Source organism: Schistocerca piceifrons, chromosome 8 (genome assembly GCF_021461385.2).
Source record: "Schistocerca piceifrons isolate TAMUIC-IGC-003096 chromosome 8, iqSchPice1.1, whole genome shotgun sequence".
Classification (NCBI taxonomy): Eukaryota; Metazoa; Arthropoda; class Insecta; order Orthoptera; family Acrididae; genus Schistocerca; species Schistocerca piceifrons.
Window position 1 is genome coordinate 425615176 of NC_060145.1, and position 72089 is coordinate 425687264.

Below are 72089 nucleotides of genomic sequence, written 5' to 3' on the forward strand. Positions count from 1 at the left end.
AAGAGAATATGAACAAATTTCATCGATGAGAAGCTTATATTTCTGTTGTTGTCTGCTATTATCACAGGTACTTTCCTTGACATATAACAATCGTTCATGAGGTCCTACGATTTGCCTTTTCTTACCCTTCAATCGACTTTCTAATAGACAAATATCTTTATATATGTGATTACTTTTGCTTGAAAAGTGTATGAGTTGAAGATTCTTGCCCCGGGTGGCTCATTTTTAGCAACAGTCGTGGAATTAGTTTCCCTATGTTGCTAATCAGTTTTATTCCTTTTGACGATTTATTATCACGTCTGTGTGGTTTTCCTTAAAGCTACAGCTGAGGTGGATTGTTTGATATGCTAAAAATGCAGGGATTACATTCCACATAAGTTTCCTACGGTCCAAATTCACTGATTTGCCTGAAAGTGTAGCGAAGAAAACTCTACTTTGATGGATAGATATACATCTTTCTGTAAAGGGTCAGGTCTTCTGGTGTTTACAAGCGGTTTTTTTTTTTTTTTTTACTAAGGGAAAACGACATTATTCAGTAAATGCCTGTGCGTTACAAGTGAATCGGAAATGAAGTGCCCCGCAATACACCGTTTCATATCTGCCAGAGTCCTTCGGAAACTAATCACAACTGAGGTGTAATATTTTAGTTGTCGTCGACTTTAAGGCACTACATACACTCCCTCTTGTAAAAACTATGTTACAAACCAATATAAGCGTTAGTATTCGCTCTCATCCGATATCGTATTCAGGAGTGACACTTTCTGGCCGCTTGGGATGCTGTTATCTCTGAGGATAACAAAAACGAGATGGAGTGTCGCGACTGTTTTGTTAGACTGCGTTAGAACTCACTCCTGAGATATTCCTGCTCTATGGATTCGATAATGTAGATACATATCTCTGGTTATAGCGATTAATGAGGCAATAAGAGTGTCACTTATTTCTCCATCTGTCGGACAAGCTTGTTACTCTGCTCGAATATGAAGTGTTATAAATCGTACTATTACTGAACGCTGAAATCCAGTGGTGGCTCGTGATTAATTTAACGGCAAGTGGTCGAGATGGACCCTTCTGAAGGTAGGTTTTTGTTTATCACCCGATTATTTACCGAAATTAGGTAGATTTAGCTGAAAACTACTGTCTAAAACAAAGGTAATTTCTCAAACAAGAAGTGTCGACTTAATGTTGTATGAACATGAAGGCTAGAGAAATATTAGCGTTTTGATACTCTCCCAATTTTCTGTGCTTTTAATGATAACAAATGTCTCATTTAGAATTTCTATCCAAAATGTATTTTTTTGTTCGTCTCAGTGAAAAGTAGTTTTTGCACAGCTCTTTAACACATACAACTAAAAACTAGAAAGCGCATACAAGTTTTGATACGGAAGGTTAACTAAGAAAGGATAAAACGTATGCGTTATGATCATCAATTTTTCTGTGATGATAAGGTAATGTTATTTCCAACTACAGCCTTCGTGAACACTGTAACTGTACGAAAGTCATTTTATAGTAATTTTTAATATTAGACAATATAGTGTATAGAAGCATAAATAAGCAATAAATTATTTGTGCTATAGTAATCGTCACATGGTTGTGTAATTAATATCGACAACTGAAAAATAAGAGAATTGATAAGGTTGTAGAGAATACGACTACCCACATTACAAAAAAAATTCTTAGGCTCTTGTAGCAGAACGACGTCTAACAGAAAGCAGCTGACATTTACGTACAACTATTGCATGGCTGCACTGAAGATTAGCTGAAGTCAGATTTTACACAACAGTCACATTCGTTGATTGTTAATATGTTGGCTACATCTTTAGTTTCTACTGCGATATTTGACAACGGAACAGGAGGAGGTGGACAGCACTAAATCCTATAAATCTTTTAGAATTTCCTTAAACATTTTATAGTTGCCAGCAAGTTACTGAAACTTCATGTTTCTGAACAATGGACACCGTTCTCGTCCACGGTAAACGACTTTCAACATCTAAGAAGATTATTCTTATTTCTAGTATTGAGTCCATGAAGTGAGCTGTTAATTCGGAAAATAGATATATTATTTATGACAAATATAATGAAGAAATAAATTTGAACTCACACCACAAATGCTTGGTATTACACGCTTTCCAACTCTATACTAGATCTACAAAATTGTTCAAGATTGAAGATGTTGCAAAGCTATGTCCAACGTATAATAGGTAATGTCACGATTCTGTTTATGAAGTCAATGTACGTCGACACCATCAGATAAAACCAGGCCTTCGGGTAAACTGAACAAAAAAAATCTAATTTTAATCACCTCCCGTCTCAGGCTGTGATATCTGTTCTGAAAACTACCCTTCCATTCAGATTATTAGCTTTCTGCAAAAACGTCGTAATTCTTTTTTTTCTAAATTTTACAGCTGAGTGAAAAAAATGTATGGGCCTATATCATTTTAAAATTGGAAAAGAGTATATTTATATAAACAGGGAACACGAAAGTGACGAGATATCTGACGAAGAGACGTTCTCAGTAGCAGAGCGGTTTGCCAACGCGAAGTACACAAAGCAAGGAAACGAACTCTTATTGAATTTATGCACGACTTTAATGTAATAATCATATACACATTCCACAATCCGAGAAGCGCATATTATATTGTTTAAAAACAAACATTCTCCACCGCGGCGTAAAATGGAATTGTTATTTCTTCACTCCGCTTCAATTCTAGATAACACTATTTTATAACTCTGCACATTCCTAATCCTTGAGACAATTTTTCAAGTTTTCCTGTGAATAACGACAGCTAACTGATTTTTCATAACTGATTTTTTATTGTACCAATGTACTTACCAGCAATTTTTCTTCTGTAAACAGTAAGGTGCCGGACTGAGTACTTTTATAAATTACAAGCTTTGCACTGAATATACAGATAATAGTATCAGGCACTTCTAAAATATTTGTTTATTTCCATTAACTAGTATTTGAGACTTTTCAGGCTGACCTCCACATGCAGAATTTACGTATTTATTTCCGAGGTGTGATGCTGGGTACCAGCTTGCAGAAATACGGTCGGTGTTACAGTTAATATCCATCGGACAATTTTAGTTGGCTACTGATCTCAAAATTAATCAGTTTTCACTCGAAGCACTGTCATTATAAACCCGCCAACATCCAGCAAGTGCAGTTGCGAGGTAAAAAGTGCGTTGTCATATACACTATGTGATCAAAAGTATCCGAACACCCCCAAAAACATACGTTTTTCACATTAAGTGCAATGTGCTGTCACCTACTGCCAGGTACTCCATTTCAGCGACCTCAGTAGTCATTAGACATCGTGAGAGAGCAGAATGGGGCGCTCCGCGAAACTCACGAACTTCGAACGTGGTCGGGTGATTGGGTGTCACTTGTGTCACACGTGTGTACGCGAGATTTCCACATTCCTAAACATCCCCAGGTCCACTGTTTACGATGTGATAGTTAAGTGCAAACGTGAAGGGACACGTACAGCACAAAAGCGCACAGGCCGACCTCGTCTGAGCCGGCCGCGGTGGTCTTGCGGTTCTAGGCGTCTAGGCAGTCCGGAACCGCGGGACTGCTACGGTCGCAGGTTCAAATCCTGCCTCGGGCATGGATGTGTGTGATGTCCTTAGGTTAGTTAGGTTTAAGAAGTTCTAAGTTCTAGGGGACTGATGACCTAAGATGTTAAGTCCTATAGTGCTCAGAGCCATTTGAACCATTTTCGACCTCGTCTGCTGACTGACAGAGACCGCCGACAGTTGAAGGAGGTCATAATGTATAATAGGCAGACATTTATCCAGACCATCACACAGGAACTCAAAACTGCTTCAGGATCCACTGCAAGTATTATGACAGTTAGGCGGGAGATCAGAAAACTGGGATTTCATGCTCCAGCGGCTGCTCATAAGCCACACATCACGCTGGTAAACGCCAAACGACACCTCGTTTGGTGTAAATACCATAAACATTGGACGATTGAACAGTGGAAAAACGTTGTGTGGAGCAACGAATCATGGTACATAATGTGGCCATCCGATGGCAGGGTGTGGGTATGGCGAATGCCCGGTGACCGTCATCTGCCAGCGTGTCTAGTGCCAACAGCAAAATTCGGAGGTGGTGTTTTTATGGTGTGGTCGTGTTTTCCATGGAGGGGGCTTGCACCCCTTGTTGTTTTGCGTGGTACTATCACAGAACGGCCTTCATTGATGTTTTAAGCACCTTCTTGCTTCCGACTGTTGAAGAGTAAGTTGGGGATGGCCACTGCATCTTTCGACACGATCGAGCACCTGTTCATAATGCAAGGTCTGTGGCGGAGTGGTTATACGACAATAACATCCCTGTAATGGACTGGCCTGCACTTAGTCCTGACCTGAATCCTATAGAACACCTTTGGGATGTTTTGGAACGCCGACTTCCTGCCAGGCCTCACCGACCGATACCTCTCCTCAGTGCAGCACTCCGCGAAGAATGGGCTGCCATTCCCCAAGAAACCTTCGAGCACCTGATTGAACGTATGCCTGTGAGAGTGGAAGCTGTCATCAAGACTAAGGGTGGGCCAACACCATATTGAATTCCAGCATTACCGATGGAGGGCGCCACTAACTTGTAAGTCATTTTCAGCCACGTGTGCGGATACTTTTGACCACATAGTGTACTTCGGCAGTCTGGGTCAGAATCACAGTTCGTAAATTGGTTGTTTTCCAAATAAGCGAGTCTACTGTAGTGTTAATCTGCTGTAACAATAGGAATTTAGAATTAGATCTTCCTGACGGTTACCCTATTTAACTAAATAATGTGACCGATTTGGGGTGTTATCCTCGTGCTATGTTCTCGAATACAAGATCTTACCATTAGCCGTAGTCATGCGCTCCACCTCAAGTAACACATGGTATGGAATCTGTTGGCATGACAACTTTCCACCGCGTTGTGAATGTAGGTGTACCTAGCGACGTCCTGAAATTACTAATATGACTAAATATCGGTATTATATTTTCTATAACTATGGTATCAGTGCCGACGCTCTCTCTTGTTAGTATTGTATCGTAAGAAATTTAAGAGTATAGGTATTGGAACTGCTTTAGTGTCCTGAGGAAATTATAGACTTTCACTATTAGCTTGTGGCCGTTCTCGATTTAATGGCATGAAAGATGGGGTTTTGTTGAAACACTGTTAAGCCAAAACATTATGAACACTGCCCACCGTTCCGGGCACGTGACACATTGACAAAAAAGGTTAAGCCGACAGGCACGGACGGGGGACCACTCTAGCTAAAATATGGACTGCAAATGGGGAAATCATCGGTATCTCGGAAACGGCGAAGCTGGTCTGATGTTAACGTGCTACTGTCGTGAACATCTACGGAAAGAGGTAGGAGGACAGTGAAACTACCACTAGGCGCTAGATGGTTGGACGTACAAGACTCTTCGCTGAACATAGGGTTCGGAGGCCTGTTTGCTCTGTAAAGTAGGATATATGATGATCTGTGACATCTTTCCGAAATAGCGCAATGCTGGTGCACGCAAACGTGTTTCGGAGTACACCGTTCATCGGTCATTGTTCAACATGGAGGTCTGCAGCAGACGACCCCTATATGTTCATACGTTGCCCCAACATCATCAATTACGATTGCAGTAGGCATGGGATCATCGAGATTCGACCGTCCGTCAATGGAAACGTGTCAGCTCTATGTGTGAATCACATTTTTCTCACACTGGGTCGATGGTCTCCACAAACGCCATCATCGACGCGATCGGCTATTCGAAACGTGCAGCGCGCCTCCGATGCAGACTGGTGGGAGCAGTGTTATGCTATGTGAGACACTCTACTGCGTTTGCGTGGGACCTGTGGTAGTAATCGAAGACACCCCGACAGCTGCGAACTACCTGAATGTTTTCATACTTGATTTCTTCGCCGCGCGGGGTTGCCGTGCCGTCTAGGGCGTCTTATCCCGATTCGCGCGGCACACCCCGTCGGAGGTTCGAGCCCTCCCTCGGGCGTGGGTGTGCGTGTTGTCCTTAGCATAAGTTAGTTTCAGTTAGATTAAGTAGTGCGTAAGCCTAGGGACCGATGACCTCAGCAGTTTGGTCCCATAGTCCTAACCACAAATTTCGAATTTGATTTCTTCCCCCACGGCGATATCATCTTTCAGCAGTTTAATTGTCTATATCTCGGAGCCAGAACCGTGCTACAGTGGTTTGAGGAGCATTATAATGAGCTCATGTTGATATCTCGGCAACCAGATTCACCTGATTTAAATCTTATGCGACTCATCTGGGTTGCCGTCAGATGCCATTACCGCGTACTCAGATCAGCGGCCCGTTATTTACGCGAATTACATGACCTGTGCGTAGATATATATAGTGCCACATACCACCTCAAACCTTCCAACAAACTATCGTATCCCTGATACGCAGAATCAGTGATGTTTTTCGTTCCAAAGATGGACAAACAAGCTATCAAGCAGGTGCTTACAATGTTTTAGCTCATTATTGTATGTCCAACCCTCAGCTCTGAAGGACTAATATCAAGCTAAATACCACTTCCATTAATGTGCCACGGGTGAATCGTCCGTCAGTGAGGAACCTAACACAAAAATCTCTAATTATGTGCAACGGATAAATACTCAAAGTCTTCTTGGGTCCTTATATTTGCACCTGACTGCTCAAGATCCGGTAAATTCGACAATAGCAAACGTTCTGCTGCTCCAAGCGAATATCAGTTTCAAAGAGTAAACATCACAATCAGAGAATAATCTCTCCCTCTACAACACATCTCAATTTCTATATGAAAGTAAATTGAACTGTAATATAGTGAATTCAAAATTAAATCACAGTTAAAATTAAATCACTCAAGCTCATTTTCTACACGTCTGTGTTCCCTTTCGCCCTTCTGTGTTTTTTTTATTTATTTATTTTATCCCTTCGCTAATTAAATTCAACATCTCATGCGTTATCTAAGGATTTTTCTAGATTTCTTTTTACCCCGTCCAGCTTCCTTCACTAGGGAAAGGGTACTTATACTGATAACATTAATACGTATTTGGTTGTTTCACATAATGACACAGAGTGCTCTGGCACAAGGATTAGCGCACTGGGCTCGCATTCGGCAAGACATCGTTTCAGTTCCGCATCTCATCATACAGAGCTAGGTTTTCTGTGATATCAGTAAATCGCTCCAGCCAAATAAGGTGGTGATTCCTTTGGAAGGGCATGGCCGATTTCTCTGCCCAGGCTTTCATCGTTCTGAGCTTTTTCTCCGTCCCTAATGACCTCGCAGTGGTTAGCACACTGGACTCGCATTCGGGAGGACGACGGTTCAGTCCCGTGTCCGGCCATCCTGATTTAGGTTTTCCGTGATTTCCCTAAATCACTCCAGGCAAATGCCGGGATGGTTCCTTTGAAAGGGCACGGCCGATTTCCTTCCCCGTCCTTCCCTAATCCGATGAGACCGATGACCTCGCTGTTTGGTCTCTCCCCCCCAAACAATCCAATCCAATCCTAATGACCTCAGTGTCGACGGGACGTTCCTTCGTACAATGACATCTAAATATAAACTAAAATAAATACTAGAAAGAGGTCAAGCAACGAAGTAGTAACGTTCTGCAGGGATATGAAATGTTTACATAGGCTCACTCCTTGGTAAAGCAGGTGGAAAACTATTGTTGGTTGCAAAGATACTGGGAAATGGAGTTGGCCTGCGAAGAAGATTGCTTTTGCTAACATTCGTGCGACCCATCTTAAAATATTCCTCAGGAGTGCGAAACTCATACCAAATACGGCTAAATAGGAATACTGGACGTGCACAAATAATGGCAGCACGAAATACTGAAAAACCTGATGTGACACACCCTTGAAGACTGACATCAACAAGCAAGAAATGTACGAGGACGAGTCAGAAAGTGCCTCTGTTTCTCATTAGCCGGAAAAGGTACATTTACAATATTAAAATACATGTTTCGTGCACAACACAGATGAAGAGTGGAATTATAACCATATGACCTGTAATACTGTCAGATAGTGTAATTTAGTTACTCATTGCGTTTAATACTGTCCACTGTGTAAAGTGTAATTTACAACGTTAAACACGAATTTGATTCGCAGCAGTCTGTGAAAGCGGATTGTATCTTTTCTTGTAATGTTTGGTTACCTAATAATTAGTATCCCTTCTAGACACTAGTCAGTTGTTTCTTGAAGATGGCTCAATAAGCCGAAAAGTAGTTGGAAACTTGCAAAAATAAATAGAACAAAAATAGATCACTTGTTATTCAACCTTAAATAAGGTGCATACTTGTAATCACAAGCATACATACTATTCTACATATTTTACACTATTTTTCCATGTAGTCCCTACATCAGTTCAGATATTTGTCCCATTGGAGCCCTAAATTTGAGGAGTCTTTGAGGCATAATTCGTCATGCTGACTGTGGAACCACAGTATGGTTTCTGGTTCAAATGGCTCTGAGCACTATGGGACTTAACTTCTGAGGTCACCAGTCCACTATAACTCAGAACTACTTAAACCTAACTAACCTAAGGACATCACACACGTCTATGCAAGAGGCAAGATTCGAACCTGCGACCGTAGCGCTCGCGCGGTTCCAGACTGCAGCACCTAGAACCGCTCGGCCATCCCGGCAGGCTATTGTTTCTGTTTTGGCTTCATCGTAACATGTGAATCGCTGTCCTTCCAAGAATTTCTTCACTGAACCTAAATCGTGGTAATTGTTTGAGGCGAGGTCCGGACTGTGTGATGGGTGCGCCAGACTCTCCCACTCAAATTATCGAAGCTTGTCGACGGTTCTGATTGCCAAAGCCGGCCTCGCATTGCTGTGGAGGATAACCAAGTTGTCCGCATCGAGAAACCCTCAGCGCTTCTTCCTGATGGCACCTGGTGGATGTGACGCCCTGGAACAATAACAGTCAGCACTGATGTTTCCAACTATTGGCATGAAATCCAGGAGGAGCAGTGATCCCCGAAGACCGTTAACATCTTCCTAACAGATGGCACTGAACATAATTATTTTGTCATAGAAGTGCCCGGATGTTTCCACACCATGCTCTCTTGCTTCGATTTCTGCTTGAAATGCAGTATGCACGTTTCATCACAACTGTTGCAGATGATCCAGTAAGCAGTCATTCGCTCGCCTTGCACCATGTCTTCTAACTGCTTAGACACACACCGACATGAAACCCTCCAGTACATGAAGGACCCTTGAATGATGTCCTAAATACCCCGATACAAAATGCCAAGCTCCTGGGAAATGTTCTTGAGGTGCACATGGCGATCTCTTTTCAGCATTGCATCCAGGTGGAAAATGTCAGCAAGCGACGAACGCGGCCTCCACCAACGCTCATTGTCATGCAACTCTTCACAGCTTTTTGTGAACTCAAAACACCATCACCTCACACTTCTCAAAGCGGAACACTTTTCTCCATACATGGGCTGCTCTTCTCTGTGGATTTCGAAGGCCGTTCGTCCCTTGCTCCATAGAAAACGAATCACACTTCGTTGCTCACACGCTATGGACGTGTGAAAGACAACCGCCATCTTCAAGAACTGACAGCAGCGCCAAGCCGTGCAGCTATCGGCAAATAAGGCTCTGCCGCTTCTAGAAAGATCCACCGCTGGGAAAGGACACACACTGAAGAACCAAAGAAACTGGTACACCAGCCTAATACCGTGTAGGGACACCGCAAGCACGCAGAAGTGCCGCAACATGACGTGGCATTAACTAGACTAATGTCTGAAGTAGTGCTGGAGGGAACTGACACCATGAATCCTGCAGGGCTGTCCACGCACCCTTAAGCGTACGAGGAAGTGGAGACCTCTTCTGAACACCACGTTGCAAGGCATCCCAGGCAAGCACAATAATGTTCATGTCTGGGGAGTTTGGTGGCTATCGGAATTGATTAAACTTATAAGAGTGTTCCTGGAGTCACTCTGTAGCAATTCTGGACGTGTGGGATGTCGCATTGTCCTGCTGGAATTGCCCAAATCCACGATGGACATTAATGGATGCAGGTATTCATACAAGATGCTTACGTAATTGGCACCTGTCAGAGTCGCAACTAGACGTATCAGGGGTCCCATATCACTCCAACTGCACACGCCCCATACATTTACAGAGCTTCCACCAGCTTGAACAGTCCCCTGCTGCCACGTGAACGGTTCTCTTCAGTCGTCGTTGGTCCAGTTCTTGCAGGATCTTTGTCTGGCCGCAGCGATGTCGGAGATTTGATGTTTGACCGGATTCCTGATATCCACGGTGCACTCGTGAAATGGTCCCACGGGAAAATTTCCACTTCATTGCTGCCTCGGAGATGCTGTGTCCCATCGCTCGTGCGCCGAATAGAACATCACGTTCAAACTCCATAAAATGTTGATAATCTTCCATTTTAGCAGCAGTATCTGACCTAACAACTGCGCCAAACACTTGTTATCTTATATAGGCGTTGCCTACAGCAGCGCCGTATTCTGCATGTTTACATATCTCTGTATTTGAATACGCATGCCTATACCAGTTTCTTTGGCGCTACACTGTATATTTATTTACAGCCGTAATTTGCGTACAAAAAACAGAGCAAAGGCATTCTGATTCACCTTCTTAGGAATGTGCTATGTATCACAACCCACAGGAACTGCAAAGACAAGATTAGACTAATTACAGCGGGCGTAAATCACTAAGATGCAAAAAATAAACTGACGCTAAATCACAGTAAGACTTAGTTTTTACCGTATCTAGGATAAAATTCAACCAAAACTTATATTTTGATTACACAGAACGGACACAAGACTTGTGAGTACGAACACTTGAAATTTCTAGGTGTCCAGACGTACAGTAAAAATCCATGGAAAGGCCATGTTCAGGATCTTGTTCAAAAACGAAATCTGCAATGCGAAAATTAGTCTACTTTGCTTATGTCCATTCGCTTATGAAATACGGCATTGTATTCTGGGGTAGCTCTTCCCATTCACAAAGGGTATTTTTGGCTCAGAAATAGGCAGTTCGAGTAATATGTGGTGTATATTCGAGAACCTCTTGTCGACACCTGCTCAGGAGTCTGGGAATTCTATCATTTACCTCTGAATATTCATTTTCTTTCGTGTCATTTGTTAATAACAATATGAGCTTAGGGCATGGATGTGTGTGATGTCCTTAGGTTAGTTAGGTTTAACTAGCTCTAAGTTCTAGGGGACTAATGACCACAGAAGTTGAGTCCCACAGTGCTCAGAGCCATTTGAACCATTTGAATATGAGCTTAACCCCAAGATTAGCAGTTTTCGCTGGTTAATACTGGGAGAAATTTAATCTGCATTTCCATCGCAACCTCTTGACTCTTGTACAGAAAGGCGTGTAGTATTCTGCTGCACACATTTTCAGTAAGCTACTACAAGAATTAATAGTCCTACCAGTAATCCTAGCGATTTCAAGCCTAAACTGAAGAATTTCCTCGTGGATCAAGCCTTCTATTCCTAGACAGAAAATAAAGCCAATCCCTGAGTTGCATTGTTGATTATGCTAATATATCGTCGCGATTTGCGTGGGATTTTAATACGTTTTATTTTATCTGTTCTTACTTTTCTGACGTTAACTTCATTCTCGGATTCGTTTCATGACCATACAGATTTTCTCCTCAGTTTTATGCTACGAAACTAGGCGTGTAATTTAAATAAATAAAAATGTAGATCAATGTACTATTATTTTAATGTATTGTACACACGTTTATGGATTCACGACTGTCTCAGAATGACTTCCAGACTTGGTTAGTTGCCATGCTGCCTACGTAAATAGGTAGCTACAAATACACTCTAAGATCAAAAAGAAACGACGCACCAGGATGAAATAATCCGAATGGAACGGAAATCGTTTCATGTGATGTACATGTACAAATAAACAAACGATCAGAATTTCAGAAAAATTGGATGATTTATTCAAGAGACAGAGCTTCACAAATTGAACAAGGCAGTAACCTGTTGGTCCAGCTATGGATCTTATGTAAGAAATTATTCGGGTGGCATTGACAGAGTTGTTGCTATCCTCCTGGGGGATATCATGTCAAATTATATCCAGTTGGCGAGTAAGATTTTCAAAATCCCGAGATGGTTGCAGGACCCCGCCCATAGTGCTCCAAAATCTCTCATATGAGGGCAGATCCGGCCAGTCGACATTTTATATACTTTCACTTCGACCATCATCAACTATTTTTCTCCCCAAATAGCAAAACTCCTCTACTATTTTAAGTGTCTCATTTCCTAATCTAATTCCCTCAGCATCATCTGATTTAATGCGACTACATTCCATTATCCTCGTTTTGTTTTTGTTGATGTTCATCCTATATCCTCCTTTCAATACACTGTCCATTCCGTTCAGCTGCTCTTCCATGTCGTTTGCTGTCTCTGACAGAATTACAATGTCACAGGCAAACCTAAAACTTTTATTTATTCTCCATGGATTTCAATTCCTACTCAGAATTTTTCTTTTGTTTTCTTCACTGCTTGTTCAATATACAGATTGAATAACATCGAGAATAGGCTACAACCCTGTCTCACTCCCTTCCCAACCACTGCTTCCATTTCATGCCCCTCGACTTTTGTAACTACCATCTGGTTTCTGTACAAATTGTAAATTGCCTTTCGCTCGCTGTATTTGACCCCTGACATCATCAGAATTTGAAAGAGAGTTTTCCAGTCGAAATTGTCAAAACCTTTCTCTAAGTCTACAAATGCTGGAAAAGTAGGTTTGCCTTTCCTTAATCTCTCTTCTAAGATAAGTCGTAGGCTCAGAATTGCCTCGCGTGTTCCAATATTTCTACGGAATCCAAACTGATCTTCCCTGAGGTCGGCTTCCACCAGTTTTTCCATTCGTCTGTAAAGAATTCGTGTTAGTATTTTGCAGCAGTGACTTATTAAAGTGATAATTCGGTAATTTTCACATCTGTCAACACCTGCTTTCTTTGGGATTGGAATTATTATATTCTTCTTGAAGTCTGAGTGAATTTCGCCTGTCTCATACATCTTGCTCACCAGATGGTAGAGGTTTGTCATGGTTGGCTCTCCCAAGGCTCTCAGTAGTTCTAATGGTATGTTGTCTACTCCCGGGGCCTTGTTTCGACTTAGATCATTCACTGCTCTCTCAAATTCTCCACGCAGTACCATATCTCCCATTTCATCTTCTTCTACGCTCACTTCCATTTCCATAATATTACCCTCAAGTACATCGCCCTTGTATAGACCCTCTATATACTCCTTCCACCTTTCTGCTTTCCCTTTCTTGCTTAGAACCGGTTTTGCCCTAGTGATATATGTCACTACATCCTTACATTTGTCCTCTAGCCATCCCTGCTTAGCCATTTTGCGCTTCCTGTCGATCTCATTTTTGAGACTTTTGTGTTCCTTTTTGCCTGCTTCGTTTATTGCATTTTTATATTTTCTCCTTTCATCAATGAAATTCAATATTTCCTCTGTTACCCAAGGATTTCTCCTAGCCCTCGTCTTTTTACCTACTTGATCCTCTGCTGCCTTCACTATTTCATCTCTCAAAGCTATCTGTTCTTCTTCTATTGTATTTCTTTCTTCCGTTCTCGTCAATCGTTCTCTAACACTCTCTTTGAAATTCTCTACAACCTCTGGTTCTTGCAGTTTATTCAAGTTTCATCTCCATAAAATGCCACGTTTTTGTAGTTTCTGAAGTTTTAATCTACAATTCGTAACCAAAGAATGTAGTCAGAGTCCACATCTGCCCCTGGATATATCTTACAATTTAAAACCTGGTTCCTAGATCTCTGTCTTACCATTGCATAATCTATCTGAAATCTTCCAGTGTCTCCAGGCCTCTTCCACGTATACAACCGTTCTTGAACCAACTGTTAGCTATGATTAAGTTATGCTCTGTGCAAAATTCTACCAGGCGTCTTCCTCTTATATCCTTACCCCCATTCCATGTTCACCTACTACGTTTCCTTCTCTTTCTTTTCCTACTATCGAATTCCAGTCACCCATGACTACTAAATGTTCGTCTGCTATCACTATCTGAATAATTTCTTTTATCGCATCATAGATTTCTTCTATCTCTTCATCATATGCGGAGCTAGTTAGCATATAAACTTGTACTACTGTAGTACGCGTGGGCTTCGTATCTGTCTTGGGCACAATAATGCGTTCACTATGCTGTTTGTAGTAGCTTACCCGCATTCCTATTTTCCTATTCATTATTAAACCTACTCCTGCATTACCCCTATTTGATTTTGTATTTGTAACCCTGTATTCACCTGACCAGAAGTCTTGTTCCTCTTGCCACCGAACTTCAATAATTCCCACTATATCTAACTGTAGCCTATCCATTTCCCTTTTTAAATTTTCTGACCTACCTGCCCGAGTAAGGAATTTGAGATTCCACTCTTCGATCCGTAGAACGCCAGTTTTCTTTCTCCTGATAACCACGTCCTCCTGAGTAGTTCCCGCCCGGGGATCCGAATGGGGGACTATTTTACCTGCGGAAAATTTTACCCAAGAGGACGCCATCGTCATTTAACCATACAGTAAAGCTGCATGCCCTCGGGAAAAATTACGGCTGTAGTTTCCCCTTCTTCCAGACGTTCGCAGTACCAGCACAGCTTGGGCGTATTGGTTAATGTTACAAGGCCAGTCAATCAATCATCTAGACCGTTGCCCCTGCAACTGCTGAAAGGACTGCTGCCCCTCTTCAGGAACCACACGTTTGTCTGGCCTCTCAACAGATACCCCTCTGTTGTGGTTGCACCTACGGTACGGCTATCTGTATCGCTGAGGCACGCAAGCCTCCCCACCAATGACAAGGTCCATGGTTCAGGGGGGCGGGGGGAGAGGGGGGAGGGGATGGCTTGCACATTATTTTGTTTTAATGGCCTACTAAAGGTGCACAAAGTTTGAAATAAATCTGTGATCTCAATGTTGTGGCCTCCCCTTGTAAGTGTTCTGTCAATAAAGCGCAGTATTTGATTCACCTTCCCCACAACATTATCTATGTGATGGTTCCAATTCAAGTTGTTCATAAATGTTACTTGTAGGTATTTAGCTGAATTGACAGTCTTTATTTCTCTGTCATTTATCAGCTAACCGAAATTTAATGGGTTTCTTTCAGTACTCACATGGATGAGCTCACACTATTCGTTATTTAGGGTCAATTACTACCTTTCGCAAGATACGAATATCTTTCCTAAATAATTTTGCAACTGATAGCAGCGTCTGGTCACAATCCAAGAGGGCTGATCAGATTGTCTCCTAAATTAGTTATATAGATTAGAAACAGCAGAGGGCTTATAACACTTATTTGGGGGAAGCCAGATATCACTTCTGTTTTACTTGTAGGTATTTTGCTGCTATGAACTGTGACTTTTCTGGTGGGTAATATGAACCCAGTTGCAGAACTGAGATGATACTCCCGGGAACTACTCAGGAGGACGTCGATATCAGGAGAAAGAAAACTGGCGTTCTACGGATTGGAGAGTGGAATGCCAGATTCTTGAATCGGGCAGGTAGGTTAGAAAATTTAAAAAGGGAAATGGGTAGGTTACAGTTAGATATAGTGGGAATTAGTGAAGTTCGGTCGCAAGAGGAACAAGACTTCTGTTAAGGTGAATACAGGTTTATAAACACAACATCAAATGGGGGTAATGCAGCAGCAGGTTGAATACTGGATAAAAAAATAGGAGCCCGGGTAAGCTAATTTGAACAGCATAGTGAACTGTATCAAAAGCCTTTTCAAAACTACAAATACGGAACACTTTGAGCTTTCCCTGTCGATAGCTCTCATAATTTCATGAGAATAAAGAGGTAAATGTATTTTACAAGAACGATATTTTCTGAATCCGTGCAACGTGTCAATAAATCGTTTCCTCGAGGTAATTCATAATGTACGAACACAGCAGATGTCCAAAAATTTTACTGCTAATCGACATCAGCAATATGCGTCTGTAATTCAGCGGATTACTCCTAATTCCTTTCCTGAGTATTGGTGTGACCTGCTTAACTTCCCAGCCTTAAGATACGGATCTTTCGTTGAGCGAGCGGTAGTATATGATTGTTAAGTAAGGAGCTGTTGTATCAGCATACTCTGAGAGGAATCTAATTGGTATACAATCTCAACCATAGGGCTTGCGTTTATTAAGTGATGTAAGCCACTTTGCCACACCGAGGATATCAGGTTTAAACATACTTATGTCTACACCAGCACTTGATTCGAATTGTGGAATATTTACTTCTTCTTTTGTGAAGGAATTTCGGAAAACCGTATTTAGTATGTCTGCTTTAGTGACACTGTCATCCGTAAATTACCATAGCTATCGCACAGTGAATGTATCGATTGTGCCTTGCCGCTGGCGTATCTCTCATGCGATCAGAATGTCTTTGGTTTTCCTGTCAGATTTCGAGATCGAGTTTCGTTGTGGAAACTGTGAAATGCATCTCGCGTCCAGGTTCGCACTAAATTTCGAGCTTCTGTAAAATTTCACCGAACTTGCGGATTTTTGCTTTCTTTCAAATTTGGCATGCTTTTATCGTTGCTTCTTCCAGATTCTTGTTCCAAGGAAGGGGGGGGGGGGGGGGGTGTCATTTCCGTCTCTTATTAATTTACACCGAGAGCAAAAAGTCACAATACCAGAAAATTATTAACGTAGAGAAATGAAACTTCGGGAACGCATTCGTCTAGGTAGCATACTTATTTAAGTAATTAACACTGCAAGATCACAGGTTAACGAAAATGCGAGATAAGCCACTGCAAATACGAAATTCTGTAACATTAATAGCCGGTGCAACCACCAGAATGCTGAATGCAAAGATGGAAACGTGCATGTACTGTAGCGTGCAGGTGACGGATGTCAGTTTGTGGGATGGAGTTCTACGCCTGTTGGACTTGGTCGGTCCCATATGTGCTCGATTGGAGACAGATATGGCGATGGAGCAGGCCAAAACAATACGGCGACACTCTGTAGAGCATGTTGGGTTACAACAGCGATACTTGGAAAACACGTCCGCCCCCTCCCCTCTGAATGCTGTTCATGAATGGTGGCACAACAGGTCAAATCAGCAGACTGATGTACTGTTTTTCAGTCAGGGTGCGTGGGATGACCACGAGAACGCTCATGCTGTCGCACGAAATCGCATCCCAGACCATAACTCCAAATGTAGGTCCAGTGTGTGTAGCACGCAGACAGGTCGGTTGCAGGTCCTCAACTGGCCTTATCCTAACCAACACACGGCCATCACTGGAAGTCAGAACCAGCTGTCATTAGTAAACACAACAGACCTCCAGCCTCCCTCCGGTGAACTCTCGCTTGACATCACTGAAGGTCGGAAATAACGGTGGTTTGGGGTCAGTGGAATGCACGCTACACGGCGTCTGGCTCGGAGCTGTCCTTGAAGAAACCGATGTATACAGTTCGTTGTGTCCGTGTGGTGCCAACTGCTGCTCAAATTGCTCCTGCAGATGCAGTACGATGCGCCTGAGCCATACGCCGAACACGATGGTCTTCTCTCTCGGTAGTACCACATACCCGCCTGGAGCCATCTCTTCTTGCGATCGTACATTATCGTGATCACCGCTGACAGCTGTCATATACAGTGGCTGCTTTCCTGCCAAGTCTTTCTTCAGTATCGCAGAAGGAACATCTAGCTTCTCGTAGCACTATTACACGACCTCGTTAAGATTCAGTGAGGTGTTGATAAAGATGGCGTCCTTGTCGCCTTAAAGGCATCATTGACTAACATCAACTGACCACGTCCGGTCTCAAAGATAGCTAATGCTCACGACCGTTACAGCGTGAATTTAAAGCAAATCTGATCTGCACCTGTATAATGGTGCCACTAGCGCCGGTCTTATGTTTCTGTAGTGGAATTTCAAAATGGTTCAAATGGCTTCGAGCACTATGGGACTTAACTGCTGTGGTCATTAGTCCCCTAGAACTTAGAACTACTTAAACCTAACTAATCTAAGGACATCACACACATCCATGCCCGAAGCATGATTCGAACCTGCGACTGTAGCGGTCGCGCGGGTCCAGGCTGTAGCGCCTAGAACCGCTCGGCCACTCCGGCCGGCGTAGTGGAATTTGAATAGGTATTATTTTTCAGATGTAGAAACACGCCTACCAATTTCCGTCTATGTGGCACAACTCCCTCTTGGTTACCATTTTATTTTGTCAGTGCATTTGGTACAAATCTCTCCATTGCAGCCGACACTGTTTCTCTGAATTTAAGCTGTGGTGTCACCGCCAGACACCACACTTGCTAGGTGGTAGCCTTTAAATCGGCCGCGGCCCGTTAGTATACGTCGGACCCGCGTGTCGCCACTATCGGTGATTGCAGACCGAGCGCCGCCACACGGCAGGTCTAGAGAGACTTCCTAGCACTCGCCCCAGTTGTACAGCCGACTTTGCTAGCGATGGTTCACTGACAAAATACGCTCTCATTTGCCGAGACGATAGTTAGCATAGGCTTCAGCTACGTCATTTGCTACGACCTAGCAAGGCGCCATTACCAGTTACTATTGATGCTGTAAAACATGTACCGTCAAGAGCGATGTTCACCATTTATGGATTAAAGTTAAGTATTCCACAGCTACGTCCTTTTTTGCTAGTCTCATTTCCTTGACCTGTTCCATACCTCACGCCAGCCTGCGTGAGCTAAAACGCTTGCCTTTCGGCTTCCTCTCATAGTGGGTTGGCTCTCTTGCCAATCCACAACATAAGCTATACCTGGTTTACACTTTCATAGTTAGTTCGGAAGAAATGCATTACTGATCAAAAGTATTCGAAGATTTCTATGTAACGCGGAAATGACCAGTAGATGCCGCGAGAGGAGGACCCGCCAGCATAAAAGGAGGTGGGGTATTGAGTTGTCAGTAGAGAAGCAATAAGAGCAGAACGGCTCAGACAGGGGAGCTCAGTGACTTCGAACGCGGCCAAGTTATTGGATGTCACCTGAGTAAAAAATCTGTCAAGGACATTCCATCCCTTCTAAAACAGCCCAAGTCGGATGTTGGCGACGTGATTGTGAACTGAACACTTGTAGAAGCAACCATAGCTAAACTGATATCAGGTAAACCTCATGTACCAACAGATAGCGACCGTCGAGCATTGCGGAGGATGGCTGCAAAAAATCACACGAAATTAGCAGAAGGAATAGTGTTGACTTCCAAAGTGTTACCAGCCTGTCGGCTAGCACAGTGACTGTGCGTATGGAGATACAAAAAATAGGGTACAGCTCCTCATAAGCTACTCATTTCTGTAGTCAATGCTTAGTAGATGATTTGAAATTAGTGATTTGGCGTGGTGAATCACGCTATACTGAGTATCAAGCCGATGGAAGTGTTTGAGTAAGGCGAATACCTTGAGAACATCATCTTCCATAATGTGTTGTGCCTGCAGTGGAGTGCGGAAGAGATGATGTTATGGTATGGGTATGTTTTCTCGTCATTAAGATGTAGTCCCCTTGTTGCCCTTAAGGTGCCGCTAAGCGCAGAAGGATATGAACACATTTTACAGCAGTGTGTAGAGTGCTCAGTAGTGGAGCACCGAGCGAGCGAGCGAGCGAGATGGCGCAGTGGTTAGCACACTGGACTCGCATTCGGGAGGCAGACGGTTCAATCCCACGTACGGCCGTCCTGATTTAGGTTTACCGTGATTTTCATAAATAGCTCCAGGCAAATGCCAGGATGGTTGCTTTTGTAGCGGCACCACCGTTTAAGATAGGGAAGTTAGATTCGATGCAGTATTTGAGTGCACAAGTTACAGCCAGGTGCGGGCCTGTTTGCAGTAAGTTCTTCTGACCAGCAGCTGGTGAAGTAGGATGGAGGGCACAGGGCCATCAAACCGATGGAAAGAGTAAATACAGTGGTTTTGCATGGCGCAAGTTACAGGTCGAAGGTGCCCACTGGTGCAACGTAGGTGCTATGAGTACGTGACTTGGAGTGGTGCGTTAGCAAAACACAGACGCACAGCCACGTATAAATAGGTGCCAGTTTTCTAACGAGGGGCATTCAAGTGTGGCAGCTCTCCTGGACGTCGGGGAGTGTCACACCACCGCTTACACGCAGCAGCAGATGGGGCGCCAGCTTTCCAGTCCACGGCGGGTCGCTGGTTCGACTCTCTGAGGCCAATGCGGGGTCTGTAGCCAGCCAGCGGCGGGCCACTCTACGACTCGCTACCGCGGCCAGTCTTTTTGGGTCCCAACACATGCCGGAGGCATCCCGAGGCGAGGGCCGCAGATTTGGCTGTCGGTTCACAGGCGCTTGTTGTCGCCGCTATGTTAGCCATGACGGTGAAGTAGAATGCAGCGGAGAACCCTGCGGCTCCCAGTGGGCGGCGCTGAGGCAACAGGAATGGGGGCCGCTGAGTCGGCTGGCAGCACGTCCTGACATTGTCAAAACTCCGTGGCTGTACACGGCCGGTACGCCGCAGTATGTCGCACGGGTAGCTGAGGTAGCCCTTCCACGCCAAGCTGTTTTGTAGACAGCAAAGTGGCGTCCTCGGCATCGCAGGACTCTGTGACACAGACAGAAAGGAACGCAGTACTGTAGCTGGGAATAACAAAACACTTGAAGATCACGGCCCAGTTTTACTACGGCGCATCCTGACTGTTTCCATCCACATCCAACAGTCCTCCACTGCACGCCAACATCTACATTTGGCAGTGATGGCTATACTTTGAAAGGGCACGGCTGACTTCCTTCCTCATCCTTCTATAATCCGATTTGACGACGACCTTGCTGTTTGGTCTCCTCCCCCAAATAACCCAACCCACTCAGTAGTGGAGCAATTTGTAGATGATGATTGTATGAGCATGACAAAGCACACTGCCATAAAGCAGCATCTGTGAGACAATGGCCTGCGGATAATAATATTCTTAAAATAGACTGATCCTCCACGGAGTCCCAACTTGAGCCGCCCGCATCTCGTGGTCATGCGGTAGCGTTCTCGCTTCCCACGCCCGTGTTCCCGGGTTCGATTCCCGGCGGGGTCAGGGATTTTCTCTTCCTCGTGATGGCTGGGTGTTGTGTGATGTCCTTAGGTTAGTTAGGTTTAGGTAGTTCTAAGTTCTAGGGGACTGATGACCATAGATGTTAAGTCCCATAGTGCTCAGAGCCATTTTTGAGCCAACTTGAGCCAAATGGAACACCTTTAGGATCAGTTAGAAAGTCCACTTCGCTCCAGGCTCCTACGCCAACACCACTACATGCTGTGGTTTCGGCTGTAGAGGAAGAATGGGCTGCCGCTCCTCCACACACATTGAGAAACTTCAAAGTGTTGCTAGCAGAGTTCAAACTGTTGTAAAGGCGAAGGGTGGTCACTCGCCATATTAGTTTTGATCATGTAGTGTACACACAAATTTCTGGAGACCATAAGTTCGAGGTTTCTCATTGTCGGATAGCTAGTTACTGTATAGGCTGCTGTAAGTCAACACGAACAAGAGAAATTATACTCTGCGTATAGCTAATCCGCTCAGTACACTATGGTCGTTATGTCGGCAGTTTCATAAGTTTGTGTAGGTGCCATTATTCTAATTTTTATACTAAATTCCATACCCTGCTTATAACAACGGTAGAGCATGTATCAGCCTTTGATTATTTCCTCACTACTTTCGATAGATTAGGATAATAATGAGATTGGTCTACAGAAGACAAAAATACCGTGCATAATAAATGAGTGGTAGCAGTGCCTCATGATTATAAAATACTATTCTTAGCGTCTACGTAAAACGGAAAATACTACAACATGAGAAACAGGTCTGTATCATCGTAGGAAAATATATGTTTTAATAAAATGATATTGAAACATAAAATATGCAGCTATGATTGGTAGCATCTCAAAATGTAAAAGAACTTTACGGACCGCTACGGTCACAGGTTCGAATCCTACCTCGGGCATGGATGTGTGTGATGTCCTTAGGTTAGTTAGGTTTAAGTAGTTCTAAGTTCCAGGGGACTGATGACCTCAGATGTTAAGTCCCATAGTGCTCGGAGCCATTTCAAGTAGCTATGGCACAAGTAACTGAAAAAGCTTGACCGCTAAGTGTCGCTCGCTATATGCACAGTTTACAGTTGCGAATGATAAAGGACCAAGGGCAGTACAATTCTGCATTAACATACGTTAATTTCAATCCATAGTATAATACAACAAAGGAATTGCCCTATCTAAATGAATCTATAGTAGAACAGACCGATCTGAAGATGATCGTAGTTGATCAAAAATTGTAATCAAATATAATAAAAAAATGTTTTTGTGATCAAAGACTGATAAAAATTCTACGCTTTCAAACACTGGAACGCTGTACCCTTTACCGCAACTGCGTATCTTCACCAGCACTTAATAATAGTGTACCAAACAAACAGATACACGCAGTCTGCTGCTGAGGAGAATGCTCACGAAAGGAGTGTAGCAGCGAATTGGCTGTGTTCCGTGGCGTGCTCTAAAGCAGAATAATAAAAGATCAACAATGAAACAAATTTGGCGGATTTCCAGCGTGTGTATACACTGCTAGACAAAAAACTGAAGCACCCAGAAGAACAGTCGGACTTTAATGTAAGAGCTAGACATCGACGGGTATGAAAATGATTAAAGTTGCAATTCTCTGTGACAAGTAGAACGGTAACCAAAGTATATTACTGTTGTTTGTCATTAGTGTTGTTACCAGGCCTAGTGGAGTATATGTTGTTGTGGTCTTCACTTTGAAGACTGATTTGATGCAGCACTCCGTGCCACTATCCTGTGCAAGCCTCTTCATCTCCGAATAACTACTGCAACCTACATGCCTCTGACCCTGCTTGCTGTACTCATCTCCCTCTACGATTTTTACCCCGCACCCTTTCCTCCAATACTAAGCTGGTGATCCCTTGATGTCTCAGAATGTGTGCTACTAAATTTCTTTTCTCCAAATTCTATTCAATACTTCCTCATTAGTTACATGATCTACGTACTTAATCTTCAGCATTCTTCTGTAGCACCACATTTCAAAAGTTTCCATCCCATTCTTGTCAAAACTGTTCATCGTCCACGTTTCACTTCCATATATGACGACACTCCATACAAACCCAGCGGAACTTGATCGCTGTCCATTTTCGCCTGCTTCTCTTCGACCTCGTAATCGTCTGGTGGAGATGAAGTGACTTCTTCAGTTTCTTCAAACACACCTTTTTCATCGGTGTCTTGGTTGGGCAATTAGTTCGTTTTGCATCACGAGTTGTTTCTCGGGTAGGATTTCGAAAATTATGCGAAATATTTCTCCTTCAATTTCCATGTTTTCTTGTGTTATTACTGCAGAAGATTTCGAAACGATGAGATTGTTTTGGAGAAGAAGCAGTTCACCGTACGAAAGTATTCTTCAGATTTGTCAACCTTGATCCCTCCAACAATCGAAAGTTGTTAGTGTACGTGCACCTGTTTCCAGTGGGACAAAACTAGCTGCAGGATTACCGGAAAAATTGGCTCATAAGGTGAGTTGTACCCTACCTGGACATATACCGGGTAAATGGGTTTATGGTGGGTCAAAACGTGCCAGCACGGATACCGGGACAAATGTGTTATCAGGATTACGTGGGAATTAAGGAAAAAAAGAACAGGGAGCGAGATTCGGTTCACAGTGCTCCCGCTCACGAAGCCAATAGTTTACTCGCTCGGCTGCGAACTCCTCGAATGCTAGTGACCATTCAAAGATTATAATCACGCCTAACATTTTCAAACTCGAGTTTCTCGAAATCGGTAGGAAGTTGCACCATCCTCTTTAGATATGTGGAAGCCCTAACGTGCCCTACGCATGCTGACAGTGTGAATCAAATCGGTGTTCTTACGGGTAAGCAGCATTTCAAGGTGCAGCCTTAAGAATAGCTACTGCCTGTAAGAAATGTGTCACTCGATATCAAAAATTCTAAATCGTTGACTCTTGTTGTGGTGTCACCACCAGACACCACACTTGCTAGGTGGTAGCTTTTAAATCGGCCGCGGTCCGGTAGTATACGTAGGACCCGCGTGTCGCCACTGTCAGTAATTGCAGACCGAGCGCCACTACACGGTAGGTCTAGAGAGACGTCCTGGCACTCGCCCCAGTTGTACAGCAGACTTTGCTAGCGATGCTACACTGACCAATACGCTCTCATTTGCCGAGACGATAGTTAGCATAGCCTTCAGCTACGTCATTTGCTACGACCTAGCAAGGCGCCATAGCATTTGATAATTAATATTGTGAAGCATGTACCGTAACGAGAGATGTTCTACAATTGTGGATTAAAGTTAAGTATTCCAACAGCTACGTACTTTATTTGCTAGACTCAAATCCTTTAACTGTTCCAGACCTCACGCCAATCTGCGTGAGCTTAAAAGCGTGCATTTCGGCCTCCTCTAGCAACACAGTGTTGGCTCTTCTGCCAACACTACACTTGTTATGTAATTTGGTGTAGGAATATATTCGAAATAATAATAATAATAAAAATCATCATCATCATCATCATCAAACATCTTGTACAGTTTCCATTCCCTGGCTGGGTTTGTTTGAAACATATGCTGTAACATGCCCCTGTGCTACGCCTACTGAGTAAGTTTATGGTAGCCCGCTGGAGATGTATTCCACATGTATTAATTGCAGGATGCGTGCTGTTCGTAGCACTAGTTACAACAGTGAGTAGGATGAAAGGAGAATCGAGGAGAAACTAACGTCAAATAAGGGTAGCTAGACTTCGTATCACTGTGTCTGCGCGTTCTCACAAATAGCACGTCACTGCACTATCGTCACGTTTTCCTTGTGTTTAGCACGGTCAGGAGATGTACCACAGCCACCTGACGTTTCACAGTATGATTACAAACTTCAGAGGAAAAAATCTTTAAAAAAAGGTTAGGATAGATCTCCACTTTAAAACTATTTAGCGATTTCCGCAGTCTTAAATAATAATGTCTCCCGCCTTACTTAACTCTGGGGTCTGTCACCACAACCATCTATACACCGCGAGACGCTACCTTGCTCAGGTATTCCAAATCATCAGCCTCTAAAAAAATAAAGCTCACACTCAAGTACCTTAGAGTAGGCCTACAATTCCAATAATGTCAGTCCGACAAAATCGTACGTACACTCAGTTCTCCAGTAAATGCAGTTTAATAAGTACTGCATAAGCAAATCTTTCCCTTCAATTTAATTATAAGGATCATTTCTTAAAGAGATCTCCCAAGTGTATAATAAAGCAATTTGGAACCAGCTCCTCCGATAATGAATAACCAGAACCCGTTTTCTCGGAATTCACCAAAATTCCAAGCAGGCAGACTCGCAGTTAACATGCTAACTGCAATCCCTATCTGCTTAGTTAGACTTTGCAAAGTTATTGACCCCAATCCTGCAGATAGGATGATCTGCAGTGTATCGAGGCCAAACAGGGACTGACATACTTTGTGACAAACACGTAGCGATTTTGAAATTTTGCCATACAGGGTATATCAAAAGAATCATCCGATTTGGCGCGTCTATATTTCTGAAACTAATAAACATATACAGTGAATTTTGTTTTTTGATGAACGGGAAACTCAAAACGTTTTTTTCATACCTTTTCATACGTGTTCAGTATGTTTCCCTTGAGATGCACGGCGTATGTCAAGGTGGTATTCAAATTGTTCCCACACTGTAGAGATCATGTCTTGAGTTGCAGCTTGCACAGCTGCTGTTAACGCAATGTCTCAGTTTAGTCATGGTTGTTGATAACGGAGGCAATAAACAGGGTCTTTTATAAAGCCCCATAAAAAATAATCGCATCCAGTCAGGTGCATTGACCTTGGAGGCCAGCGATGTAGGGCTGAATCATAGCGACCGATCTATCGTTCAGTAATCCTCTGGTTTAAATGTTCTCGCAGTTCCACATACCAGTGTGGCGGTGCTCCATCCGTTGGTAAATGTCGTTCGAATCAGTCTCCAGATGCTAGAAAAGAAAGTTCTCAAGCATGTCGAGATATGTGCTTCCTGTAACAGTATTGTCGGCAAAGAAAAATCGACCATACACCTTTTCACCATGAAACTGCAAAAAACACATCAAATGTTGTGAAGCTATGGCGGATGCCTTTTATAATTTTTAATTTTTTGTATTTATTTATGATCAAAACATCGTTTCAACAAGACATGAACAGAAAAATGTAATTGTGAATAGTTGGTCAACATTTCACATAGTCGAAATCCTTTAAGAACAGAAATAAATACAACTGAAATGTGTGACAAGTTATTGACAGAGAGCTTTTAGTAACAATTCTAAAAAAGTCAGTATGAGTTGTGAAAGGAGTAAACAAAAATTGAAATAAGTGTATCAGGTAAGAAAGTACTCGACATCTGCGTCAGACACTCGGGGACAGCCCTGAGATTTGTCTTTACACGAACAACTTGTTTCTCGGAATTGTTCATGCCGTCGCCTAATGCTCTGTGCTGTAGGAGGATCCACACCATTCCTAGTACGAAAGTCACTCTGAACAGTCATTACTGACCCGCACTGCGCAAAACGAAGAACACAAAACGCTTTCTGTTGTCCCTACGCTACTTTCACTAGAACTGAAGTGCGCGCACACTGCTGCTACCTAGCGGGAACCACATAAAACTCGAGAGTTTGCTCTTTCCAACAGTACATTATTCACGCACAAATCTCAAATAACATAATAGTTATGATTTTTTTTTAAATCGGATGACTCTTTTTGATACACCATGTATTTAATTAATTGCAAGGACGGTTGTCTGTGTGTCTTGTAGCGGCCAAATAGCAGTGCTTGTGGACGATCTCTGGAGTCAGCTGTAGCCGCCACACCCCCTCTGCTTTGCTGCATCGGTGTTAACTCGCAGCCTTCCTCGTACTGGTTCTCTACAACAACTTTTCATGCAAATACATAAAATAAAATTTTATATGAATCTCCTTCGGTATTTATTTTTACTCACGTGTCTTTGCAAAATGTAGACGCGACAAGTAAACCACTTACGCGCGGCAAGACCTTTTGACAGAGTCCAAAGTCTCTTCATCTTTTCCTGCCCTCCTACTCTGTCCCAGTTTTCCCCTCTCTTCCTCGCACATTCTTGCACTTCAACGATCTGTGTCTCTTGATCTTCCCCTAGGTATCTTCACTCCTATGGTCATTTCATAAGCCTGTCTTGGTATCTCGCGAACTCCCGTTCTATTCCTATGCTCATATCATCTTAACCCTGTCTCGTATTATACACTACTGGTCATTAAAATTGCTACACCAAGAAGAAATGCAGATGATAAACGGTAATTCATTGGACAAATATATTATACTAGAACTGACATGTGATTACGTTTTCACGCAATTTGGGTGCACAGATTCTGAGAAATCAGTACCCAGAACAAGCACCTCTGGCCGTATTAACGGCCTTGGTACGCATGGGCATTGAGTCAAACAGAGCTTGGATGGCGTGTACAGGTACAGCTGCCCATGCAGCTTCAACACAATACCACAGTTCATCAGGAGTAGTGATTAGCGTATTGTGTCGAGCCAGTTGCTCGGCCACCATTGACCAGACGTTTTCACTTGGTGAGAGATCTGGAGAATGTGCTGGCCAGGGCGGCAGTCGAACATTTTTCTGTATCCAGAAAGGCCCGTACAGGACCTGCAACATGCGGTCAAGCATTATCCTGCTGAAATGTAGGGTTTCACAGGGATCGAATGAAGGGTGGAGCCACGGGTCGTAACACATCTGAAATGTAGCGTCCACTGTTCAAAGTGCCGTCAATGCGAACAAGAGGTAACCGAGACGTGTAACCAGTGGCACCCCATACCATCACGCCGGATGATACGCCAGTATGGCGATGACGAATACACGCTTCCACTGTGCGTTCACCGCGATGTCGCCAAGCACGGATGCGACCATCATGATGCTGTAAACAGGACCTGGATTCATCCGAAAAAATGACGTTTTGCCATTCGTGCACCAAGGTTCGTCGTTGAGTACACCATCGCAAGCGCTCTTTGTCTGTGATGCAGTGTCAAGGGTAACTGCAGCCACGGTCTCCGAGCTGATAGTCCACGCCGCTGCAAACGAATTGTTCGTGCAGATGGTGGTTCTCTTGCAAACGTCCCCATCTGTCGATTCAGGGATCGAGACGTGGCTGCACGATCCGTTATAGTGATGTGGATGAGATGCCTGTCATCTCGACTACTAGTGATAAGAGGCCGTTGGGATCCAGCACGGCGCTCCGTATTACCCTCCTGAACCCACCGATTCCATATTCTGCTAACAGTCATTGGATCTCGACCAACGCGAGTAGCAATTTCGCGATACGATAAACCGCAGTCGCGATAGGCTACAATCCGACCTTTATCAAAGTCGGAAACGTGATGGTACGCATTTCTCCTCCTAGCACGAGGCATCACAACAACGTTTCACCGGGCAACGCCGGTCTACTGCTGTTTGTGTATGAGAAATCGGTTGGAAAGTTTGCTGATGTCAGCACGTTGTAGGTGTCGCCACCGGCGCCAACCTTGTGTGAATGCTCTGAAAAGCTTTTGCGGATCACAGCATCTTCTTCCTGTCGGTTAAATTTCGCGTCTGTAGCACGTCATCTTCGTGGTGTAGCAATTGTAATGGCCAGTAGTGTACTTAACGGTAAATTGAGTTCTGTAATACATAATCGTTGGTGGCCGCTATTGGTACGGTCCCGCGTCGGAGCCTTTAAGTACGAATCGCACCTAATGCAAAGTGGCGTTGCTGTTTCGGCAGGTTCGGCTGTTTCCGTGGCAGAAGAGCCGCCGCCGCCGCCGCCCCCGCCGCCGCCGCCCGAGCCCCCCTGCGTCAGCATCGTGGAGGACGGGTGGGGCAGCGTGCGCGACCCGCTGACGGGCATGCCGGCCGTGGTGCGGCGCTACACGTTCACCAGCCCCTCGGGGCTCAGCCTGCAGCTCGTCAGCTACGGCGCCGCCGTGGTGCGCGTGCGCGCCCCGGACAGGCGCGGCGTGCTGCACGACGTCCTGCTCTGCGCCCAGAACCTGCACGGTCAGGCCGCCGGCTCTGCTGCCGAACTGTTTCGCGTGTCCGTCCGTTAAATTTCGGTCGCGCAGCCGCATAAATATTATTTTTTCTCTTTCTATTATTTCGCCGGTATATCTTCCTGCCATTTTCAGACTGAAGCTACAGTACGCCACAGTATTTGATCCGTAATTTTAAGGGTACATTGTACGTGAAAGTGTTTGAAATTTGACATTTTCTGTTTTCTACTCCATAATGTGCTTTGGGCTTTCCTGAACATTTTGGTATATAATACATTAAAGTCAGACAATACTCTGAGATCTTCAAATAATATTTTGGATGTACGCGGCTACACATATACTGCCACAGTTGAGCAGTCATATCTTGGGAACTACATAGTCTAGAAGGCTGTGAATTGCTTTGTTCTGTGCCTCCTGCTACGTCTCAGAAGTTGGTATTACGAATAAACAAATCAGTCCTTTGTTTGTGATACTAGTTTTTGTTGAAAGTAGTGTGATGTTGGCTATTTTTGTAGTAAGTTAACTTCTGTTGCTATTTATAGGTAAATAAAAAAAATGTTCAAACGTGTGTGAAACCTTATGGGACTTAACTGCTAAGGTCACCAGTCCCTAAGCTTATACACTACTTAACCTAAATCATCCTAAGGACAAACACACTCACCCATGCCCGAGGGAGGACTCGAACCTCCGCCGTGACCAGCCGCACAGTCCATGACTGCAGCGCCTTAGACTGATTTTTTTTCCGGTGCGGATGTCCCATGACACCAGTTCAAGTTCAGTGTTGAGCCACTGACTCAGTTTTTTATTGCAGAGAGCAGCTAACCCACTGACCAAACATGCTGAGCTACCGTGCCGGCTTTTTTCATTCGTTGTATCTGCTCATCGTGGACGTCGAAAGACACCCATTTCAGTTCGTTGTTGATCCATTAACTCAGTTTGTTCTATTACAGAGGGCAGCTAGCCCTCTGACCAAACACGCTGAGTTACCGTGCCGCCTTTTTTTTTTTTTTTTTTTTTTGTTCGTTGTATCTGCTCGGGGCGGACGTCGCAAGACACCCATTTCAGCTCGTCGTTGATCCATTAACTCAGTTTTTTTATTACAGAGAGCAGCTAACCCTCTGACCGAACACGCTGAGTTACCGTGCTGGCATACCATTCGGCTAATCCCGTGCAGCAAATAAAATGACTAAGTGTAGGCCATTACAGATAACTGTGACAATTTCGAGAAGGTGAAAAGAGCTGCCTGAAGCACTTTCTTTCATCGAATATCAAACGATGAAAAGCCATGTTATGCTTTGTGTACACCTCCACCAAACACTTGGTATAAATATAGCTGAATTTTCTGGCACACTGCATGAGTTTACATATAAAACATTTACTTCCTTCGGCAGTAATGGAGCTAACCAAACCTATTTACAGAGATTTGGTTAATCCTGAGCTACTAAAGCAAGAATTTACATCGGAAGACCCAGAATGTGAATGAGTTCATCAATAACGTTGTGTGGTGCTGCGTGTAAAAATGTATTTGTTGGCCTTATGGCTGTAAAGTTAGCAGTGTCTGATGCTTAATAACTTTTAGTGGTGGAAACTATGAAAGACTTAAGGTTCTGGAGAAGTTAGGGGTAAGATTTGGACAGAACACAGCTTAAGTACTGTGGGAACTGGATGAACATCGTGTATGTGAAGTAGAGTTAGCTGCTCAGCAAATGACAAAAGCACCAAGAAAGAAAAGGAGGGAGCAAGCACTGAGCTGTTGTGACACTGAAGAAGATGCAGACTATGAGCCAGGGCAATTCTAGTGCATAAAAGATGCAGAAATGTAAGTATGTGTAAGAATTTGTTATAAAAAAGTTTTAAATCTCAATATCTCTGAACTACGAACTCGTACATTTTTTGCAGTAAATGACTCGTTTCCTAAAAAAGTGCTGATGGTAAAGGCATGAAATTTTCACAGTATGCCAAGTGTGAGGTTCAACACATATGGAACTAGAATAATTAAAATATCCTGTGTGGTTTTGTTCTTATGTTAATTTATTTACAAAATTCTATCGAAAAATTGAGTATTTGAAAAAAAGATAACATGCCCGACAAAACAATTTTAGTAATAATTCTAGTTCAGTGTATCTAGGAAGGTGCATTTAATAATTATGGAAAATTGTATGTTGGTGTCTGAAAAATTTCCGAGATAATGGATCACAAAATTCGATAATTTAACAATGGTGGCATAGGACATACCATGTTCCCTTAAGCCACAGAAAACTGAAGTGTCGGAGACGGTACTTGGCGGCAAAGAGTATTCATGAATACAATCTACGGCTACGCGATCGATCCATGCAATGATATCGATGTGTCATTGTTAGCTGCACTGTAGTGACATCTTTGCGTTTTTATTCAACAAAGCGTGGGATTCCATGATTTGTCTACGCTCAAACCGTTATATGACACAAAAAACTTTACTTTAATCTGTTTGATGTTGTCTCTTATATGGAACTTAATCGGAGTACCAGAGATAATGTCCTAACTACATATCTAATGTTTGTTAGAACGTAGAAATGCACTCCTTCCTGGTATTGGATTTCTGCAACTCCGCGAATTTAGTAATCTGCTGCCCGACGTCTCGCTGCCAAGTTCCTTGTGGGCTACAACTCGGAATTAAAGTAGTCTGCTCGTTAATACACCGTTCTGGAGTCGTTCTAGCAATGGCATGATTCTAGATTGGAATCTGGTAACCATTATTCGACCTAGGAAAACCTCAAAAAAAGGAAAACACTTTTACTGTGAATAAAAATTCTCCCAGACAAGTTCTGACCGTGCGCAAGCTCTAGGATTGCTACCGAAGTCCGTCTGTCCGAACGTCTATACCGATGAAACTATGGTGTATAATCCAATATTCTTCAGATATAACTACAATTATTGTTCTTGTCTAGCTTATTACGACTTTATCAAACATAGAATATCAAATTTTACAAAACGTCTGACTTTCAACAGTACACTAAATAAGCTACAGAGAACCAACACCAATGTCGTATTACAGTTCACTGAGGGCAACAACGCACTGGTCTCGTGCCGCGACGGTTGCCGGGTAAGCGGCAGCCAGTTTCTGTAGGGTAATTTCAAACGCAACGCACTGTTGTTCTTGTAAGTGTCTGTTCTGTGATTTTACGGGTCTTTCGGTCGATCCCGAATTCTTCCATGGTTTTAAAGAGGGTTTCGCGGTCTATTGACTAATGAGTTTTCCAGTAATCGATGAATGTAACTATTGTATTCCTGTACTTCCTCATTTGTGGTATCATCTTTAGGCTCCAGATCTGTTTCGCACATGGTCGCCCTTTCCTGAATCCGGCCTGGTATTCAGCAAGTAGTGGATTCGCCTGGGTTTGTATTCTGTTTAGTAGTGCTTTGGAGAGGATATTGTACACCACTGGGAGCAGGGAGATTACACTGTAGTTGTTGATGTCTGTCTCGTCACCCTTTTTGTGTAACGGGTGGATCAGAACGCATTTCCTCCGTCTCCCATATGTCTGAGATTAGGTGACGAAATTTCTGTGTCGGTGTGGGACCGTTCAGTTTCAAGAGTTCTGTGATAACCCCATCTCCTCCTGGTGCTTTGTTATTCTTGCTTGATTATCACCGTAATTTCTGCGAGATATGGGGCTTTTGAATCCAGGTGTGTGAATATTGGGGGTGTGAAGTCAAGCTTTTCCTGCGGTTGTTTACAGTTAGGAATTGAGCAGAAATAGTGGGCTTACATTTTGCAGTTGTTTTTTGAGTTGGTTTCCAACGAGTTGTCAGGTGTTTTGAAGCACTATCTGGGTGCCTGGTATCCCTGTAGGTTTTCTCTAAACGTCTTGTAGAAATGTCTTGTGTTTTTTTTTTATTTAAATACTGTTGGACTTCGTAAAGTCTATTATTCTCATATCCTCGTTTTTCTTTTCGAATCACCTTCGCAGTCTGTTTCCGAGTTCTAAGAAAGTTGTCCCAGTGTTCCTCGGTTTTGTGGCTGTTGAATCTTTTTCCAGGCTGTTATTTGGTTGTCTATTGCCTGATCGCAGACTGTGGTCCAGCAGCGATGTTTTCTGGTGCGATGGGGTTGTCCTAGTTTCATGGTTTGTCAGTTACTTCCACTCTGTCGATTTTTCCTGACTAATTTGTTTGATGATTTATGCTTTGTTGAGTTTGAGGTATTCCGGATCTGGCTTCATGTTTTTGGGTGGATATTTTTTCATTCTATTGGATTGAAAATTTGTCTTTATTTGTAAGAGATGATGGTCTTATTCAAAAGCGCCTTTACAAGGTCTGAAATTTAGAATTTCTTTCGTATTTTCCTTCGAAATCGCGAAGTGATCAATTTGGTATTCGCCCGCGATCTCAATGTGGTTATCTTGTGTGTAGATTTTGAAACTGGGTGCTCATAACTTTAAGTCGAAAGTTCCTGCAGAAGTTAATTAGTTTCTCACCGTTCTTGCTGGTACGTTTGTATTTGGTATAAGGGTCTGTTATATCTTTGAATTTTCTCTCTTTTCCTGGCTCTGCGTTAAAATCGACCAATAAGATTTTAACATTGTGCCTTGGTATTTTGTTGGTTCCTTCATCCAGAGTTTTACAGAAATTATACACGGTTTCACGATCGGTTTTGTTATGTTGATTTGTAAGGGCATGTAAGCTGATCGGTGTGTAAGCTTTATTAGCTGATTTTACTGACAGTAATGAGACTCTTTCACTGGGAGAGGTGAAGTCGATCACTGACTATAGAACCGAGTTGTGTACGGCGAATCCAGTTCCCAGGAGCCGATAATTAAATATTATTTTGTTTTTACTTAAGTTATTTCCTGGATAGGGTTAAAATATATTCTGACAGGCTGAATGGCTCTTCACCAACAATGAAATAAGAAATTTTGTCATTAATACGTTCTATTTCCTCATCGTTACGTATTTCTAAATTTCCATCCATCAGTTGTTTATAGAAGAAAGAATCTTTGAAATCGGACGAATCACTACATTTTTCGTCTGCCTCAACATCGACACACACGTATTTATAGCAGCTGTCACAGAGCGACATTAAAACTATTGAGAAAACTGTTTATAATTGTAATAAAGCGATCTTGTGCTGCTTGGTTGTATTACACTTACATGCTTCCCGTTTATAACGTCTATAATATGAGAAAATTTGCTCGAGATTCAAATTTTTCGGTTTGAGGAGGTATTCTGCTTTCATCTTGATCCATATCGCTTGACAGATTTGTTGCACAATTTCGCTGACTGTAGCCTTTCCCAAGCAATAGACGTAGTGAAAGTCAGCAAAAGAGCATCCAGAAGCCAAGTACCGAAAACATAAAATACATTTCTTTTCATATCTGTCGCTGCAAAAGAAATGAAAAAACCTGAGAGATAATCAGCAGCTTGATAAATGTGTCAGGTGCTACACAGAAATCCACATACCCAGAGCAGGGTGCCCAACCTTTTCGCTAACTTGGGCCACTCTAGAAGAAGACCAGTTTTTTTGAGGCGCACTTAACATACCTAACACCAACAATAATCGCTGGGAGAGAGAGAGAGAGAGAGAGAGAGAGAGAGAGAGAGAATGGGGCGTACGAATGAGAAAATAGCATCGTGTGGTGGGAGTTTCAAATTGAAAATATTCGATTTATGACAACATTACATTAACGGATTTTTTAATCAATCATGTCATAGATGCTCACTTCTTTGGCCGCCCTAGAGTGTTGTGGGGAACATGTCAATGAAGATAATGTAGTACAGTACCTTAGTGAACCAATTTATTAAATTATTATTTCTTCAGTGGGTTAAAATAAACTAGAACGTAACTGCCGTAAAATAATTGATCTGTAGATGTTCAGTTTTGGAAATATTCGTGATTTCTTCAAAATTTTCATTTTCAACTGAAAGTCCATAGATATGTTTCCCCACCGTTGTTTACAGTTTATTTCAAAAATGACTCTGAGCACTATGTGACTTAACTTCTGAGGTCATCAGTCGCCTAGAACTTAGAACTACTTAAACCTAGCTAACCTAAGGACATCACACACATCCATGCCCGAGGCAAGATTCGAACCTGTGACTGTAGTGGTTGCTCGGCTCCAGACTGTAGCGCTTAGAACCGCACGGCCACCCCGGCCGGCACAGTTTATTTGTGAAATATAATTTTGTACATCATAAGGAATGTATATAGTTCAAGTAATTCAATAAAATGTGTTTCCTGATTTTTTTTTATTTTGTAGTTGTTGGCTTTTGTGAAAAAGGTCCTGAGTTGCGGCATTAGTTCTGAATTGCCCTGCGAGGAAGAAGCAGCGAAGAATTAGCAATATTACGATTTATGATAGACTTAATGTTAATTCATTTTTGCGTTTCGTACGCCTCTTATGTTGTGAACGAAACATTCTAGAGGTATAAAAACAATAATAACAAAACTGTCCACTGAAAGATAGGGTGTGGATACAAATCTAGTACAAGCAAATAGTATGTCTGTTAGTACCATTCAAAACTGCTGGTTATTAAATGCTTTGTGTTGCTCGCCAGGACAGGACATGTGACTTGTTGCTGGTTGTGCAGACTACATCAAATACCAGAAGCTGATGGGCAGTGGGGTGCGGGGCCGAGTCGCCAACAGGATCTGGAGGGGCCGCTTCCGCCTGGACGGGCTGCCCGTGTTCGTGTCGCGCAACGAGGGCTCGCACTGCTGCCACGGTGGCTTCTGGGGCTTCGACAAGGTATTCTTAACAGCGAGTCCTTTGCCTGAGTACGACCCAAACCGCACGTGCTGCTATTGTTAAAACACGAGAAACCTTCGACAAGGTATTCTTAACAGCAAGTCCTTTGCCTGAGTACGACTCAAACCGCACGTGCTGCTATTGTCAAAGCATGAGAAACCTTCGACAAGGTATTCTTAACAGCAAGTCCTTTGCCTGAGTACGACTCAAACCGCGCGTGCTGCTATTGTTAAGGCACGAGAAACCTTCGACAAGGTATTCTTAACAGCAAGTCCTTTGCCTGAGGACGACTCAAACTGCGCGTGCTGTTATTGTTAAAGCACGAGAAACCTCGGAATCTGCTCGAGATTTATATCGTCCCACAACCTGGTGACTTTTGTTGGCATTATTTTCACAAAGTGTTCTAGTATTATTAATGTGCCATGCAATAGACTGTTCCAGCTCTAGTGCACGCTGGTATGCTACCGGTCGTCCACGAGTGTAGGTTGGCAGGGGTGGGCAAACAGTTGATGCATGGACAGTCAGTAAACTACTCCGGCCGAATGCATGGGGCAAGGGCTTTGCACGTATGCAGAATGCATATAATCGTGCCACCTGGTAGGTAGCCTGTACAAGCTGCACCTGCCCGAGGGGAACCTCAACAAGCGGCTGGTCCAATCCGACATACCCTGTAATTTTTCGCACGGAAAGAACACACAAAAGGAAATCCACTGTTAACATTTTTCTTTGTTATTCCCTGTAGTTATCACGAAATTGCTCAGTCGCTATTGGATGACGAAAACAAACATTTTCCCTACACCTGACACAACCTGATAAATGAACGACTATTGCATGTGGACACTTCACAGCAAATACTAGTTCTATTTATTAATTTGGATGGAGTACGAAATGACCATGGCCATTTTCTGCATACCGGGTATGCTCGATCAAATGGATGAAATAGCAAGGGTAAACCAACCACTACCAGAATTTCCAGTAGCGACATCAAGACTAAAATTAACCGTACAGTCACGAAAGAAAATAGGTGTAAATCCTCTTCCGTTTATAGAATACACGTTCAGAATTTACGAACCGATACCAGCTTTTGAAATTGCTTAACTTCAAGCTTTTCCTCCCTGCTTTGTTTAACCAATAAATTTCCAGCCTTTTCTTTGTCAATGAAAACTATTACTGTAGGTGTTTTACTTGGGCTAGGAAGGTACAGTACTTTTGTTCTGGACTTTCATTAGCACAAAGTGCATGTTGTGCAAAGTCTATGGAGCATCTGCTATGGACAAAAGTACAGTTACTCGCTGGGCACGTAGGGTGAGGTCATCAGAAAGCAGTCGGGGAGAACATCCACGGCTGTCACAACTGACAGCCTTGACCTAGCTCCCCCCCCCTCCCCCCGACTTACATTTGTTTGGGCCATTAAAGGATGCCACTTGTGGAAGACATTTTGAAGACGGTGAGGAGGTGATTCACACAGTGAAGCACTGGCTCCGCTTCCAGGACAAGAATTGCTACCGACAGGGCATAAACGCCATTGTTACGAGTTGGAGGAAGGATATAGAATGGGATTGAGATAACATGGAGAATTAGAGTGTGTAGATAAAACATCATTCTTCTGTAATTCTCATTATGTTCAATCAAGAATTGTTGAAGAAAAAAATGCGGTGCATACCTTCTGGGTAGCCGTCGTACACCACTACTTTTAGACGCGTTGAAGAGCGTGCCGCGAAACACCAGCAAACATAGCAACTTCACACAGTGTATGGCCATGGCACAGTCAAACACGATTGCCACTTTTCGCCACTCTGTTACGTCCTTACATTTACCCATTCTTACGTACAATTTCCGCTTGGAACATAAATGTATCGCTGACCACTTCTGCCTTATGCTCAGTTAGAGGCAGTGCGTGTGTAGTTCACAACGTGACTTTATCGCTGCGCCATCTGTAAAGGCTTAACGATTCATCTGTGCATGCGCACTGGGGTGACTAATTTTTTGTCCGGTTACTTTACAAATCACTTGCCAGTCGCATTGTCAATAAGTGCATGAAATAAGAACGTCGACGTCCGTTGCGTACACACCTAAAAGTCGCCTGTCTTCCGCATTTTCTTTCTCATTACAAACGAAAGAACTGAACTACCAAGTGGTCGTGTGCACAAGGTCATCACCATCATGGAACGGAAATGCAGTACTCGTCGGCGGTTTTAGAGAAGTCGCAGCCACGGCCAGTCAATTGGCGGGCGAGGGAGGGAGCCAGAAGGTGAAACACTGTCTCAAACCTTTTGAGTCAAATTGAAACTGATGATAGTGTGGCCACAACCGATTATATTGCAATAGGGAACCAATAGTCGAAAATGCACATTTATTGTGTTACGGACATACACAGCGTAACCGCATAACAAGAAAGTAGTAGACATTTATAGTTCAAAGTGACGACCGCTAGCGTCTACGCATGCATGGCAACAGTGCATGAAGCTCTGCCGGGGACTGTAGCAAACGGGTCTTCTTCCTTACTTGTGACTTACTTATCACAAGTAACATCGCTGACACTCTCAACCGCGTTGGTTAAAATCAGGTCTTCATCCTCTTCTACGGGTGTTTCATGCACCAACATCTTCACGTAACCCCAGGGGACAAAGTCAAGAGGTGTGAGATCCAGCGGTCGCCTTGGCCATGAGTCAGAACCTCTCATTCCAATCCAACGACGAAAGTACGTGCTGTTCAGATACGCGGTGGTGCACTGTCGTGTTGAAACCGCAGTTTTTACGGACAAGAAACGATACAGTCTCTAAGAACCGTGGCAGCACATCTCGAAAGAACAGCAGGTAACGTGAACCAGTCGAGCGGGGAGGCAGAAGGTGATCTTTAGCAAGACTGGCTCTTATGTTGACAGAGAACCATTGCTGGTGGCCACTGATGTGGGTGGCGTAGAGATTGTCCTCAATCCAGACATAGCTGTTGCGGCTGTTGAAAGAACCATCACAGGTGAATGAGGCCTCATCGTGTGGTTGGACACACGATTCAACACCATCTGCTTAAAGTCTGTTATTTAGGCACGTCTTTGGAGTGGAACTTTGGCAGTTCTCTGTGGTGTAAATGTAAGTTGATATCATGGAGATAAACTTCTTCGAATTAGGATGATGCCTGTTAGGAAAGCGTTCTCTGTACATTCGCATTGCTTACGGGCGCTACATCCTGACACACCATATATTAAATGCATGTCTGCCAACTCGGGTGATGAGTAACGTTCCATCTTTGACTGCACATCATGCATTGTATGTAGTAACATACCTGACTGGGACACATCACAAGCTGTCTGTTGTGATGGATAACTGACACCAGGGACAGTGGGTGCGTGGGCACATGTTAATGCGCCGGTGTGAAGCATACGATGATGATGATGATGTTTGGTTTGTGGGGCACTGAACTGCGCGGATATAAGAGCCCGTACAAATTCCCAGCCGGCCAGTGGGGCCGAGCGGTTCTAGGCGCTACAGTCTGAAACCGCGCGACCGCTACGGTCGCAGGTTCGAATCCTGCCTCTGGCATGGATGTGTGTGATGTCCTTCGGTTAGTTAGGTTTAAGTAGTTCTGAGTTCTAGAGGACTGATGACCTCATCAATTAAGTTGAAAGGTCTCTGTTGGATTCCTTTCATGTTAATTTCTTAAATCTGTTGTCATTTACGGCATAAATTCCTCTTCTAAATTTACTGTGGTATTTCTGACTATCTGGGAGGAGACTGAGCAGTGAAACATGTTACTTTTACACATAAACAAGAACGATCTTTCACACTACTACACTTTAAAACATAGTTTATATGTAATTCATACGGAACCTACATCCGCTTTCTTTTATATACTGTGTATGATAAGATACTGTCATCCCCCTTCCCTTCTGTCTGCTAGAGAACAGTAGGACCAACGTCGGAACAGGTAGCTACGCTTTCTAAAAGCAGAGAGGTTTCTATTCTTAGTATGGTCCTGGCCGTCCCTTGTCATGTTGGTATAGGAAGCTGCCCCTCTGGCCACTTCCGTTTGTATTTGGGAGCCACCCTCAGGAAGCACGCTCGGTAGGTGCGCAGGTCAGTCTGTCCGTGGCGAGCGTCTGAAGTGGTAAGATCTCTGGCTAAGCGCGTGTCTGCTAAGTCCGTAGGACAATGGATTTCTTAAGCTCAGCCTAACTGAAAATTTAATAACCTTTATTTCAGGTTTAGCTCTAAAATTTCTAATGTTATCTTAAAATGCAGCGCAGTGTAATTCGAGTGTCAAGTTCAGAATATATTCCGGTAGTTGCTTTGTCACTACTTTGTGAGTAAAGTGGAACCACATGTTGATCAGTAACTCTAACTAAGATTATCAATCTTAAATGCGAATGTGCGTGAGATTATAACGTCTCGTCTTGACAATATTTTTCAATATAGCAACTTTTCTTTATGTTCAACCCACGTGGGGTGTACTTTGTGAGACCACTACCATGTGCTTATATAATTGTTTGACCCATCAGGTTAATAGTAAGACGTTAGTAACCAGTTCGAGATTTTTCTTTTGTAAATTGCTTTTCGATCTAATTTATTTCAATTATCAAAATTATTGTGGAGTTATACGCTTTGTGTAAACCAAGTTGACCACGTGAAGCATGTGGTGTAAACATCAAAGTAGCCCTCAGCTATTCTTTTTGGGAAGATTTCACAGAGAGTTAGTATGAATTTAGTATACCAGTGTGTGGTAATTACATGACGGACAGGATTGTGCTACGAACGTAATTTCTTTGGGTGAAAATTGAATCGGTTGGTTGTGGTTAATTTCCTCTTGCATATCTTTCAACGTTCTTCGTGTGTTATTTTATGAATGCAGTGTTGTATGCAGTCTCCCAATCTTGGCTCCATATTTGATGTGTTCCGTAAGATTAAATCTCACATTTTCACAATCCTAAATAAGGCACCAGCTTAGTTACGACTCGAGTTTAATATGCTGAAATTTCAATGATCAATGTTAAAATAAATTTCCAAATATAAACTGATTTATTTCTTTTTATTTAAATTCTCTTTTCTATATATATATCACCGGTTGTTGTATGACTATTAAAAGATTATAATTAATGTTAGACTGGTTGGGAATTTGGTAAGCTAGACTGGATACCTGGCGAAACAGTTGCGCAGTAATGCAAGGTTAACTTCCCCAGACAGCTCACAGCTTTTAACTCGCTTTTATTGTCTATCAGCACCGCTTTTATAGCAAATTAAACCGACAACGTTACACAAGAAATTATAAAGACCCTGGTACATATTGCCAATCTGTCATTCAGCTAAGGGGCGTTTCTAAAGAGGTTGAAAATCTCAAAGGTTAGACCGCTGTTTCTCTAATCATTTTCCAAACTTTTAGAGACATTAGTGAAAAATAAGACTTAAAAGTTACTTAGATGCATACAAACTTCTGGACAGCAAGCAGCATGGCTTCTGTTCAGGCCACAGCACACAGTCAGTCATCCATGCCTACACTGATTACATTGTAGGAATCTTGACAACAAAAAATGTGAAGTGGGAATTAATTAAAGGCCTATCAAAAGACTTTGATACAGTAAATCACCAAATTTTGTTAAACAAGAAGGATGCAATAGGAGTAAGAAGAGTTGTGTGGAAATGGTTTGGATCTTACCTTGAAGACAGAATTCAGGTCATAGAAATCATCTCAGACCACAACAACCAGAAACTAAAATGGGTTTCAGATGCACAAAAAGGGGAAATAGGCATCCTTCAGGGCAGTGTACTTAGGCTCTTATTGTTATCGGTTTATATAAATGACAAAGAATATAAATATTGCTATCAAAATTATGTTGTTCGGAGATAACACGAGCATAATTAGAAGTGATGATAAAAATAACTATCCACCACAACTGACATACTCTTGAAATATATACACCAGTGGTTTAATGCAAACAAATTAACATTTAACTTAATTAAAACAAATTATAACCAGTATGGCAAATCAACTGAAGGAAATAACCTCCTGTTAAAACTGAGTGGCAAGAGATGGAGAATGTGCAATCAATCAAGTTACTGGGCATGCACATTGATCAAAACATAAGCTGGAAAGAGCATATCAAATATTTATCCCACAGGCTCAATTCGGCATGTTTCACATTGAGGATGATATGTAGAGTATGCAGCATAGAGTGAGCTAAATTAGTGTATTTTGCTTACTTTTTGCTGTTGCAATACATGCGTTGAGCCTGGCAGTCGTCGCTTATCACTACGAACTACGTTGTTGTTGTGCGGTGCACGCTGTGTATATCTAAACACAATAAATATGGATCTCCTCCCATTCAGCAGCGTTGCTTACTTTTTGCTGTTGCAATACATGCGTTGAGCCTGGCAGTCGTCGCTTATCACTACGAACTACGTTGTTGTTGTGCGGTGCACGCTGTGTATATCTAAACACAATAAATATGGATCTCCTCCCATTCAGCAGCGTTGGGTAGCCACGCGGTCTAGGCGCCTTGCCACGGTTCACGCGGCTCCCCTCGTTGGAGATTCGAGTACTCCCTCGGCTATGGGTGCGTGTGTGTTGTCCTTAGCGTAAGTTAGTTTAAATTACACTCCTGGAAATAAAACTGAGTGGCAAGAGATGGAGAATGTGCAATCAATCAAGTTACTGGGCATGCACATTGATCAAAACATAAGCTGGAAAGAGCATATCAAATATTTATCCCACAGGCTCAATTCGGCATGTTTCACATTGAGGATGATATGTAGAGTATGCAGCATAGAGTGAGCTAAATTAGTGTATTTTGCTTACTTTTTGCTGTTGCAATACATGCGTTGAGCCTGGCAGTCGTCGCTTATCACTACGAACTACGTTGTTGTTGTGCGGTGCCCGCTGTGTATATCTAAACACAATAAATATGGATCTCCTCCCATTCAGCAGCGTTGGGTAGCCACACGGTCTAGGCGCCTTGCCACGGTTCACGCGGCTCCCCTCGTTGGAGATTCGAGTACTCCCTCGGCTATGGGTGCGTGTGTGTTGTCCTTAGCGTAAGTTAGTTTAAATTACACTCCTGGAAATGGAAAAAAGAACACATTGACACCGGTGTGTCAGACCCACCATACTTGCTCCGGACACTGCGAGAGGGCTGTACAAGCAATGATCACACGCACGGCACAGCGGACACACCAGGAACCGCGGTGTTGGCCGTCGAATGGCGCTAGCTGCGCAGCATTTGTGCACCGCCGCCGTCAGTGTCAGCCAGTTTGCCGTGGCATACGGAGCTCCATCGCAGTCTTTAACACTGGTAGCATGCCGCGACAGCGTGGACGTGAACCGTATGTACAGTTGACGGACTTTGAGCGAGGGCGTATAGTGGTCGGCGGAAGGTGCACGTGCCCGTCGACCTGGGACCGGACCGCAGCGACGCACGGATGCACGCCAAGACCGTAGGATCCTACGCAGTGCTGTAGGGGAGCGCACCGCCACTTCCCAGCAAATTAGGGACACTGTTGCTCCTGGGGTATCGGCGAGGACCATTCGCAACCGTCTCCACGAAGCTGGGCTACGGTCCCACACACCGTTAGGCCGTCTTCCGCTCACGCCCCAACATCGTGCAGCCCGCCTCCAGTGGTGTCGCGTCAGGCGTGAATGGAGGGACGAATGGAGACGTGTCGTCTTCAGCGATGAGAGTCGCTTCTGCCTTGGTGCCAATGATGGTCGTATGCGTGTTTGGCGCCGTGCAGGTGAGCGCCACAATCAGGACTGCATACGACCGAGGCACACAGGGCCAACACCCAGCATCATGGTGTGGGGAGCGATCTCCTACACTGGCCGTACACCACTGGTGATCGTCGAGGGGACACTGAATAGTGCACGGTACATCCAAACCGTCATCGAACCCATCGTTCTACCATTCCTAGACCGGCAAGGGAACTTGCTGTTCCAACAGGACAATGCACGTCCGCATGTATCCTGTGCCACCCAACGTGCTCTAGAAGGTGTAAGTCAACTACCCTGGCCAGCAAGATCTCCGGATCTGTCCCCCATTGAGCATGTTTGGGACTGGATGAAGCGTCGTCTCACGCGGTCTGCACGTCCAGCACGAACGCTGGTCCAACTGAGGCGCCAGGTGGAAATGGCATGGCAAGCCGTTCCACAGGACTACATCCAGCATCTCTACGATCGTCTCCATGGGAGAATAGCAGCCTGCATTGCTGCGAAAGGTGGATATACACTGTACTAGTGCCGACATTGTGCATGCTCTGTTGCCTGTGTGTATGTGCCTGTGGTTCTGTCAGTGTGATCATGTGATGTATCTGACCCCAGGAATGTGTCAATAAAGTTTCCCCTTCCTGGGACAATGAATTCACGGTGTTCTTATTTCAATTTCCAGGAGTGTAGATAAGTAGTGTGTAAGCCTAGGGACCGATGACCTCAGCAGTTTGATCCCATAGAAACTTACCACCAAAAAATTCCTACCAGTGATTCCCTATCTCAGTATCACATACTATCACCTGTTTTAATTTGACCCAAAAATATGAGACACCCTGTATTTAGAACTCTTAGCAGGGCATAAAAGTCGGACCATTTATCCTTCCGCGTAAGCCTTACGCAGGATGATTCATGACACTCCTAAAAATCGGGACATCCAGCGAAAATGGCTCTGAGCACTATGGGACTTAACGTCTGATGTCATCAGTCCCCTAGAACTTAGGACTACTTAAACCTAACTAACCTAAGGACATCACACACATCCATGCCCGAGGCAGGATTCGAACCCGCGACCGTAGCAGTCGCGCGATTCCAGACCGAAGCGCCTAGAACCGATCGGCCATACCAGCCGGCTCCAGCGAAAATCTGGGTATCTGGCAACACTAGCTGCAGAAAACATAATGTAACACAATGTGCCATTCCCTCCATTTCCCTGCTGGTTGTCATCTCACTGGTGTGTCGGACAGGCATGCAGCCACGTGAATGTCTGCCGGGTAGCTGTGACGTCATGCGTGTGTTTGGCCGGCAGGTGGTGTGGCAGTCGCGCGTGGTGGACGACCGGGTGGTGATGAGCCACTTGAGCCCCGCAGGCGAGGAGGGCTTCCCGGGCTCCGTTCTGGTGCTGCTCGTCTTCCGCCTCACCGTAGACGACATCTTCGTTGTGGACATGCAGGCGCGCTGCGACCGGCCCACGCCCATCGACCTGCGCTACGGACTCTTCCTCAACCTCGCTGGCCACGTCAGTATCACTCAACACGCTACCTGCAGTCTAAATTAAGTTATTCGTGTTAAAGGCGGCGCAGCTTCGTGGCTGTCGACTGAATCATCTGAAAAAATAAATAATTTTTTGTATAGCTTTATTGATGCGATGACACGTTTTCGTTTTCAGTCTTCTTCAGTTGGTGGAATTCATTTTTGTTTTTGTCAAAATAAGACTTCTATCAATTGCTTTCTTTTAACTTCATATGCTCAGCACTGTGGTGTCACCGCCAGACACCACACTTGCTAGGTGGTAGCCTTTAAATCGGCCGCGGTCCGTTAGTATACGTCGGACCCGCGTGTCGCCACTATCAGTGATTGCAGACCGAGCGCCGCCACACGGCAGGTCTAGAGAGACTTCCTAGCACTCACCCCAGTTGTACAACCGACTTTGCTAGCGATGTTTCACTGACAAAATACGCTCTCATTTGCCGAGACGATAGTTTAGCATAGCCTTCAGCTACGTCATTTGCTACGACCTAGCAAGGCGCCATTATCAGTTACTATTGATATTCAATCATGTACCGTCAAGACCGACGTTCACCATTAACGGATTAAAGTTAAGTATTCCACCAGCTACTTCCGTTTTTCTAAATTCTAATTTCCTTGTCCTGTTCCAGACCTCACGCCAGCCTGCGTGAGCTAAAACGCGTGCCTTTCGGCCTCCTCCTGCAAACCAAAACAAGCACCAACACTTTTACCTTCACAGACGCACAAACTGAACGTACTATTCTACATCTACATACATACTCCGCAATTCACCATACGGTGCGTGGCGGAGGGTACCTCGTACCACAACTAGCATCTTCTCTCCCTGTTCCACTCCCAAACAGAACGAGGTAAAAATGACTGCCTATATGCCTCTGTACGAACCCTAATCTCTCTTATCTTATTTTAGTGGTCTATTCGTCAAGTGCCTGCCAAATGAATTTGTTAAAATTGGGAATTGCATCTAAAGCCAAATTATAGTTTTCTTATAGGTTCCAAAACTACTTATGAAGTCATTCATGTTTATAGATTCAATATTCCCAACCAAAAAACTTGGCGTGTTACACTCTCTCGCAAAAAAAGTGAAGCACCGAGAAGACAACGTTCAAATGGCTCTGAGCACTATGCGACTTAACTTCTGAGGTCATCAGTCGCCTAGAACTTAGAACTAATTAAACCTAACTAACCTATGGACATCACACACATCCATATCCGAGGCAGGATTCGAACCTGCGACCGTAGCGGTCGCTCGGCTCCAGACTGGAGCGCCTAGAACCGCACGGCCACTCCGGCCGGCGAGAAGACAAGGCCGGATGACGATGTACACTACTGGTCATTAAAATTGCTACACCAAGAAGAAATGCAGATGATAAACGGGTATACATTGGACAAATACATTATACTAGAACTCACATGTGATTACATTTTCACGCACTTTGAGTGCATAGATCCTGAGAAATCAGTACCCAGAGCAACCACCTCTGGCCGTAATAACGGCCTTGATACGCCTGGGCATTGAGTCAGACAGACCTTCGATGGCGTGTACAGGTACAGCTGCTCATGCAGCTTCAAAACGGTACCACAGTTCATCAAGAGTAGTGACTGGCGTATTGTGACGAGCCTGTTGCTCGGCCACCATTGACCAGACGTTTTCAATTGGTAAGAGATCTGGAGAATGTGCTGACCAGGGCAACAGTGGAACATTTTCTGTATCCAGAAAGGCCCGTACAGGACCTGCAACATGCGGTCGTGCATTATCCTGCTAAAAATGTAGGGTTTCACAGGGATCGAATGAAGGGTAGAGCCACGGGTCGTAACACATCTTAAATGTAACGTCCACTGTTCAAAGTGCCGTCAATGCGAACAAGAGGTGACCGAGACGTGTAACCAGTGGCACCCGATATAATCACACCGGGTGATACGCTAGACGAATACACGCTTCCGATGTGCGTTCACCACGATGTCGCCAAACACGGATGCGACCATCATGGTGCTGTAAACAGAACCTGGAATCATCCGAAAATATGACGTTTTGTCATTCGTGCACCCAGGTTCATCGTTCAGTACACCATCGCAGGCGCTCCTGTCTGTGATGCATCGTCAAGGGTAACCACAGCCATGCTCTCCGAGCTGATAGTCCATGATGCTGCAAACGTCGTCGAACTGTTCGTGCAGATGGTTGTTGTCTTGCAAACGTCCCCATCTGTTGACTCTGGGATCGAGACGTGGCTGCACGATCCGTTACAGCCATGCGGATTAGATGCCTGTCATCTCGACTGCTAGTGATACGAGGCCGTTGGGATCCAGCACGGCGTTCCGTATTACCCTCCTGAACCTACAGATTTCATATTCTCCTAACAGTTGTTGTATATCGACCAACGCGAGCAGCAATGTCGCGATACGAAAAACCGCAATCGCGATAGGTTACAAACCGACCTTTATCAAAGTCGGAAACGTGATGGTACGCATTTCTCCTCCTTACACGAGGCATCACAACAACGTTTCACCAGGCAACGCCGGTCAACTACTGTTTGTGTCTGAGAAATCGGTTGGAAACTTTCGTCATGTCAGCACGTTGTAGGTGTCGCCACCGGCGCCAACCTTGTGTGAATGCTCTGAAAAGCTAATCATTTGCATATCACAGCATCTTCTTCCTGTCGGTCAAACTTTTTTTACACCTGTAGGCAGAGATGACAGAAATATCTTACTGTCATACAACCGCAGACTGTACATTATACGTAATCCACTAGACAAATATACTCTAGCACTCTTTAAAATTCCAAGATCCTAAGTCAAATAACGGTCTGTAAATTCTCAACCAGCCCCTTATTTTCTGCACATGATTTCGTCATTTGAGGCTCACGTCAAATGTTTCTCTAATTTGTTTTATTTCTGACTTATAGACAAATCATTTCACAAATTATTTGATCTTTTTTTAAAAAATCTTTTTTATTCTCAAGTTTGGTTCAAAAAGCATGATCTTTTTGAGACTTCGTTTGCTTTCTGTTCTATAAATGATCTATTCTATAAATGACCTGAATTTAGTGCTCGATTTCACGCGCACCATTTTAACAGATATCACACCAATGAAATTTCTTATGCGCGAAACAGCTAGGCATTGAATAGATGAACTTTTGACATTTGATTTACATAGCTACCGACAGCTGCTTATGAAATATCTCAGTTTCCCCTCAAATCACTAGTTAAGTTTTTCTTTATTACTATGATTACTTTGAAGTAGTTAAATATGTTTTTATAGAACTAGACCTCACGCCGGTCAATTTGATACTCCATTGGCTATGAAAATTCGGAAAAGATTTTTCCCTCAAATTACTAATTACTTCTGCCTTAACTACCATGATTTGAGACAGTTTCTTATTTTGTGCAAAACTGGACGTCCTACTGGTGGGTCTGATATTCCATTTGTCTATTTCTCCTCAACAGTTTGACTATGAAGTTTCGGACAAAAACGTGTTGTGCAATTTATATGGAGTCTTGTTTTCCCTGCACTCAAACCTCCGGCCAAAGAATGATACATTATACTGTCTTCTAAGTATTTTTCGTGTTTTTATGTCTTTATTTATCCTGTAGCGTAAATAATTTACCATATGTAAACGCAAATGATCACTAGCGACAAGCGACTTTCAGTGCAAGAATAATATTCCAGGGACACAAATGAGGTGCGAGAGCGCCAGTCATATCGCAGAAAGTATAAAACTTTCACTTAGACGCCTTTGCAGTTCCGCCTTTCCTGTAGCAAATGCGTTGCTTTCATACCTCCCAACTGGCCGACGTCAGACTAAGTATGTTTGACATAACAGGTTTTGTCAAACTCGTTTCCCTGTATTCTAGAGCATAATTTTGATAGTTTTTATGAGTGATAATCTCTATGTACTCTTGAAAAGGCTTATCATGAGATATAATTAATTGAGATAACATTGCCGGCTGGTTTGGCCGTGCGGTTCTAGGCGCTTCAGTCTGGCACCGCGTGACCGCTACGGTCGCAGGTTCGAATCCTGCCTCGGGCATGGATGTGTGTGATGTCCTTAGGTTAGTTAGGTTTAAGTTGTTCTAAGTTCTAGGGGACTGATGACCACAGATGTTAAATCCCATAGTACTCAGAGCCATTTGAACCATTTGAGATAACATTCTGGGAAGCGAGGCACTGAATTAACATTTATGAGTGTGCCACTCACACTTTTACTACTCACAGTCAAATTTTCCAATTTTTGTCTCACAGAGCAGGATGCAAAGTGACTGATGCGTACAGATCAAAAAATTACCATAACAGACTGGAGCTAAAAATTTTAAAACAATTCATACAGTGTGATGCCTTTGTGATACCTATATCATGGCAGATCTGCCTCTACACCACTTATAGTTCTTGCTGAAGAGGTTGGTTTGGGGTGCATGGAGGTACATGGAGTTCCCTTAAGTATTCGCAGGAAGCAGATGTATTACCATTTTATTATAAACTTCCCCAGTAAATTAGAGATGAAGTTACGTTGCTGTTGAAATGCAATTTTCATCACAGTATCTGAACACCAAAAACAAAAGTATCGAAGTACCATTGTTGATTTGCCTCAGAATTATTTATGATACACAAGTACCAAGATGCCTATAGTGTAATAACCAAACATAGCACATTTACAAAAATAAAAACACAAACATGTACATACACAAATCAGATAATTATTCTCAAACACATAAATGAATAAATAACATACTCAAAAAAATAAACTCACTGAATGGTCAGCAGAAACGTATCTTCTGCGTGTAACAAATTTGAGAAAAATGTTCTTGTAAGATAGCTATGTGCACGATTTAGTGGACTAAACAAAATACAATCAAATATAAATTCAGTGCACACTGCCCAGAGAAGAACAAAATCAATTCAAATTTTACTGTTTCATTTCTGAGTAGATCTGCTGTACCTATTCTAAGTTGCAGTTTAGAAATATCATTTTCGGTACTTTTTCGCTTGAAAGACAGGATCGTCTGTCTGTTATTGTTTGCCCCCGCTTTCAAAATATGCGCTCACATGGAACAGAGGTGGCCACAATACAAAGACGTCGTTTCATTATTTCAAACAGTGTAGGAAACAACACATTATTTTCTTTCCACCACAGCGATGGATCTTGTAATCTGTGTATCAGTGGCATCTTCATATATTTATCAAGCTCGACTATACTTGCAGCACGTGGATTGTCTACACTTTGGATCAAGCCACCTACAGCTTGGTCAAAATCTTGCCAAGTGTTACCACTGCTGGAGGTGAATGTGCTCACCACAACTGGTTTGGCTGGTGGTGGATTTTCTGTATAACACCGAGCGGGTTTCTGTCGTATTGCACAACATTTGTTAATTATGACATCTTTTATTTCATTTAATCGATGCCCAGTTTTTGGAAATCCATGCTCCCTGGAGCGAGGATCAAATAAAGTTGCTTCACAAGCAACTGCTTTATCTGCAAACTTTTGAACGAGGTGGGTAGAGATTCCGTCCTCAAGTTCAGCAATTACTGTATTAGTGGCTTCATTGCTGTGATCTGAGTTTTTCAGTCTCAGACAGTGACTTTGTAAATCTCTCTTAATAAGACAACTTTTGACAAGGTTACATTTCTTTCACTGCTAATTTCTGTTGTGACTTGCTCAAAATGAGACAGTATGTCACAAGATTTTTCAATAACTGACCAGTCTTCATTGGACAGTTTTGTTTGTGAATCCACTCTGAGGTTGGCGAGGGTGCTTTGCAAAGGCTCTTTGATTTTCAACAGCCTGTCAAACATTTCATACGTAGAATTCCATCTCGTAGGGCAATCTTGTTTCAGTGCTAAAATAGGGAAGCCCATTTGCTTCTGAATATTGTGTAATTTTTCAAGTGCTTGAGGACTTCTTTTGAAAAATTCCGCTATTGACTTCACTTTTTCCCTTGTGTCTATAATTGGTTCAAGGCTTGCTTGCACAATTAAATTCATTGTTTGTGCAAAACAAGGTACATGCCACCATTTGCACATCATCACTGCCTTCACCATATTAGGTGCGTTATCTGTAGTGCAAGTTACAATTTTATTGGTAATACCCCAAGTCGAAGTCACATATTGTAATTCACTGGAAATGTTTTCTGCTGTATGCTTGTAATGGAATTTAAAATTAGATAACAAATATGGCTTCAGATTGCAGTTTTTATTAATGAAGTGAGCAGTCACTGCAATATAATTCTCATTATTCACAGATGTCCATCCATCAGTCGTAATGCAGATGTAGGATTCTGCTTGCACTGCAGATCTTACTCGCACTAGTGTGCTGCCGAACACTTGAGAGAGTAATCTGTGGGAGAGTGTTTTTCTACTGGGAGGTACATAGTTTTCATTTAATAAATAAGTCATTTCTCTAAACTCTACACTCTCAACTGCATTAAATGGAAAGTATTCTTTAACAACAAGTCTTAAAATCTTTTCTTCTATTTTGGCTCGTTTTGATGAAGGCACTGGTCTTGATGCAAATCCAGTAATCTTTGTTTGTCTGCCACACCTACCCAGAACTGAACCGGTGGAAGTGCTGGGTATTTCTTACACTGATTGTTATCTTGAGGCACAGGCACTGAAATGGCAGATTACTGAACAGTTGCTGTGGGAACTGAACTGGCTTCGTCACTGCCCAGATTCATAAGAACTGATTTCGAACGAGTTTCACTTAAATTAAGTGTTGGATGCTTACGTTGTAAATGTCTAAGCAAGAAGTTGAACTACTTTTAAACGACAACATGCCAAGCACACGTTACACTTAATTTTGTCAGGATTTATCTTCATAAAATAATCCCACACCGGGCTTCGTAACGCCATAGCTGAAGACAGAAGAACCAACACGAACGGAATTGGAGGCGGGAGCAAACTGCACAAACAACGGATACGCTACTGCGATTCCGAATGGATAATCTATATCCGTCCTGCTAATGTCCATGCACACAAAATAAATCAACGTGGAAAATAGGCACATGGATTATAGACTCACAAATAAAGCCACATAATTCGAATAAATAACAAAATACAAGAGAAAAAAATGTTGTCTCTCAAGGTGCTGCGAACCATTACTATAAATCCACAATGCTTCCCAGCCCTTCCTGTTCACCATTACATCATCAATGATCCGTCAATCACATTGCTTGAAAGTACATCCAATTTACGTATATGTCTAAAAACTGCCACTCTACGCCCTTTTTAATTCAAAATGTTGTAGCTTAACTTGCATTTTTTAATATGATTACTGTACATGAATATAGAAGCGTATGTTATAGCAGATGCGTAATTTAACTCAATGTTTTTCACACTTTTATTATTTTGAAAGCGAATAGTGTGCTCTATTTTATTGTGTGTTAGTGTTTATAAAGCATATATTACGCCATTTCGGAATAGAGCAATCAATTAGAAACGAAGCTTTATTTTCGGAAATCTTAAACTTCATGCTGTTGTGTGTCAAAAAGATTTCGACACTCTTGAAAGTGTTTTATGAAATAGTATATTAAAATTATTTCAGTATCTGTGCGGTGCCCGAATCTCGTCCGAGACAAAACGAAACGAAACATCACTGTTTCGATATAATTAGTCAGTTTCAAGCACAAGTGAATTGAAACAGCGTTATTTTGAAACAACGATACAGTTTCTGTGCCTGGCTCGAGATCGAATCTGTTCCCGTTATCCGACACAGAGCGGAATGAAACACCACTGTCTCGAAACAGTGAAACATAGCCATTTCGAAACACTGAAACAGTTCCACGTATCGATACACTGTATCGAAACATAGAAACTGTGGCCATGTCTAGTCTGCCGGTGACCCAGCTAACTAGTAGACAATGGCTGCCTTCACGACATAGAAGTCCACTCATTGCATTAACGAGGAACAAAGCTCATTGGATTAAAATGGGGCCACTTCGAAAAATAACTGCATTTTAGGTAAGCCAGTGAGCCTTTCGCTGCCAGGCCGAGAAATTTTCAACTTGTACCCATACACAGAGTTCGACTGTTTCGCAGAAGAACCTCTAAAATATAAGTTTAATCAAAGTTTTACGGGTAATACCGAAAGCATTCACCATTAACACTATATTCATTCATCTCTTTCTAGGAGACAGGAGAAAAAGGACTTTTAGAGCACACATTGACGATCAATTCTACAAAATACTTCGTGCCAACTGGTGATAACCATCCATCTGGTAAGTTGTAAGTAATAAATAATCCACTGAGAGAAAATTATTCTAATCTCTTGAAACGTATGCTCTGTGTTGATTGTATGTTAGCCCAGTCTCAGGTGCAGGGTTCAATATAAAGCAGGGGGAGGAAGGCAATTTTTGAAGTCATCAATGATTTTAGGTGATTTTGAAAATATGATCTGTTATCAGCGTCTTTGTTGAAAGAGGCGTGGGGTAATCTGAGAGATACACCTGCAACTCCTCCAGTTCTTTGTTTGTTCTCTATGGAGGCTACTCTCATTCTAAATTCTCCTTGACCACGTACGCTACTTTCGGGCATGTCAAAAACAACAGACACCTCATATATAATTAAGACAATGACAGCCAATGATCTCTTCACTGCAGATGCGCATCAAGCTCGAACTCTCATGGGAAGCGGCGAAATGCCGCGAATAATGAGGCTAATGAGCTGGGACACTGTATCAATAGGGTGTTGAAAGTTGAGAATTTCGGTCTGACAGAGCTAGCCCATGTGGCTGTGGTCACCACTGTGTCCAGATGACATAGTGGTCAGCGCACCTCTCTAGTAGGCAGAAGACCCAGGTTCGAATCTCAGTCTGGCACAAATCATCAATTTGTCCCATTGATATAAATCAGTGCCCACTGGCAGCAAGTGGCTGGCTGCAGGATCAAGATCTTGTGTGTTCTTTCGGACATGTCCAAAAAAAATTTTAAAAAGCAGACACTACATATACAAAACACTTGAGCAGTATTCCAGGATACGGCGTAGAAGCGTTTTGTAAATAATTATTTTGTAGACTGACGGTGTTTCCCTAATATTTTACCAAAGAACGTTGCTGTTTCACGTGACTTGACACAGGAGCACGCTCAGCTGAGGAAGAAGAATCTCCGGCCGGGGTGGCCGAGCGTTTCTAAGCGCTACAGTCTGGAACCGCGCGACCACTACGGTCGCAGGTTCGAATCGTGACTCGGGCATGGATGTGTGTGATGTCCTTAGGTTAGTTAGGTTTAAGTAGTTCTAAGTTCTAGGGGACTGATGACCTAAGAAGTTAAGTCCCATAGTGCTCAGAGCCATTTGAACCATTTTTTGAAGAAGAATCGAGGCTGAGAGTGAAGGGCAAACACATACAGACAAGAACTGAGACTGATATGGCCTGGACATTGACGCGTTGCAGCAATGTTGCTGGCAACACTACTGTGGCCTCACTGCGGGAAAATAAGGCCTTCGGCTCTCCTACATGCCGAGCGGCGATTCTACCTGTCGGGCAGAGATCAGACGGAGAGATTAGAGGACCTTTCCTCTACCTTTTCTGGGTGCGACTTTCAGGACACTGACAGCGACTTGCCGCAGCGACAGACCCCCCGCGGCGAAATGGGCTGCCTGCTCGCTCAGGTATACGGCGACGCGACAGAACGTGTCCGCAATCGCCGGTATTTCCCATGGCGCAGTCCAGGAGCAGCTGCGACACCATCGTCGACGGAATAAAGAGAAGCGCGGCCGAATTTAATCTGACTTTGAACTACTTAGCTATTTTACTACAAGAACAAAATGACATGGTAATATTATCGTGCCTCCTCAACTTGAACAAGAAGGTTAATAGGATTTTTGCGGCAAATGACAGTGAAGGTTATTATAACATTTTGATTAACAGACACCTTTGTAAACGACGACACAAAATTCTACTTTTATTGTAGGTCAGTTTGCGCGTGTTTTGTAACTTACGGAGAACAGTGCAACCTGTTCAAGAAAACCATCAGTTCAGCTGAAAAACTCGTAGTGGCGCTTATTTTCTTCTGTAATACACAAATTTTTGACTAAAATTATTAAAATAATTTTTCTCTTTCTCGAAGTTCTAATAGTATAACAATTCGTAACTTTTCAACACATCATGGAACGTTAAGTAATTCCTCATTTATTATTAAGAACGGATGTTTTCAGATAATTGAACTCTTTCTGTTGCATACTGTCACATTTCTCCTTCAAGGTGAAGACAGTGAAATGTTTGGAAAATAGCTATTTATTAACACTCTTGTGTATCATTTAGGTAATAACATTGGCGTAGTACTGAATCGCTGTAATAAAAGCCCTTATTTACTCTCCCACCATCGACAGGTTTACAGCAACGAAGAGAGAGAAAACTTAACATAAATTTTATTTATTAAAATGTCAAATCGTTTTTAAGAAACTTATAAAATGTAGTAAAAACTTAACAACAGTTTAATTTTATTTTAAAAGGAAATACCTCATACCCCTAAGATCAGCACTCTCGAACAATGTCAGTCTATTCTTGCACTTTTAAACTTCTCTTCTAGTAGCTTTATATTCATCACTCAATTCCTAAATTTCATATGCTTTTTGACTCAATTAAAATAGTGGGGTGGGGTGTTCGCACACCATAGTCATACTCACACTCAGTGGAAATAAATTAATATATTCCTTCATAGTTCCTTCATAAGCATCTCTAGATGTTTTATTTTCAATTTTGCAGATGCTTTCTCCCTTTTAGTATTTCTTTTTTGTTTTTCTAGCAAGAGATACATCTTTTCCTCAATACTCATTTTCTTCCTCTTGCGTAAACTTGTAGCACGGAAGTTGCATGTCCATTCGAAACAGTAAGTGGAGCTTGTATCTGTCTCTCATTTCAGTCTCTCCCAGCTTAAGTGATGTGGATACAACTTCTGTATTGTCTCTGGAATCAGTCACAATGTTTGAAACGATAGTGTCGGTCTTTTCTTCCGACTGAAAGCGCCAAATATTGGAGACAGATTTGCAACAAAGTATTTCCGGTTTTAGTTCGTCAAAAGTATCATTACAGTGCTTGCAGAAAATTTGCGGACACACCTGAATTTCGTTGAATCCACAAGCGTCACCTAGGCAACAATATTTCAGTCCATGCTTGACATGATGTTATTAGAGGATCTGAATTATGAGTTTACGGTTAAAATATCACTGCTCTAGCTTTAATGCTTTTGGAGATTTCATGTTTTTATATTTTGTAAACAGAGCTAAAAAACATATTACACCTAAAATGTTTTATTTCTCTAAAACTGCTGGTTCTACTGCTGTTAAATTCTAAATGCCGTTTCATTACACCATAGCAGTCACAAGAATAATAGTACAATAGGGGAAAAATTCTTACTGATTTGGTTACCTCTCGTACAAGATTAGTTTTAAATTACTCTGCAGAAAATACTGCACTCAGAAAATGGTTCAAGGGGCACTGAGCACTATGGGACTTACCATCTGAGGTCAACAGTCCTCTAGAATTCAGAACTACTTAAACCTAATTAAACTAAGGACACCACACACATCCAGGCCCGAGGCAGGATTCGAACCTGCGACCGTAGCGGTCCCGCGGTTCCAGACTGAATCACATAGAACCGCTCGGCCACATCGGCCGGCTACTGCACTCAGTCACAAATTTTCTTGATATGATTTTATAATACCATTAAGAGTTTCGGCCCTGAGCCCATCGTCAGATGGTAGCGTTGACTTGGTTTACTTTGTATCATACTGAAAAACCCCTCTATAATATGTAAAGGAGGGCTTTCCAGAATGACACAAATGTAACAGAAGTCAACGTTACCATCTGACGACGAGCTCAGGCCCGAAATTCTTAATGGTATATTGAAATCACTTCAGGAAAATTTGTAGCTGGTTGCTGTGTTTTCCACAGAGTAATTTACGAAAACAGCTGCTGTGTTCTCCAAGCAAAGTGGATAAAATAAAAAGATATTTATCCTCAGTGAATTCGATGGCAAAATTGGTCGTTTCGTTTCACGATAACTTCTGGCTCTCAACACTTAGACGAATACTGACCACGTATTTGTTTTCTCCGTGTCTTGTTTGTAATGGACCAACAGTAAAAGTGACTCTAACTGTTACCAATCGGGAGTTATCGCGGAACGAAACTGACTGATTCTGCCACAGAGGCGATGAAACGAGTAGTTACTATCTATATGATTTATATGCTGCAATAAAACAGCAGTAAAAATTTCGTAGCTGTAGGAGTTTTCGGGAAACCAAAATTTTACTTAGAAAAACAGGATTTTTTAACTCCGTTTTTCGAAACGGTTAAACGTTCCACTATTAGAGTTACAGCAGCAACTTTAACTGAAAATCCTTAATTAAAATGTTTAACAACATGATGTAAAACATTGACTGAATTGCTGTTACTTTAGGGACATGTGTGGAGTCAATGAAATTTAGGCCTGTCCTTAAATTACCTGCAAGCGCTTTAGCAGCCCAAACGTATTTTTCCTGAAGACAAAGAAATGGAAACTACTGGCAGAGAAAGTGGCATGCTCAAAATCAAGAAATTTACCTATTGTCTTCCATGTTAAACTGTACCCAGAAAAACCTAGTGGTTATACAGAACCCATGTCTTTGGTTTCACTGAGACATTTGATCCTGTTCGAAGCATTATTTCCCCAAGACATCAACCCTAAAGTTTCTCCCTATGTTCTTGAAAATATCACTTAAATATCGTGAAATATAGACTTACTAAAAATACTAGATTTTTAGCAAGAGGAGAATCTTTCCCATCTCTAGTATTTTCTTTCCAAATCTCTACAGAATTGTGCAAGAAGTACTGTCCTCATTTGTCTACAAACTTTTCCCCATTTAATTTCCAGCCCCTTGAACAGAAAAAAAATTTGAAACAAAAGAAATCTGCGACCAAATGGCAGTTTTCCAACTGTAACAGTGCTGGAACAAAGCACCCTTGTACTTATGATGCTTTGATGTAATGACACTGATGCTGAAAGAGTAACTACCAGAGTATTACTTTCTGTGAGCGTCTTATTGTAGTTCTCTTTGCGTAGACATCATGTAACACTACTAGGTAGAACACATCAGCCACACAGCTTCCAGCACAGCACTGGTCACTGGTGCAGTGTTGCGATGGCGTCTGCACCAGCCATGCGTCGCAGCCCGAACTCAAACTGCGCATGTGCGAGCTGACAGTCCCTGTCACTGCATGTCGCAGTCGCAAGCCACTGTCACACCTTGCACAACAGACCTTTATTACGCAGTTGCGTTAACCGCTACACCATCCAGAGACAATGTTTATCGCAGTTGTGCGGTCTATCTCAGCACACCTGTCAGATGACCCATCTTGCCATCTAGAGCCACCTCTCTGCACCTATTTACCTCGATGGGCAATGACTTGACCACCTTCAGTGCGGTTGTAGAGTTACGTTCAACCTCATGTGGGAACCTCAAAGTAGCGAGCATAGAGGACATGGATTGGGCCTGGCGTAGGTGGCAGTAGCTGGGACTGTGGGTTGGCCGAGAGGTGTGCCATAACAGTCTGCACAATTGCAGTAAATACTGTGTTCGGATGGTACGGTAGTTAATGCAACTGCCTAATTCAAATCATGTTCTGGCACACATTTTCACTCTTCACCACTGGTTCCGCATAAACTCCTTATGCAGCTGACATCAATAGTTCCTCCCTTTCCTTTTCTTTCTTCCCGTCTCCCACCTTCAGTTTACATAACAAGGCAGCAGTCCCACAGCCATCTACATGACAGGAACCTAGAACTTGTCATCACACTCCCAGTCAGAACGAGTACACTTGGTCCCAGCTCAGCTGTTAGCAACATTCCATTGGCACCAGCACTGTGTCCACAGCAGTCTTCGCTTAAATGTGCAGTTACAGTACTACTACATCATCAAACATCATCACCACCTACCATATTTTATGACTGTAAGACGATATGGACTATAAGATTCACCTTAATTTTTAAGTAGTCTTTTTAAAAAATAACATTTTCACCACTGCTATTATTTGATTGCGAAGCCAGACCAAAAAAAATTCTCAGTTTATAAAACCCAACTGACCTTCAAAATCCTTCTCTTCTTCTTTGTCATCGTCATTGCTGTCCTCTTCATATATGAGGTGCGACAATAAAGTAATGAGACTGATTTTCTTTGCAAGATGTGGCAACCCTGCAGGCACAATATCTTTGACCTTGGTCTGTAAGCTGCTTCTTGTCCAAGCGGCACGTCGATGCAACAGCTCAGTCGTGAGTTGTGCTGTAATAAGTTAACACATGTTTGTGTCTCTCGTGACGAAAATGGAACTGCATAACATTATGCAATGGTATGCCATTTCTTTTTGCATTAAATTGGGTGAAAACACGACAACTTACGGTAAGCTTCAGAAGGCTTTTGGAGAGGAGGTTATGTCAAGAGCTCAAGTTTTTCATTGGCATAAAATGTTTAGTGAAGGCAGAACGAATGTTGAAGATAAAGACCACAGTGAATGACCATCAACCTCACGGATGGATGTCACCTTGGCCAGGGTGCGTGAACTCGTAACATCTGATGGGAGATTATCCGTGAAAATGATTACAGAAGAACTGAACATCAATCGAGAAACGGTTCATCTAATAATAACTGAAGATCTTTGTATGAAAAAGATTTGTGCAAAAATGGTTCCCAAAAATCTCGCACCACAACAACAAGAAACACGGAAAAATGTGGCAGCCGATCTGTTAGAGCAAACGGAAATCAATGCAGAATTGTTGAGCTGTTATCACTGGTGATGAAAGTTGGTATTTTCAGTACGATCCAGAGACAAAACGCCAAAGTTCGCAATGGTGTTCAAAGCAATCACCCAGACCAAAGAAAGCTCGCATGCCAAAGTCAAAAGTGAAATGCATGCTTGTGTGCTTCTTTGATTAGAAGGGAATTGTTCATAAAGAGTGGGCGCCTCCTGGACAAACAGTTAACCAATATTACTACAAAGAAATTTTAGAAAGACTTCGTAAAAGAGTACTTCGTGTCCGTGCCAACATTGCTGATAATTGGATTCTGCATCACGATAATGCGCCATCCCATGCTGCCCTGTCGCTACAGCAGTTTTGAACCTCAAAACAAATTTCAGTACTACCACAGCCACCTTATTCACCAGATATCACTTCATGCGACATTTTTATTTCCAAGAGTCAAAACGGCGGTCAAGGGACACCATTTTCAAACAACACAAGATGTCCAAAAAGCTTTGACGAGGGTCTTAGAGGATATTACAGAAGATGATTTCCAGAAATGTTACCATCAATGGCAGGAAGGCTGGAAAAAGTGTGTGCAATCAAAAGGGAACTACTTTGAAGTAGACAACACTAAACTTGACTAAAACGGTAAGCAACATTTTTTTTTTTTCACATCAGCACGTTACTTTATTGTCGCACCCCGTATAAGATGGTTTTTTTCACTGCCACCGAGAGTGTTACTTAGGCTGCACTTCTTAAAAGATTTAACAATAATGTCTTCTCTCACTCTATACCATGAGTGTTTTATCGGTTGATACACTTGTTTGATTGTACATCATTTCAAAGCTCCCTTTGGCGTGAACTCATGTTGGTTTTCATCCGTCATCCATTTCTTCCATTCTTCTCACATACTCCTTAAGTGGTTCATTTATCGAGACATCAAGAGGTTCCCGTTGTGAAGTAAGTCCTCCCAGAATAACTGCAATCTCTTTATTTCCTTGTCTCAATTTCTCTTTCACAATTTATAGCCCGCTTCATGTGAATACCTTTTATTTTTTTCCAGTATGAAACCAGCTTCTAACAAAAATATTTTACCATTACCGATAAGACAAATCACTTTCAGTTCAAGTTCACCCACCTTAGACTGCAATGATGCATCACAGGCTAGACAGCATTCTGGGTTTGTGACGGCGGGATGGGAGGAGGACATTGTTAGCAAGCTTGTGAATCCCAGCAACTCATGTTTGTCGCATCTGTGCACTGCTGCTGCTAGATTAATCTAGTGTTGCCAGACAGAGATAGGTTTCCTGCAGAATCGAATATATGGCCATATTTTAGACTGGTTGTAATTTCAAATCAAACACTGGACATTTTTATATTAATTTCGAGTAAAAGGTGCACCCGAATTTTGGAGGAAACTTTCGAAGAAAGAAGTACTTCTTATAGTCCATAAAATACAGTAGCGGAGTTTCTGTCTATGAGCTGTCAGATAGCCCTGACAGTTTTTGGGCTTCACACTGGATTCGTTCAGCTGTCGACGTCAGCTGTTGTCATTCGGCCACAGTACTCCACTCTTAGCATGCCCATCTGCTGCCTGATAGGTACCATCAACTCCAGGGCTGCTGCCATTGGCCTCTTGGATGGAAGTATCGAATAATAAAGAATGTTGCTGTCGACTAAACGTTCTTGACTCCACAGTCGCCACAGTTCTGGAAATCCTATCCTGTAGCTTCCCTCACATGCCACTTTCGGTGGACGGATGGATGCATGGATGGATGGACTTAGAGTTGTTGGGCAGTAAACAAGTTGGTCATCAGTGCCCTTTCACAAGATAATGGTACTGCTGAATGAGGAGTGCTCTTTTTAAAACGAAAAGCAAGTCTCATAGATCGATAGCAACACTGATAGAAATGTCACAGATAAATTACTGTACATATAGTCATACTGTTGTACGTGTTAGAAGAATTAATAAAACAGTGGAAGTAAGTAAGAAGGCTGATTGATCACAGAACTAAAAGGATGAACGAGCCACTAAAAAGTATATTGAAACCTCTGTCCATTTAAATTGGTCAGGAATCCTAACGCCACACAAAATATCAACAATTGTCATATCATTGTTTCGTCATTGCCTAAAATGGAGGGTAAGACCCTCACTAGACCAAAGGCTTCCCTCCTGTCAGCATACAGCATTGCATTCCAGTGGGTATTCTTGTCCCAAGAGATTACATGCATCATTGGACAGTGGTCGAAGGCCAGTGAAGAGCACTTCATCCCTCTGTGGAGTTCGAAAGAATGTGCTCCATGACTGAACAGGCAGTTTGACTGACCACAGCTTTTTGTAACCCTCTTCCAACCACTGCCTTTCCCAGCACTCACTTTGTCACCCACGACACAACAGCTGGTGGCACGATACCACTTCTTAGTCAGAAGTGACCATGCTGCAACTCTTCTCCCAGCCAGATGTAATAGAGAGGTGAATGCTGACTTAATCCATATCAACTTTGTACTAAAAAAATTAAGCTGAGTAAGCCCATACAAAACAATTACGTCTACATCTTTTCAGATTATAACTATTAAAACAAACACTTTTTGCTTTAAATTTTTGTCATGCAAGACCCTAAATTTGCGATGCCCCACCCAGTTTACCTAATGTGGCTATGTATTCACCTATAATTGACCATGAGTGGCAATCGGACTTGTAAATGTTTTTGGGTGTACACTCGCATATAGGAACTAATCAGCATTCACTTTACTGATCTCTATCTAGAATGCAGACCTTGTATCTTATCACACAAATAGAGTTTTGATTAAACGAACAAACGAAATAACGTTATAATAAACACTGAAGAGGAGGGCGCAAATATTAATGGGTAACACTTTGAGATGACAATGTTATACTGAAAATGACTAAAACAGACACCATACGTGTACTGAGTTAAGTAACAGGAAAAATAACTTTCATCTGCACAAAACACCTCTCTTGTAAACATAATACACTCCTAAATAAATTTACATTGAAATTTTCAGTGTAAATAACCTGCTAAGCATTGAAGATGCTTAGCTACTGTGGTGGTACTTTTATTAGTAGTGTACCTAGTATCATTTCTTTCATATTACTTTACAATATCTGATCACTCTGTATAAAAATGTGCTTTGTACTTATTATTAAAATATTACACTTTATGGTCAAAACAAGTTTGCAATTCTGTGATTACACTATCATTAAACAAAAAACACTGTATCCTGCACTTTATCAAACTGGAAGCTACTTTTGTCACACGCAAACAAATTTATGAAATCATGTAGACCGAAATGCCACCACAGCAATTTTTTGCTGTAGTTAAATAAAATTACACAGTACCTTTTGGTGCCTTCTTCTGCAATACTGCTTCCAATTTGTAGTAATATTCACAGCAAAATTGCTGGTAAAGGTTCTTTGGCAACACAATGACATTTTACTCAATTGTACCAATAATCGAAATTTAGAACATGTTACATTTATAACCAGCTCACATATTTCCACACAAAGAGAAAGTAGGTCATGACTTTCACAACATGTCGTCCTAATATGAAGACTATTGCACATGCATAGACTGAACTGCACCAATAAAAAATATGCTTTAATCTTTTCACAGGAGGTGAGCACTGCTTATAGCTGCTTACAAGAATTGCTACAATACTACGAATTTGCCGCTTCTAATTGTGGCATAGATGTCGCAGGACTTTCAATCGTTATACTGTACGTGCCCAGCACAATTAGTCTTGCTGCAACGTAATGCGTGCCGCAAGCCAACATACAACTACTTCAAGTTGGCTTACAAAACTATATATATCCATCTCTTCTTCCTTGGATAACAGCTGCTAAAACCACTACAGAATGAATAGTAGCAACTTTATCTCGTTCATACGGGGCTTTTATAATAATTATGCTCAATTTTACCACCACAACGTTGTATAAGTGTTCACCATTTCAGACGTCTGTCGACACTGTCTTCTACAGATTAGATTTAACTACAATAAAGTTGAAAAATATGTCTTACCATTTAAGATTACTCATTTCTCTGTCTGGCGCAGTACCGTACAGTGATAGATGAGCTCATATTATCACTGTTACCGCTAGATGGCAGAAGCATACTGTGCTTGCACTAACAGCTCACTGCGTTCTATATATTGTTATCTATCTACGCACGGCAAATACTCGTAATAACAAGTTACGAAAAAAATTTATATTATTGAAATATAACAGTTTATACAAGGTGTTAATGGTTCTTGTATCGTTAAACGCTGCAGCCTAGATAATCAGCACGTAAATGCGGCTCTGGGTGGTAGGTGGAACGAGAGAGTTCCATGCTAAAGAACGACCTCATGATAGGTGGGTGGATGACATTAGGAGCAACGTGGATGCATATAGCTGATCACATGGATACATTTAGAGGTGAGCTTTATAGAGCAATGGAAAACAAAGTACAGAAAACTTGTTTTATACAGGATTGTGAATTCTTAGTTCTAATGTTTATTCAATAGGTGTATTAAAGTGACGCTGCCGTACACTTGCCTTACTTTAATTGTTCTGCGTGTTCTCAGATCACGTGCTGGATTCCCTAGGAACAAAATTTGACTTCCTGGAGCCACATTCCTTAGGAGACCGTCTGCACAAGATTGCACGTGGTGGATATGACCACACTTACTTCATCAATGTGTATCCTCCAGGCGAACTAAGCTTCGTTGCCAGGTAAGGTACTCCATAGTTGAAAGCGAGACTTCAACTATATGTAAGTGTTTAGAATTCCTCTTTCTCGCGCATGTGAAAAGCGGAAAGATCAGTAGTACACCTAAAACCTGAAGAAATATACATGCCACATTCCACGTATTGGATTTCCTGTCAAGAAATGACGATACCACATAATCGTTACGGCGTGGAAGCGCTAAAAGACCGCGTGGAATCGGAGTTTGTGGGCTCTTGGTGTTTGGCTACTTTTTCCGCTACGAAGTCCGGGGTAAAAGTTTTTGGTTAAGCCTGGAACAGTGGCCATCTGCATAGCCATTCAAACATCCATCTTACTGTAGCTTTGTTGAAGCATATTAAGCAAAATTGGAACGCCGAACCGGAGCTGGCGCCTAGGTAAATTGTGCGAATCTATTAATTTCTTTTGCAAAAGATTTTAATTGGGGTGAATATAATGCTCATCCAATGGCACGATTTGTATGTGCACCGTTCACATTTTACTTGCAAGGACCGTCACCCTCGTTCGGAAATTACGTGGGAAAACAGCCACCCTTGAATAACTCCGGAACGGAGCGAGACTGATGGTTCCAATTTGGTTCACCAGTGTATCGGACATTTGTCTAAGATACGTTTTAGCCGTTAGAAAAAATCTTACTTCTTTTGAATTTTACGTGAAAAAACAATTTTCTCTAGGGGGTTTTTGAAGCACTCCACTTCTATACTTTAAACTTGTACAAATCGGTTGAAACTGTTATAAAAATAATTTTCAGAAAAAGTTCGCCTTATTTCTAGCCAACAGAAAACTTTTAACTGCGTTTTCTTCAAAAATTACTATGCTACCTTGTAGAAAATTTGTTTTCGGACAAAGCAAGTGTAAGTTCATCAGTTTTCATACAGGATTGAAAAGTTGATAGTATTCTGTCGTGCATACGTTCTCCCGCAGTTCGTCTGCTTATTTCACCCAATCATACTCATACTTAATTTGGGTTGGATGTTTCAGCACTTCGTGCGAAAATTATTCACATGAGATTTTCTAGCGGCAGTTCTTAATTTTCAATTTTTATTATTGCATACTGTAAATAAACAATGACAAGAATTTTAAGATAAGAGATAATAACAAGATGTATGCTTTTCAAGAATTTATTATTTGTTTGCACAAATCGTTCAGCTTGCGATATAGCAAGCTTTTAAGTAATTTTGTCTGTATAATACGGTTGTGTCGTAAGTTTAAGTAACATAAGCTATTTACATACATTATTGTCATAAACTTCGCACAGTATTTAATATTCCATTTGGTGTCGTTCTGTTCTTTGCTGTTATTTTGTGCACTGTACTATGTATTTATCGTTGTTTTTCATGCGTTACGTACACAGTCTCATGCGAATAAAATGTTTGTAAATATAAAACAGTAATTTTTTTACAAAACAACAAAAAATCAAACACAATTTTAAAAATTAAGAAACATAAAACGAAATAAAAATAATAAAAATAAAAATAATTACACCACCGTACCGGCGGCCGGTGTGGCCGAGCGGTTCTAGGCGCTTCAGTCTGGAACCGCGTGACCGCTACGGTCGCAGGTTCGAATCCTGCCTCGGGCATGGATGTGTGTGATGTCCTTAGGTTAGTTAGGTTTAAGTAGTTCTAAGTTCTCGGGGACTGATGACCACAGATGTTAAGTCCCATAGTACTGAGAGCCATTTGAACCATTTTTTTGAACCACCGTACCACCATGGTACCCTTCTCGGGGAAAATTTAATTATAAGTTATTATAAGTAGTTCCAAAATTATTAAATGAATCAAATCTATGCAGAAAAAACTGCAGAAATCTAGTTTCGCAAAAATTAGGAGGGAATTTTATAAGCTGTCTCGTTGTAAAATGGGGTCTGATAACTCGCTGCCGTATGAGCCACAAGAGGTTGCGGCCGCAGGCTGGAGCACGCGGGAAGCGGCCGCGTGCTGGAGCTGTACTCTGACCAGCCGACGCTGCACGTGCTGACGGGCCGCTACCTGCCCGAGGCGGGCTGGCAGGAGGTGCGCGCGCTGCCCATGCCGAGGCACGAACCCACGCTGCCCTGCGCCACGTACGAGGCGTGGCCCTGGCCGCAGCCGTTCGTGCCCCGCCGCCCCACGGTGGCGCCGCTGCCGACGCGCTACTCGGACGAGTCGACGACGCCGCCGCTCAAGCAGGCCTCCTCCGTGTGGTCGGCCGGCACCTGCTCCGTCATCCTGTCCTCCTCGTCAGGCTCCTCCTGCGACTGGCCCATCGCCAAGCCGCGCAACCGCTGGGACAAGGCCACCTCGACGTCGTCGCTCGCGCGAATGCTCGAGGTAAACTCTTACCTGTTTGGCGTGCTCTCGTTGTTTCTTCTCCCTCGTCAGTAATCTGACTCTCTTTATTCCATCCTCCATCACTTCATGTCTGCAGTATTGTGCTCTGTTGAAGAGAACGCTTTAGCAATGGTGTCCGCTTGGCCTTAGTGTACTGCAAAAGTTGACTCGCATAAAAGTGATTATATCTACATCTACATCCATACTCCGCAAGCCACCCGACGGTGTGTGTCGGAGGATACCTTGAGTAGCTCTATCGGTTCTCCCTTCTATTCCAGTCACGTATTACTCGTGGAAAGAAATATTGTCGTTATGCTTCTGTGTGGGCTCTAATCTCTCTGATTTTATCCTCATGGTCTCATCACGAGATATACGTAGGAGGGAGCAATATACTCGTCTGTGTTCTGAAAGCCGTATGTGAAGGCTATCCTACTGGCTTGCTAGGTCTAACGCAAAAAAGTAATGGAAGAACTAAAGATGGATGGGAAAAGACCTACACGGCGCCGAAGAACACGGTGGAAATGGGAGTGAGAATATCTGTGGAAAGGAGAGGTGTGACCTGGCAGCAAGTGGAGGAAGTAAAGTGGTGGGATAACCGAGCCAAATGGAGAGGACTCGTCAGCACCCAGACGTGGCAGTGGCTGGAGCGGGATCCGGATATAGATAGATAGCAATATACTGCTTGACTCCTCGGTGAAGGTATGTTCTAGAAACTTCAACAAAAGCCCGTACCGAGATACTGAGCGTCTCTGTTGCAAAGTCTTCCACTGGAGTTTATCTATCATCTCCGAACGCTTTCGCGATTACTAAATGATCCTGTAACGAAGCGCGCTGCTCTCCTTTGGATCTTCTCTATCTCTTCTATCAACCCTATCTGGTACGGATCCCACACTGCTGAGCAGTATTCAAGCAGTGGGCGAACAAGTGTACTGTAACCTACTTCCTTTGTTTTCGGATTGCATTTCCTTAGGATTCTTCCAATGAATCTCAGACTGGCATCTGCTTTACCAACAATCAACTTTATATGATCATTCCATTTTAAACCACTCCTAATGCGTACTCCCAGATAATTTATGGCATTAACTGCTTCCAGTTGCTGATCTGCTATATTGTAGCTAAATATAAAGGATCTTTCTTTCTATGTATTCGCAGCACATTACACTTGTATACGTTTAGATTCAATTGCCATTCCCTGCACCATGCATCAATTCTCTGCAGATCCTCCTGCATTTCAGTACAATTTTCCATAGTTACAACCTCTCGATATACCTACCACAGCATCACTCGCAAAAAGCCTCAGTGAACTTCCGATGTCATCCACAAGGTCATTTATGTATATTGTGAATAGCAACGGTCCTACGACACTCCCCTGCTGCACTCTTGAAATCACTCTTACTTCGGAAGACTTCTCCCCTTTGAGAATGACATGCTGCGTTCTGTTATATAGGAACTCTTCAGTCCAATCACACAATTGGTCTCATAGCCCATATGCTCTCACGTTGTTCATTAAACGACTGTTGGGAACTGTATCAAACGCCTTGCGGAAGTCAAGAAACACGGCATTTACCTGGGAAACCGTGTCTATGGCCCTCTGAGTCTCGTGGACGAATAGCGCGAGCTGGGTTTCACACGATCGTCTTTTTCGAAACCAATGCTGATTCCTACCGAGTAGATCTCTAGTCTCCAGGAAAGTCATTATATTCGAACATGATATGTGTTCCAAAATTCTACAACTGATCGACGTTAGAGATATACGTCTGCACATCTGTTCGACGTCCCTTCTTGAAAACAGGGATGACCTGTGCTCTTTTCCAATCTTTTGGAACGCTACGCTCTTCTAGAGACCTATGCTACACCGCTGCAAGAAGGGATGGGGGGGGGGGGGGGGCGAGTTCCTTCGCGTACTCTGTGTAAAATCGAACTGGTATCCCATCAGGTCTTAGCAAGGTGACTACTGATCAGTTCTACCAAGGTAACTACTGTGTTATCATAGATCGATACCACCCCCACCGACGTCTCACAAGTGGCAACAGCGACCCACGTTTGCGACAGATGCCGATATCCACGCGGGGTCCCAAAGGATCCAGCGATGCACGCCCGCTGTGCCACGCTTTCTGCCGTTCCGACTATGTGAGCCCCTCTACCGCCGCGATATAGGATGGCTGGCGGCAGCTACACGGCCAGTCTCAGTCGCAGTCTTCAGTCTTAGTCAGCTCGTGCATTAGTAGCCGGAGCCTCACACTGCACGACTCTTATTAGTTTTCTTCTTATAGCACCTGGACTTTACTGCTGTTTGTTCTTTTGTAAAGTTTCTTCGCAAAGGCTGAAGAAGCCGCAAGTTAAGTAAAACTTCTGTTTCCTGTATTTACATTTTTGCTAGTCATTTCTGCTGCCATCCACCTTTCGCATGATGACAGCTGCTGCCCACTCTGTAGCCGACCTCTCCTTACTGTTGTCACTTTGTGGTACACAACAGCTACGACGAACACAGTTACTGACAAGGAGAGGCCACGACGTTCGGATCACGAACTTGCTTCAGATTTTGTACACTTTTAGTAGTCCATGCATGTCCGAAGAAACATTCATTGCTGCGACTACAACTGCTACGAAATCTACACTACTGGCCACTAAAATTGCTACACCAAGAAGAAATTCATTGGACAAATATACTAGAACTGACATGTGATTACGTTTTCACTCAATTTGGGTGCATAGATATTGAGAAATCAGTAACCAGAACAACCACCTCTGGCCGTAATAACGCCCTTGATACGCCTGGGCATTGAGTCAAACAGACCTTGGATGGCGTGTACAGGTACAGCTCCCCATGCAGCTTCAACACGATACCACAGTTCATCAAGAGTAGTGACTGGCGTATTGTGACGAGCCAGCTGCTCGGCCACCATTGACCATACGTTTCCAATTGGTGGGAGATCTGGTGAATGTGGTGGCAAGGGCAGCAGTCGAACGTTTTCTGTATCCTGCAACATGCGGTCGTGCATTATCCTGCTGAAATGTAGGGTTTCGCAGGGATCAAATGTAGGGTAGAGACACGGGTCGTAACACATCTGAAATGTAACGTCCACTGTACAAAGTGCCGTCAATGCGAACAAGAGGTGACCGTGACATGTAACCAATGGCACCCCATACCATCACGTCGGATGATATGCCAGTATGACGATGACGAATACACACTTCCAATGTGCGCTCACCGCGATGTCGCCCAACACGGATGCGACCATCATGATGCTGTAAACAGAACCTGGATTCATCCGAAAAAATGACGTTTTGCCATCGCGCACCCAGGTTCGTCGTTGAGTACACCATCACAGGCGCTCCTGTCTGTGATGCAGCGTCAAGGGTAACCGTGGCCATGGTCTCTGAGCTGATAGTCCATGCTGCTGCAAACGTCGTCGAACTGTTCGTGCAGATGGTCGTTGTCTTGCAAACGTCCCCATCTGTTGACTCATGGATCGAGACGTGGCTGCACGATCCGTTACAGCCATCCGGATAAGATGCCTGTCATCTCGAATGCTAGTGATACGAGGCCGTTGGGATCCAGCATGGCATTCCGTATTATCCTCTTTTTTTTCTTTATTGTCATTTTGAAACCTGTATACAGGCAAGCCTGCAGCAGCATACTACGCCGCTCTTTGGCCGCAGAGAAACACAAAGATACAATGAAGACAATTAGAGAAAAAACATGGTGGACAGATAAATGGAGACAACATGCCGTTCACGGGCGTAGAGTCCAGGGTAAAATTGTTCAGACACTTGGACACAGACAGAAACGAAAATTGTCACACGTGAACGTAGGTGCACAAAACGAATAACACTGAACCACTTAAGCACACACAGAAGATGAGGCGTTGATCTCCAGCGCGTGAATGTTCACTAACCATGTACGAGTCCGGGGACATGCCAAGAGAGGAGGAGGGAGGGTGGGAGGGAGAGGGGAGAGGGGAGAGGGGAAAGGAAAAGGAAAGGAGGGAGGGTGCCTAAAGAAAAGGACACAGGAAGTGGGGGGGGGGAGGATCAAAGTTGATAGGAGGGGTAGATGGAGGGGAGGAGGACATCATCAGGGAGGGGGAGCTGGCGGAAGCCACCTTGGGAGAGGGTAAGGAGGTTGGAGAGATGGAGACCGGGTGGGACGTGGGAATACAGGCACGGCAGCGGGTGGGGGTGGGAGAGGATGGGTTAGACAAGCGGATGAGGAGGATCGAGTTTGTGGGAGGTGTACAGGATCCGTATCCTTTCAAGGAAAAGGTGGAGGTGGGGAAAGGGGATGAGATCATACAGGATCCGCGTGGGGGAGGGGAGACGGATGTGATAGGCGATGTGGAGAGCATGGCGTCCAAGGATTTGGAGGGATTTATAAAAGGTAGGGGGGGCGGAGATCCAGGCCGGATGGGCATAACAAAGGATAAGAGCGGATGAGGGATTTATAGGTGTACGGCCGGAAAGGAGCTTGAGGAGATGGAGTCGGGAGCTTGCCTTGGCTTGGATTGTCCGGAGATGGGGAGTCCAGGAGAGGCGACGGTCGAGGGTGACGCCAAGGTAAAAGGGTGGGAGTGAGGGCGATAGGACGGCCATAGATGGTGAGATAGAAATCAAGGAGGCGGAAGGAAGGGGTGGTTTTGCCTACAATGATCGCCTGGGTTTTGGAGGGATTGACCTTGAGCGACCACTGGTTGCACCAAGCAGTGAACTGGTGAAGATGGGATTGGAGAAGGTGTTGGGAGCGCTGCAGGGTGGGGGCAAGGAAGGCGGTGTCATCGGCAAACTGGAGAAGGTGGACAGGGGGTGACGGCGGCGGCATGTCCGCCGTGTACAAAAGGTACAGAAGGGGGGAGAGGACGGAGCCTTGGGGCACACTGGCGGAGGGGAGAAGGTTGTAGGAATTTGTGTTATGGATGGTAACATAGGAAGGACGGCAGGAGAGAAAAGAGCCGATCAGACGCATGTAGTTAATGGAAAGGGCGAAGGTTTGGAGCTTGAAGAGGAGACCGGAATGCCATATGCGGTCATAAGCTCGTTCGAGGTCCAGGAAGAGGAAGATTGCGGGGCAACGGGAATTAAGCTGGTCAGAAAGGAGATGAGTGAGGTGAAGGAGAAGGTCGTCGGAAGAGAAGGACGGCCGAAAGCCACACTGGGTAACGGGATGGAGGCGGTGCTGGCGGAGATGCTGGTGGATGCGTCGGGTGAGGATAGATTCCAGGACCTTGCTGAAGACTGAGGTAAGGATGATGGGACGGTAGGAAAAGACGGCGGACGGCAGTTTGCCAGGTTTAAGGAACATTAGGATACGGGAGGTTTTCCACATGTCGGGGTAGTAACCGGTGCACAGGACTACATTGTAGAGCCTGGCAAGGGTGGAGAGGAAAGAGACAGGAACTTCACGAAGGTGACG

The 72089-nt window shown here is 43.2% G+C and overlaps 1 protein-coding gene across 1 annotated transcript; it reads left to right on the forward strand.

Moving 5' to 3' along the window:
- Window positions 1-1058: 1058 nt before the first annotated feature.
- On the forward strand, window positions 1059-54610 carry LOC124712416 (galactose mutarotase-like). The gene is made up of 5 exons (XM_047242710.1): window positions 1059-1074; window positions 28716-28988; window positions 35549-35706; window positions 44702-44911; window positions 54452-54610. Exons 1-5 carry the CDS (start codon window positions 1059-1061, stop codon window positions 54608-54610), a joined length of 816 nt encoding a protein of 271 aa, XP_047098666.1.
- The last annotated feature ends 17479 nt before the right edge of the window (window positions 54611-72089 follow it).

What these genes read in the sequence shown, in the direction of transcription:
- LOC124712416 (XM_047242710.1), top strand. An exon ending in GCTTCTGGGGCTTCGACAAG is followed by an intron (nt 35,707 to 44,701) that starts GTATTCTTAACA and finishes TTTGGCCGGCAG; the next exon opens with GTGGTGTGGCAGTCGCGCGT. An exon ending in TCCTCAACCTCGCTGGCCAC is followed by an intron (nt 44,912 to 54,451) that starts GTCAGTATCACT and finishes TGCGACTTTCAG; the next exon opens with GACACTGACAGCGACTTGCC.